Consider the following 71,080-nt stretch of genomic DNA (forward strand, 5'->3'; position numbering starts at 1 on the left):
AGAAAGTAGGTATAAATGGGTCATTTTCAGGTTGGCTGGCTGTACTCTCTGGATTTTAGAAGAATGAGAGGTGCTCTCATTGAAGCACATAAGATTCTGAGGGGGCTTGACAGGGTAGATGCTGAGAGGTTGTTTCCCCTGGCTGGAGAGTCTAGAAGGACGGGGCATAGTTGCAGGTGAAGGGGTCGGGCATTTTGGACTGAGATGAGGAGGAATTTCTTCACTTAGAAGGTTGTGAATCTTTGGAATTCTCTAACCCAGAGGGCAGAGGATGTGTATATTCACGGCTGAGATAGATAGATTTTTGGACTCAAGGGAGTAAAGTGATATGTGGATCGGGCGGGAAAATGGAGTTGATGTCAAAGATCAGCCATACTGAATGGCGGAGCATGCTCGAGGGGCTGTATGGTCTACTCCTGCTTCTATTTCTTATGTTCTAATTTCTTATGTCCTTATGGTAAATTGGGTTCAAATGGGGTTGACATGCTTTGATTGGGGATGAACAATCAGACAGTGGAGAGAGGATAATAGAGGAGAGGGAGTCACGGTAACAGGCAGCAGGGAGGAGAATCCAGAGCATTTATAATGAGTATGAGAAACTGACAGATACAAATGGGAAATGAATATCACTCCAGTAAAAGTGTTATCATTAAAACAATTTATTTTCACACACGTTTTCATTCAGTATAAAAAGTTTTCAGTTTAGCAAAACATTGTCTATTCCCCAACTCTTAATAAATATCAATAAATTAATATTTCTTTTTGAACTCACATTACGCATTGTATAAAACTTTAACATTTCATTAGTTGAAGAGATCACGATGATAAATATCAATAAATTAAGATGACCCTGAGACGAGTTGAAGTGCTGGCCGCTGGGAGAGCAGAAACTAAAAGGTCAGAGCGGGTCAGGGATAAGGTCAGGGGGCATCAGTCTGGAGCCCAACCTTTGAAATCCTGACTTCACTCTGTAATCCAGTGACCGAGCTGGGTATTGGCAGGGCAATCCAGTGCAGAGAGTTGTCACTGGAAGATCAGCAACTGGAATAAGGAGCCTCACAAAGCTGAATGGCAATGGAACAGTTTCCCTATGGAATGGGGCTGGAACCAACAACCTTCTGACTCAGAGTGTTACCGCTGAGCTAAGTTGACAACATTGTAAAATTAATAATACTTTTCATTACATAAAATACAATATTTTAGAAATTCAGTGCCTTTAACATAAAGTATCATCATTCTTAGTCTGAATTAAACAAGTCATTGGAAAATCTTCATGTTTACTCTTCTCATTTTTGTCTTTACACATTGTGTAAAAAGTGTATAATTTTATTGCAGTGAAACCTTTAACATTTCATCAAGGTAAATATTACACCAATAAATATCAATAAATTAAAATAAATAAACAAATATAGAACAATATTAAGACATTCGTTCTTCTTCATCAGTCACCTCGCTTGTTTACAGCATCACAAGGTAACATCTGTCAAAATATAAATATTTTTTTATAAATAGATGGTCTTTTAAATAAATATTAATTGTTCCCAATCTCTATTAAACATGTCTTTGGAAAGTCTTCAGTTTCTTCTTCTGATTTGTGCCGTTATGAAAAGGATCTGTTGTAAACGGGCCCTGGTCTCGGCGCGGATTATTTCCCAGGCGCAGTCACTGAATCTCTGAAAAAGAGAAATATTCAGGAAAATACATTAGAGAATGAACAGATTTAAATTGGGTGAAATGAACTATCTGTCAGTAATCAAACAGTCAAATATCAATTGTCCCACCTTCTGTTTGAGAAACTTTTCCAGTTTCCTGAAGTATTTGTGAATGGCGGCGTTTCTCCTGGGCCTGGACTCTGAGCCCGGTTTCTTGACACATTCCTCCAGCTCTTCGAGCTGCCGATCCAGGAGAAGCCGGAAGTTTTCCACCTTGTCCTGGGGCCATGTGACTGAGTCCAGGTTCATGCTGTAGATCTTGATGAAGTGGCGCAGTGTCTGATGGACAATCTGGATCCTGTCCTGGGTCTGAGCAAAATACACACAAGGACATTAGAGGGGGTCTGTTCCTATTTAACCGGCCTGATATTGGGCAAACCTAACAGCCCATCACCGCAGCTCAGCTATTTCCCATTTTAATGATGGTGTAAATGTGTAAAGTGTCTGAATTTAAAACCACAGCCGAGAGATGTTTTTTCTTTTTTTTAAATTTAAGCTACGGCACATGGATTGATGTTGGCAATATTACTGGGTTAATACATAACTGGTTCCTACCACATTCCGCTGTGGGCTAATTTAACCCCTTTATTTTAGCAGACTAATTCCTTCTGTCAAATAGACAGAAGAATGTCAAACCATTTAGACCGGTTATGGACAAGGACAAGGAACAATGAAACGTGAAAACACACAACTGCAGGAGAACTAATTTCAGTGAGTTGAAAGGGGATCTGGCCCAGGTGGATTGGATTCAAAGATTGGCAGGTGAAACAGTAAATGATCAATCGGGGCCTTCAAAGAGGAGATAGTTTGGATACAGACTCGACACATTCCCATTTGGGGGAAAGGAAGGGCATCCAAAGCTAGAGGTCCCTGGATGGCTAAAGATATAGAGATAAAACTTAAACAAAAAAAGGAGGCTTATTATAACTACCAGTATGATAATAAAGTGGAGAACCAAGCTGAATACAGAGTACAGGGGAGGACTGAAAAAGGAAAAAAAGGGGGCAAAGAGAGTATATTGGAACAGATTAATGGGTAACATAAAAGTCTTTCATAAGCAAATAAATAGTAAAAGGGTAGTTAATAGAATGGTGGAACTGATCAGGGACCAAAAAAGGAGATCTTGTGGTGGCAGAGGGAATGGCTGATGGACTGAACGAGTACTTTGCATCTTTCTTCAAAAAAGAAGGGGATGCTGCCAATATCAAAGTAAAGGAGGAAGGAGTAGAGAAATTGGATAGGATAAAAATAGATTAAAAGGAGGTACTTAAAAGATAAGCAGCTTTTAAAATAGAGAAGTCACCCGGTCCAGATGGGATGCATTCTAGGTTGCTGAGGGAAGTAATGGTGGAGATAACGGAGGCTCCAGCCACAATCTTCCAATCCTCCTTAGATATGGGAGCAATGCCAGAGGACTGGAGGATTGCAAATGTTACAAAAAAGGGGGAGAGGGATAAACCCGGCAACAACAGGCCAGTCAGCCTAACGATGGTGATGGGGCAACTTTTAGAGACAATAAAATTAGACAAAATTAATTGTCACTTGGAAAAAAATGGGTTAATAAATGACAGGCAGCATGGATTTATTAAAGGCAAATCGTGTTTAAGTAACCTGATTGAGTTCTTTGATGAAGTAAGAGAGAGTTGATGAAGGTCGTGTCGTTGATGTTGTGTATATGGACTTTAAAAAGGCATTTGATAAAGTATCACATAGTCAACTTGTTAACAAAACTGAAGCTCATGGGATTAAGGGGGTAGTTGCAGCATGAATGTAAAATTGGCTAAGGTACAGAAAGAAGAGAGCAGTGGTGAACGGTTGTTTTTCCGACTGGATGGAAGTGTAAAGTGGTGTTCCCCAGGAGTCAGTGTTAGGACCGCTGCTCTTATTGATATATTTTAATGTCCTGGACTTGCGTATATAGTGCACAATTTCAAAGTGTACAGATGACATGAAACTCAAAACTGTAGGAAACAGTGAGGAGGATAGTAACAGACTTCAGGACAACATAGACAAACTGGTGAAATGGGCAGACACATGGCAGATGAAATTTAACACAGAGAAGTGTGAAGTGATGCAGTTTGGTAGGATGATTGAGGAGAGGCAATATAAATTAAATGGTACAATTTTGAAGGGGGACGGGAACAGAGAGGCCTGGGGGTGTACATACTCAAATCTTTGAGATGGCAGGACAAGTTGAGAAGACTGTTAAAAAAGTTTAAAGGATCCTTAGCTTTAAAAACAGATGCTTAGAGTACAAAAGCAAGGACAATGTGCTTTACCTTTATAAATCAATGTTTCAGCCCCAGCTGTAATATTGTGTCCAATTCTGGGCACCACTCTTTAGGAAGGATGCCAAAACCTTAGAGATGGTGCAGCAGAGATTGACTAGAATGGTACCAGGGATGAAGGACTTCAGGTATGTAGAGGATCGGGAGTTGTTCTCTTGAGCAGAGATGGTTAAGGGAAGTTTTAATAGAGGTGTTGAAAGGGTTTTGATAGAGTAAATAAGGAGAAACTGTTTCCAGTGGCAGATGGGTCAGTAACTAAAGGGCACAGATTAAAGGCAATTGGCAAATGAACCAGATGCGAGATGATAAGAAATGTTTTTATGCAGCGAGTTGTTATGATCTGGAATGCACTGCCTGAAAGGGTGGTGGAAGCAGATTCAATGATAGCTTTCAAAAGGGAACTGTATCAATTGAAGGGGCATTTTTTTCAGGGCTGTGGGGAATGGGCAGGAGAGTGGGACTAATTGGATTGCTCTTTCAAAGACCTGACACAGGCACGATGGGCAAAATGGCCTCCTTCTGTGCTGGATCATTCTATGAATCTATGATTTAACCTGCCCGTGATGATGCATACCACATAGCCAATCATCGCAGTTCAGGAGTGAGATGATAAGACGGAGTGAGATGAATACAGGGAGTCAGATAGTTAAAGGAAATTGAATTATTAGGAGTGAGATGGTTGGATGGATTGAGGAGGTTTGAGGGTGTGAGAAAATTAGAGGGAGTGAGATAGAGAGAGTGAGCTGGAGCGAGTGAATATTTCTGCCATTTTCACATCAATGGGCGGCCAACACGGGGTTTGAATTTCCTGATTAAAGTTCTGATGAGATTGTTGATCTTACTCATAGTTTCCATCAAACTCTTGCTTGAATAATATAAAATAATATCCAGTGTTCGCTCACCTGTAACCCCCCTGAAAGTTTCACCAGGTTCAAGGACTTGGTTTTCAGCGAGAGCCTCTCTTTAACACACTGACGGGGAAAGGCACCGCCCTGAAACAGAAGATCATCACCGTCACAGACAGCCCAGAGAGAGAAATACAGGAGAAACAGTGACTTTTAATTGAATAAAGTTATAAAACGCCAAACTATTTCTCCTGATATGAGTTTTTACAACAAACCGGCCTTATGTGTTTCGAATCCGGCTCTGGGTGTTGTTTAAACACATCATTTCATTCAGTTTCTTGAGATTCTGTGTGTTTCGAACTTGCGGTAACTGCAGCCTCTCGCAGACCAGACTCAAGGTCCAGGACAAGACCCACACAATGCAACATCTCCAAATACTCGCCAAAACCATGCTCAAACGACCCAGGGTAAAGAGCCGATCTGAAGGATCAGAAACTGAGCGACCGCCGGAGCTGCCGAGTCCTGTGGGTGTCCCCCTCTCCCCTCAGTGTCTCTTCTGTTCTCCGCCGCCCCCCCCCCCCCCCCGCCGAGTCTGATTCACCCTCCCGCAATATAATTACCCCTCTCAGTGTTTCATTTCCTTTCTACCCTCGGGGTCTGATTGCTCCCTTCCCTCAACATCAGATTCTCCCTTTCCAGACAATATTGGATTCCCTCTACCCTCAGTCTCTGATTCCCCCCTGTATATCAGGATGTCCCCCCCCCCCACCACCAGGGCCTGATTTCCCCTCTCCTCTGTATCTGATTCTCCCACTCTCCACTTGGTCTCATCTCCACCATCCCTCCGTTTCTGTTTCCCACTCAAACCATCATTCCCCTCTTCCCTTAATATCTGATTCCCCTCAATCTCGATTTCTCCCACCCCTCAATATCTGATTCCCTCTCTTTCCTCAATTCATGACTCCCCCTCTCCTTAGATCTGATTCCCTCCTTAATATCAGGGTACCCCACTCCTCACTGTTCGGTTTTCGTTCTCTCCTCAGATCTGATTCCCTCCTTCACTTAGAATCTGATTCAACTCCCCCAGGGTCTGATTCAATCTCCCCCCTCAATATAAGATTACCCCCCCCCCCCTTCAGTCTTTCATTTCCTTTCTCCACTCCATATCTTATCTGTTCTACCTGTAGAATCTGACTCAACCTCCCCTCAATATAAGATTACCCACCTCATCAGTTTTTCAGTTCCCTTCTCCCCTCATGGTCTGATTCCACGTCTTCCATCAGGATCACGTTCCCTCTCCACTCAGCCCCTGATTCCCATCTCTTCTTTACCCGATTCTCCCTGTCGCCTCAAGGTCTAATTCCTCTGTTCCAACCAGGGGTCTAATTACCCCTCCAGGTTTCAGGGACCTTTTGCTGTAGGACACTATCAATGAGTGTACCGAGTGTAACAGTAGAGTCACTCTAACCATAAAGACGTCAAATTCATACTGAAGACTCGGTTGATATTAATTGGACAAAGTTACAAAACCCCAAACTATTTCACGTGATATGATTTTTCATAACAAACAGATCCTGTGTAGTTCGGTTCCGACTTTTGATGCTGTTTAAACTCACCATTTCATTCAGTTTCCTCAGAGTCTCTCTGTTGAGAACTTGCTGTAACTGCAGCCTCTCACAGCCCAGACTCAGGGTCCCGGAAAACAAAACCCACACAATCCAAAATCTCCAAACACTCGCCAAATCCATATTCAACTGACCCATGGGTAAAACGCCGATTTGAAAGATGAGAAACTGAGCGGATCGCGGTTCAGCTCCGAAAACGGTTCTGAATGAAACTCTGGAAGTCGAAATGTCGCCGCTTGTGATCCCGGAGCGGTTGCCTGAGCTGCCGAGTCCTGTGGGTGTGCGGCTGGATACTGCTGGGAGCTCTCACTGCCATGCTGTCGGCTTTAAGAGGGGAGACTGGGAATGTTTGGATTACATTCGAAAAGTGAAATCTGGCCGCAGGAGAGCAATAATTTGTGCGGTTCCTTTCTGAGGTAAGGAATCTAAAAGCTGGAGATTCGTGAACCAGCGACTGGAAATTCCCCCATCGAAGATCACAACCAGCGCTCGGTCCCAGCTCAATGTTGTCTGGATTCGAATCAAGGGGGCACTGAAGTGGTGTCGGGGGCAGAGTCTGTATTGGGGGAGTGCGGACATGTATTGGGGGCTGTATTTTATAATCCGGGTTATAGTGACACCGACAGCGGTGATCCCGGTGCCGCGGCTTTTAGTGCTGACATTCGGCTCCATGGAGAGCGATTCCCTTTTAAATCCACTCTCTCCCCGGTGTGCTCACATCGTGCTTTTACTGTTCACACTTCGCGGGCTGGACATTGCAGAGAGCCCGGCTCACAGTGCAGGGTCACGGTCTGATGCTGTCTGTCCGATTCCCCTGTCGGAGATTCTGCTCTTTAAGTAGAAAAAGTTCCTCATTTCTCGGTTGTTTTTTGGAGGTTTCTTGAGATTTTCTTCTCCAAGAATATTTAATCTGCTCGGACTCTGAATCAGAAGGAAGAACCGACTCCTTTTCTTTCATCGTTTCTTTCTTTTCTCTCTCCCGGGAAAGTGTCCGTGTCAGTTTGTCTGTGAAAATGAGCCTTGTGTCAATTTCACCGAAAGCGAAAGTGCCTCAGGGAAAGTGACGAGTCTCGTCATTTCCGAAATTGAGGAGTGTTTGTAAACAGAACGGATCACCCTGAGAGCGAGTGAGGGGGATCTGGGAAAAGGTTTGGGATATCCGGGATACCCCGGTTACTGGGGGAACATCACAAAATCACTCTCAGCTGTAACTACAAACAAAAACTTCTCCATGAGTGAATCTGGGACCGAATCTCACCAGCACCACCTGTGGACAGCGGCAGTGAGTGATTTGGGCTTGAATTAAACAATCACATGACAGCAACTTAAAGAGATACTGTTTTGGTGAAAGCCTTTCCATCAAGTCGTTTAGTTTTTGATTGACCTCCCAAGGCTGGGGATCAGTGGTTATAGGGAGAGCTAAGATTAAAACTGAAATTTTAAAATTGCGAATAATATTAGGCTAATGTTGTAATAATTATTAAAAGTTCCGAAGGGAGGCGAAAAGGGGATCAGGAAGTTTAAAAGGGAGTCTGAAAAGCACTGGTGGGCAATATACTGGGAAATAGCAAGGAATCTTATGTGCATATCTATCCATAATATAATGATACACTTACATTCGTGCACACTTCCTTTTGCATCACTTGGCTTCCCGATGTCACGTTTGTGTCACATAAGAACATAAGAAGATAAGAAATAGGAGCAGGAGTAGGCCATACGGCCCCTCGACTCTATTCTACCATTCAATTAGATGATGACTGATCTTCAACCTCATCTCCACTTTCCTGCCCGATCCCCATATCCCTTGATTCCCCTGGAGTCCAAAAATCTATCGATCTCAGGCTTGAGAAAGTCACACTTTTTGTGTTAACTTTGTTCCATTGTAAATTGCTATGCCGACATTTATTATGGCTCTTGCCGAGGTGAACTTGACAGTCTGATTGCATAAACTGAGCACTGGCTCAGATAGTTCAAATGAATTGAGGTAGGGATATTGATGGGAGTGAGTGGGTGGTAGGTGTGGAACGAGTAGTGGGAAGATGAAATGGTAAGGGATGCAAAGGAGGCGAATGTGGGGACAAACCTGGCCTTTGAACTCGCCATGTGAATCACTACGGGAAATCGCCTAATATTTTGGCCACAAACCTCACTTCCTGTTGTCACAAATTTTGGTGAAGTTTATTGTCAGCATTTCCCATTGTAAATTGCGATGTCCACATTTGCAATTCAAGTTTGATATTTCAACTGTCATGATGTAGTTGCAGCCTCTGACCATGAGGGTGATATTTTCGTATCTTCACATTCTCCCATTGGAGGGAATAGTGTGCAGTTGTGGAAGGATTCACAGGTTGACGAACAGTCTGACAGGCCGCACTGGTACATTCTTTCCATGTCCGTAACCACCTTTATACCAGATGATAATGTCATTGATCCTATACAACGGGAAGGCTTTTTGGGCTCCCACAACCCATACAAAGGGGGAGTACCCACAACCACCGGACACCAGTAGCTGGCTGGATGACAGCGTAGAATTCACAGCCGGAACTCCGGTCTCCACTCACTGGGACTATCTGGAGCTGAGTTTGAGCTCTTCACCTTCTGACTCAGAGGTGGGAATACTAAAACTAAGGTAAAGGTTCACTCCAGGTAATGAGGTGATTCTGTGGAATGAGTTTCTGAAGTCTCCCCAGTTTGCATATCAAAAATGTATATTGATCAACTGACTGTGGGTAAAGCCTGATGAAATGTGTTAATAAAAAGTGTAATGATAGTCTGTGCAGGGCCGGGAGCACATATAGATAAATGAGGACATGTTTACTTGAGTGTGAATAAATGGCAAAGATCCCTCATCAGTATTATTAATTTGAAAATGGAACCTGAGGAGGATGTAGAATGGAAGTATTGAGATAAATATACAAAAGAAAGTGTAAAGAGAGTAAAAATGGGGCACGGGGAAGGGAGTTTGAAACTTTAATGTGGCTGAAAGATGAAAGGATTGGAGGGTGGCAAGAAATAATAGGCCTTTTAATCTTAACTCAGCGACAGGCAAATTCATAGAGTCCATAATCTGGGATGAAATTAGTGAACACTTGAAAAGATGTGGGCCCATTAAGGGCAGTAAAGGACAGGTTGTGTTTGGATAATTTAATTAACTTTTTCAACAAAGCCACATATATAAAGAAAGGAATGTATTCAGTGTTATGGTTATGGATTTTCAAAAGCTGCAGGATAAGATGCCACATAAGAGACTTTCATTCTCACTCTCCAATCATTCCCCTCCCCACTCATTGCCTGATGTCCTTTCCACTCATTATCTGATTTCCCCTTCTATACTCTGCGTATGATCCACCAAGCCTCCTCCCTTCTCAGTATCTCAGAATGTCTCTTTCCATTTAATGTCTCCAATTATAAGAATGGATATGTAATGGGCTATGGATAGGAAGCAGAGAGTTGTGGTGAATGGTTGTTTTTCAGAATGGAGTGAAATATACAATAGTTCCAAGAGGTCAGTATTAGGACCACTGCTCTTTATCATTTTATTAATGACCTGGATTGGGTATATAGAGCACAATTTCAAAGTTTGCAGATGACACAAAACTGAAAAATGTATATACAGTGAGGAGGATAATAACAGACATCAGGAGGACATTCTGGCACCATAACGCAGGAAGGATGTCAATGCCTTGGAGAGGGTGCAGAAGAGAGTTACTAGAATGGTATCAGAGATGTGGGACTTCAGTTACATGGAGAAGCTGGAGAAGCTGGGATTGTTCTCCTTAGAGCAGAGAAGATTAAGGGAAGATTTAATAGGGATGTTCAAAATCATGAACGGCTTTGATAGAGTAAATAAGGAGAAACTGTTTCCAGTGGCACGAAGGTTGGTAACCAGAGGACACAGATTTAAAGTAATGGGCAAAAGAACCAGAGGCAAGATGAGGAGAATTTTTTTTATGCAGTAAATTGTTATGATCTGGAATGCACTGCCTGAAAGGGTGATGGATACAGATTCAATAATAACTTTCAAAAGGGAATTGGATAAATACTTGAAGAAAGTAGGCCTCATTGGATCGCTCATTCAAAATGCCAGCACAGGCACGATGGGCCGAATGGCCACCTTCTGTGCTCTATCATTCTATGATTCTATCTTTCAATTACCCCTTTCCTGCTCCACACCTCAGCCCTGATCCCCTCTCATTCAGGTGAAGAATAAGGAGTTGAGTAGCAGAAGAGTAAAACTGTGGTACTGTCTAGGAGTTCAAAAATCTGGTCCATTGGGTTCAAAAAAGGATCACAGGCTTAGACTGGAGAGGAACAATCAGACAGTGAAGGGAGAGTAATATAGCAGAGAGAAAGTTACAGTAATAGGCAGCAGGTAGGAGAATCCAGAGCATTTATAGTATGAGAATCTGACAAACACAAATAGGAAATGAATATCAGTCCATTAAAGTGTAATATTGAAAACAATTTATTTACACCCTCATTTTCATTCAGTATAAAAAGTTTCCAGTTCAGAAAAATATTGTCTATTCCCCAACTCTTAATATCAATAAATTAACATTTATTTTTGAACACACTTTACACAGGGGTGATGGGAAACAAGATTTGGTGCGAGTTAGGATACGGGCAGCAGAGCTTTGATTGAGCTCAAGTTTATGGAGGGTGGAAGATGGGAGGCTGACCAGGAGAGCATTGGAATAGTCAAGTCTAGAGGTAACAAAGATATGGATGAGGGTTTCAGCAGCAGATGAGCTGAGGCGGGACGGAGTCGGGTGATGTTACGGAGGTGGAAGGAGGCAGTCAGGGACCATCAGTCTGGAGCCCAAACCTTGAAATCTCAACTACACTGTGGAATCTAGTGACCGAGCTGGGTATTGGCAGGGCAACCCAGTGCAGAGAGTTGTCACTGGAAGATCAGCAACTGGAATAAGGAGCCTCACAAAGCTGAATGGCAATGAAATAGTTTTGCTTTGGAGTAGGGTTTGAAACAACAACTTTCTGACTCAGAGCGTTACTGCTGAGCGAAGCTAACAACATCTTAAAATTAATTATACCTTTCATATACATAAAATATAATATTTTATATATTCAGGGCCTTTAAAATGACTTAGCATTGTTCTAAGTCAGTATTAATTGTGTCATTGGAAAATCTTCAAGTTTACTCTTCTCATTTTTGACTTTACACATTGTGTACAAACTGTATCATTTTATTGTATGACGACATCATGACAATTAATATGACTGAAGTCAGATGAGATGAAGAGCAAAAGTGATGTCAGCCGGGAGGGCAAGTACAGAGAGCTGACACTGGAAAACCAGCCAGTGAATAAGGTGCCCTACAGTGCTACAGTGCAAACCTAAAATGAAACATTTCATTGTAGCAGCTGCCAGTTCAAAAACGAAGGAACAGAAACAGGATTTTCTCAGTCTCCCCCCAGTGAAACATTTACATTTCATCACAGGAACATATCACAACAATAAATATCAATAAATTAAAATAAATAATTGAAAATAGAAAAATATCAAGACATTCCTTGTTCTCCATAAGAAACCTGGCTGCAAATCGCCTCATTACAGCACTACAATATAATGTCTGTTAAAATATAATTATTTTTTACAAATAGAAAGACTTTGAAATAAATATTAATTGTTCCCAGTCTCTATTGTCTTTCCAAAGTCTTCACTTCCTTCTTCTGATTTGTGCCGTTATGAAAAGGATCTGTTGTAAACTGGCCCTCGTCTCGGCGCGGATTATTTCCCAGGCGCAGACACTGAATCTCTGAAAAAGAGAAATATTCAGGGAAATACATTAGAGAATGAACAGATTTAAATTGGGTGAAATGAACTAACTGTCAGTAATCAAGGAGTCAAATATCAATTGTCCCACCTTCTGTTTGAGAAATGTTTCCAGATTCCTGAAGTATCTGTGAATGGCGGCGTTTCTCCTCGGCCTGGACTCTGAGCCTGGTTTCTTGACACATTCTTCCAGCTCTTCGAGCTGCCGATCCAGGAGAAGCCAGAAGTTTTCCACCTTGTCCTGGGGCCATGTGACTGAGTCCAGGTTCATGCTGTAGATCTGGCTGATGTGATGCAGTGTTTGATGGACAATCTGGATCCTGTCCTGGGTCTGAGCAAAATACACACAATGACATTAGAGGAGGCCTGAATCCATTTAGGGTTAGAGTAGATATGGAAAAGGACAAGGAACAGTCAAATGTGAAAATACTCAACTGGAGGAGGACTAATTTCACTGAGTTGAAAGGGGATCAGACCCAGGTGGATTGGATTCACAGATAGGCAGGTAAAACAGTAAATGAACAATGGGGGCCTTCAAAGAGGAGAAGATTTAGGTACAGACCAGACACATTCCCATGAGGGGGAAAGGAAGGGCATCAGTCAAGAACCAAGCTGAATACAAAAAATACAGAGGAGAACTGAAAAAGGAAATAAGAGGGGCAAAGATATTGTATGAGAATAGATTAGCAGTTCACATAAAAGGGAACACAAATGTCTTTTATAAGCATATAAATAGTAAAAGGTTAGTCAAAGGATAGGTGTGACTGATTAGGGGCCTTCTTGTGGAGGCAGAGGGCATGGCTGATGGACTAAATGACCACTTTGCATCTGTCTTCACTAAAGAAGAGGATGCTGCCAATGTTACAGTAAAGGAGGATGTAGTAGAAAAATTGGATAGGATAAAAATAGATAAAGAGGAGGCACTTAAAATGTTGGCATTGCTCAAAGTAGAAAATTCACCCATGCCGGATTGAATGCATCCCAGGTTGCTGAGGGATGTAATGGATGGAGATAATGGAAGCTCCAGCCAGAATCTTCCAATCTTCCTTACATGTGGGAGGGGTGCCAGAGGACTGGAGGATTGCAAATGTTACACCCTCGTCAAAAAAAGGGGCGAGGCATAAACCAGGGAACTACAGGCCAGTCAGTCTAATGTTGGAGGTGGGGAAATGCTTCAAGACAATGATCAGAGACAAAATGAATTGTTACTTGGAAAAATATTGGTTAATAAATGACAGCCAACATGGATTTCAATGGAGAGAGTTAATGAAGGTGGTATGGTTAATGTCGTGTCTATGGGCTTTTAAAAGGCATTTAATAAAATACCACATAATAGACTTGTTAGCAAAATTGAAGCCCATGGAATTAAAGGGGCAGTGGTGGCATTAATACAAAATTGGCTATGTGACAGAAAGCAGAGAGCAGCGTTGAGCGGTTGTTTTTCAGACTGGATGGAAGTGTGCAATAGTGTCCCTCAGGGGTCAGTATTAAGACCACTGCTCTATTTGATATCTATTAATGACCTGGATTTGGGTATACAGGGCATAATTTCAAAGTTTGCAGATGACGTGAAAATAGGAAATGTGGTAAAGAGTGAGGTGGATAGTAACAGACTTAGGACATAGACAGACTGGTGAAATGAGCAAACACATGGCAGACAAAATTTAACACAAAGAAGTGTGAAGTGATGCATTTTGGTAGGAAGAATGAGGATAGACAATATAAACTAAATGGTACCATTTTAGAGTGGGTGCAGGAACAGAGAATCCCAGGGTTGTGCATTCACAAATCTTTGAAGGTGGCAGGACAAGTTGAAATGGCTGTTTCAAAAGTATACAGGCTCCTTGGCTTTATGAACAGAGGCAAAGAGTACAAAAGCAAGGATAATGTGCTATATCTTTATTAATCACTGGTTAGGCCCCAGCTGTAATATTGTATCCAATTCTGTGCACCAATCTTTAGGAAAGATGCAAAGATCTTAAGAGAGGATGCAGAAAAGAGTTACCAGAATGGTACAAGGAATGAGGGACTCCAGTTACATGGAGAGATTAGAAAAGCTGGGATTGTTCTTACAGCGGAGAAGGTTAAGGGGAGATTTAATAGGGGTGTTCAAAATCATGAAGGGTTTTGATAAATTGTTTCCAGTGGCAGGAGGGTCAGTAATCAGGGACACAGATTTAAGGTAATTGGCAAAAGAACCAGAGGCGAGATGAGGAGAATTTTTTTTACACAGCGAGTTGTAATGATCTGGTATACACTGCCTGAAAGGGTGATGGAAGCAGATTCAATAATAACTTTCAAAAGGGAATTGGATAAATACTTGAAGGGGAAAAATTTACCTGGCTATGGGGAAAGGGCAGAGGGGTGGGACTAATTGGATAGCTCTTTCAAAGAGCCAGCACTGCACGATGGGCTAAATGGCCTCCTTCTGTGCTGGACCATTCTCGGATTCCATGAATTGACCTCTCCAGGATGGGGCAAGCCTCACAGCCAATCACCGCAGCTCAAGAGTGAGCTGGTTAGAGGGAGTGAGATGATTTCAGGGAGTCAGATAAAGGGCGTGAAACGATTCGAAGGAGTGAGATGTGTAAGAGGAAGTGAAATTGAGGGAAACAGATGGTGACAGGCTGCATGATGATTAGAGGGGTTTAGATAGTTAGAAGGATTGAGATGGTTAGAGGGTGTGCGATAGTTAGAGTGTTATAGATAGAGTGAGTAAGTTAGAAGGAGTGTGATAGAGAGAGTGAGAGAGAGAGAGATAGTGCCTGAGATAGTGTGAGTGAGATAGAGAAAATTAGATTGGATGGTTATGATAGAGTGAGTGAGATAGTGAGCGTGAGATAGAGGGACTGAGAAAGTGAGAGTGCGATAGAGCGAGTGAATAGTTCTGCCATTTTCACATCAATGGGCGGCCAATACTGGATTTAAATTTCCTGATTAAAGTTCTGATCAGATTGTTCATATTTCTTATACTTTCTATAAAACTCCTGTTTGAATAAAATAAAATCCAGTGTTCACTCACCTGTAACCCCTTCGAAAGTTTCATCAGGTTCAAGGGCTTGGTTTTCAGCGAGAGCCTCTCTTCAACACACACTCGGGGAAAGGGACCGCCCTGAAACAGAAGATCATCACCGTTACAGACAGCCCAGAGAGAGAAATACAGGAGAATCAGTGTCTATTAATTGAATAAAGTTACAAAATCCCAAACTATTTCTCCTGATACAACTTTTCACAACAGACCTTGTGGGGTTCGGATCCGGCTCTGGATGATGGTTAAACTCACCATTTCATTCAGTTTGCTCAGAGTCTCTATGTTGAGAACTTGCTGTAACTGCAGCCTCTCACAGCCCAGACTCAGGGTCCCGGACAAGACCCACACAATCCAAAATCTCCAAACACTCGCCAAATCCATGTTCAACCGACCCATGGGTAAAACGCCGATTTGAAGGATGAGAAACTGAGCGGATCGCGGTTCAGCTCCGAAAACGGTTCTTGTCACTGAATGAAACTCTGGAAGGCGAAAGGCAGCCGCTTGTGATTCCAGAGAGACCGCCGGAGCTGCCGAGTCCTGTGGGTGTGTGGCTGGATGCTGGGAGCTCTCACTGCCATTCTGGCAATGTGTGGCATTAGATTCGAAAAGTGAAATCGGGCTGCAGGAGTTTCTGAGGTGAGGAACCCAAAAGCTGGAGATTCCTCAACCAGCGACTGGAAAATCCCCGATGGAAGATCACAACCAGCGCCTCGTTCCAGCTCAATGTTCCATCGATTTGTACCAATATTTTCAACATGGATTTTGGAAAACGCTATTGTTTCCTCAGAATTGTAAGAATTCGCATCACGGGGGCACTAAAGGGGCAGTTGTTTCGATTGATGGACTGTCTCCATTTCCCCTTTCCCCCAGACATCACATTCCCCCTCCACCGTCAGTATCCGATTTCCAGCTCCCTCAGTTTCTGATTCCACTTCTTCACTTCAGTTTATCATTCCCCCTCTTCTCAGTACCTGGTTCCCATTCTCCCCTCAGATCTGATTTGTCCCTCCACTCAGAGTCTGATTCCATCTCCTCCTAGGGTCTGATTCCCTCTCTCCCCTCAGTATCTCCTCTGGTCTCCCCTCAGAGTCACCCTCCCCTCAAGATAATTATCATAAGAACATAAGAACATAAGAAATTGGAGCAGGAGTAGGCCAATCGGCCCCTCGAGCCTGCTCCGCCATTCAATAAGATCATGGCTGATCTGATCCCAACCACAAATCTAAAGAACACAAGAAGTCGGAGCAGGACCCGGCCACATAGCCCCTGGGCCCTCTCCGCCACCCACAGGGCATTGACCGATCCGAACTCAGCTTCATGTCCAATTTCCTGCCCGCTCCCCATAACCCCTAATTCCCTTTACTTCTAGGAAACTCTATTTCTGTTTTAAATTTATCGAATGATGTAGCTTCCACAGCTTCCTGGGGCAGCAAATTCCACAGACCTACCACCCTCTGAGTGAAGAAGTTTCTCCTCATCTCAGTTTTGAAAGAGCAGCCCCTTATTCTAAGATTATGCCCCCTAGTTCTAGTTTCACCCATCTTTGGGAACATCCTTACTGCATCCACCCGATCAAGACCCTTCACAATCTTATATGTTTCAATAAGATCGCCTCTCATTCTTCTGAACTCCAATGAGTAGAGTCCCAATCTACTCAACCTCTCCTCATATGTCCGCCCCCTCATCCCCGGGATTAACCGAGTGAACCTTCTTTGTACTGCCTCGAGAGCAAGTATGTCTTTTCTTAAGTATGGAGACCAAAACTGTATGCAGTATTCCAGGTGCGGTCTCACCAATACCTTATATAACTGCAGCAATACCTCCTTGTTTTTATATTCTATCCCCCTAGCAATAAAAGCCAACATTCCGTTGGCTTTCTTGATCACCTGCTGCACCTGCATACCAACTTTTTGATTTTCTTGCACTAGGACCCCCAGATCCCTTTGTACTGCAGTACTTTCCAGTCTCTCGCCATTAAGAAAATAACTTGCTCTCTGATTTTTCCTGCCAAAGTGCATAACCTCACATTTTCCAATATTATATTGCATCTGCCAAATCTCCGCCCACTCACCCAGCCTGTCTATATCCCCTTGCAGGTTTTTTATGTCCTCCTCACTCTCTACTTTCCCTCCCATCTTTGTATCATCTGCAAATTTTGATATGTTGCACTCGGTCCCCTCCTCCAAATCGTTAATATAGATTGTAAAGAGTTGGGGACCCAGCACCGACCCCTGTGGAACACCACTGGTTACTGGTTGCCAGTCCGAAAATGAACCATTTATCCCAACTCTCTGCTTCCTGTTCGATAACCAATCCTCCACCCATGCCAGAATATTACCCCCAATCCCGTGATTTTTTATCTTAAGTAATAATCTTTTATGTGGCACCTTGTCGAATGCCTTCTGGAAGTCTAAATACACTATGTCCACTGGTTCCCCTTTATCCACCCTATACGTTATATCCTCGAAGAACTCAAGCAAATTTGTCAGACATGACTTCCCCTTCATAAAGCCATGCTGACTTTGTCCTATTAAATTATGCTTATCTAAATGTTCCGTTACTGTCTCCTTAATAATAGACTCCAAAATTTTACCCACCACAGATGTCAGGCTAACTGGCCTATAATTTCCAGCCTTCTGCCTACTACCCTTTTTAAATAACGGTGTTACATTAGCAGTTTTCCAATCTGCCGGGACCTCTCCTGAGTCCAGGGAATTTTGGAAAACTATCACCAAAGCATCCACAATCCCTACTGCCACTTCCCTCAAGACCCTAGGATGGAAGCCATCAGGTCCAGGGGATTTATCCGCCTTGAGTCCCATTATTTTACTGAGTACCATCTCCTGAGTGATTTTAATCGTATTTAGCTCCTCCCCCCCGAGAGTCCCCTGTTTGTCCAGTGTTGGGATATTCTTAGTGTCCTCTACTGTAAAGACTGAAACAAAATATTTGTTCAGCATTTTTGCCATCTCCATGTTTCCCACCATTAATTTCCCGGTCTCATCCTCTAAGGGACCTATGTTTGCCTTAGCCACCCTTTTTCTTTTTATATAACTATAGAAACTCTTGCTATCTGTTTTTATATTTTTTGCTAATTTCTTTTCATAATCTAACTTCCCTTTCTTAATCAATCCTTTAGTTACTTTTTGCTGTCTTTTGAAGAATTCCCAATCTTCTATCCTCCCACTAAGTTTGGCTACCTTATATGTCCTTGTTTTTAGTCGGATACTATCCTTGATTTCTTTACTTAGCCACGGATGGCTGTCATTTCTTTTACACCCTTTTTTCCTCAGTGGAATATATTTATTTTGAAAGTTGTAAAATAACTCCCTAAATGAACACCACTGCTCATGTACCGTCTTACCCTTTAATCTATTTTCCCAGTCCACTTTAATCAATTCCGCTCTCATACCATCATAGTCTCCTTTATTCAAGCTCAGTACGCTTGTTTGAGAATCAACCTTCTCACCCTCTAATTGGATATGGAATTCAACCATGTTGTGGTCGCTCGTTCCAAGGGGATCCTTAACTAGGACATTATTAATTAATCCTGACTCATTACACAGGACCAGGTCCAAGGTTGCCTGCCCCCTTGTAGGATCAGTTACATACTGCTCAAGAAATCCATCCCTGATGCACTCAATGAACTCGTCCTCAAGGCTGCTCTGCCCAATTTGATTTGTCCAGTTAATATGATAATTAAAATCCCCCATAATTATGGCTGTTCCCTTATTACATGCCCCGACTATCTCCTGATTAATACTTCTTCCAGCAGAGTTGCAACTATTAGGAGGCCTATATACTACGCCCACTAATGTTTTTTTTCCCTTATTATTCCTTATCTCCACCCAAACTGTTTCATTATCTTGATGCTTTGTCCCAATATCATTTCTCTGTATTACAGTGATTCCTTCCTTTATTAACATAGCCACCCCACCTCCCCTTCCTTCCTGCCTGTCCTTCCTGATTGTTAAATACCCTGGCATATTTAATTCCCAGTCGTTGTCACCCTGCAGCCATGTTTCTGTAATGGCCACAAGATCATACCCATACGTAGTTATTTGTGCCGTTAACTCGTCCATTTTATTACGAATGCTACGTGCATTCAGATAAAGAACTTTCAAATCTGTTTTGTGACGCTTAGTTCCTGCTTTTTCCTTTTTTAACACTTTACCTATTACTCCATACCTTCTGTCCCTTCCTGTTACGCTTTCCTCTCTCTCCCTGCTCAGGTTCCCAACCCCCTGCCACTTTAGTTTAAACCCTCCCCAACAGCACTAGCAAACACTCCTCCTAGGACAGCGGTCCCGGCCCTGCCCAGGTGCAGACCATCCGGTTTGTACTGGTCCCACCTCCCCCAGAACCGTTTCCAGTGTCCCAGGAATTTGAATCCCTCCCCCTTGCACCATTCCTCTAGCCACGTATTCATTTGAAATATCCTCCTATTTCTACTCTGACTAGCACGTGGCACTGGCAGCAATCCTGAGATTACTACCTTTGAGGTCCTATTTTTTAATTTACCTCCTAACTCCCTATATTCTGCTTTTAGGACCTCATCCCCTTTTTTACCTATATCGTTGGTGCCTATGTGCACCACGACAGCTGGCTGTTCGCCCTCCCCCTCCAAAATGTTCTGTAGCCGCTCCGAGACATCCTTGATCCTTGCACCAGGGAGGCAACACACCATCCTGGAGTCTCGGTTGCGGCCGCAGAAACGCCTGTCTATTCCCCTTACAATTGAGTCCCCTATCACTATAGCTCTGCCACTCTTTTTCCTCCCAGCCTGTGCAGCAGAGCTACCCGTGGTGCCAGGAAGTTGGCTGCTGCTGCCTTCCCCTGATAAGTCATCCCCCCCAACAGCATCCAAAGTGGCATATCTGTTTGAGAGGGGGATGGCCACAGGGGACCCCTGCACTACCTGCCTGCATCTCTTACTCTTCCTGGTGGTCACCCATTCACTTCCTGCCTGTATACCCTTTACCTGCGGTGTGACCAACTCGCTAAACGTGCTATCCACGAGTTTCTCTGCATCGCGGATGCTCCACAGTGAGTCCACCCGCAGCTCCAGCTCCGAGATACGATCGGTCAGTAGCTGCAGGTGGACACACTTCCCGCACACATGGTCGGCAGGGACACTGGTAGTGTCCATGACTTCCCACATCTTGCAGGAGGAGCATATCACGGGTGCGAGGTCTGCTGCCATGACTTGCCTTAGCTTAGTTACCCCTTTTAAATTACGTTGAAATTAGAAAATGTTAACTATACTAGGGACCTAGGTTCACTAAAAAAAAACAAAAAAAAAAACACTATCTGCTATAAAACCTGCAGATCTTCCCTTTCTTATTACTTTACTTACAGTAAAATGGTAGAAATACTCACCTGAACCTACTCACCAATCAGCTGCCTCCCCTGTGCCGCGTCACTTTCTGACTGGTGACGGCACCCCGAACTCTGCCGCTGGTCTCAGAGTCTCGGTCTCAGAGTAAGCTCTGGTCTCGCTCTCTCCGCGCTGTTTATATCCCCGCTCTGGTCTCGCTCTCTCCCGCCGCTCACCGACTGGACTCTCGCTCTCTCCGCGCTGTTTATATCTCCGCTCTGGTCTCGCTCTTTACCGCCGCTCACCGACTGGACTCTCGCTCTCTCCGCGCTGTTTTTATCCCCGCTCTGGTCTCGCTCTCTCCCGCCGCTCACCGCTCTCAGGTCCACTACCGCTCTGCAGGAAAAGCAAGGCAAAGCAGCACCTCCTTCCCCCACTTTACCAAACTCCCACACGTACCGAACTCTCAGCACACTGTGTTGTCCTCACACCGTGCTGTCCGCACTGACAGGCCCCTGTATTTCTACAGTTGAGACTCAGATGAGTCAGGCCTGCCCCACCTTCAGGTACCAATTGAATCTAGCTAACCAATTAACTTGCTACAGCAGCTCTCTGCTGAAGCCAGACAGAAACTTAGAAATTTAAACTTTTAAATTGACCTTAAACAGTTGAAGCAATATGCACTAGATTTAAAGAGATTAACCCTTAAAGAGATTAACCCTTCAACTCCCACACGTACCGAACTCTCAGCACACTATGTTGTCCTCACACCGTGCTGTCCGCACTGACAGGCCCCTGTATTTCTACAGTTGAGACTCAGATGAGTCAGGCCTGCCCCACCTTCAGGTACCAATTGAATCGAGCTAACCAATTAACTTGCTACAGCAGCTCTCTGCTGAAGCCAGACAGAAACTTAGAAATTGACCTTAAACAGTTGAAGCAATATGCACTAGATTTAAAGAGATTAACCCTTAAAGAGATTAACCCTTCAACTCCCACACGTACCGAACTCTCAGCACACTATGTTGTCCTCACTCTCAGTGTTTTGTTTTTTTTTCTCCCCTCGGGTTCTGATTCGCCCACTTCCTCACTGTCAGATTCTCCCTATCGCCACAATATTGCTCTCCCTCTCCCCTCAGACTCTAAACCATTCCTCAATATCAGGGTGCCCCTCTCCTCAGGCCCTGATTCCCCCTCCCTTCCATATCTGATTCTCTCTCTTTCCGCAGGGTCTCATTTCCCCTTCCTTCCAATTATGATTCCCCCTCAGGACCTCATTTCCCCTCTTTCCATAGTGTCTGATTCCCCCTCCCCTCAATGCCTGATTCCCAAACTTTCCTCAGTTTATTATTCCTTATCTCCTCTGTGCCTTGTTTACATTCTCTCCTCAGATCTGATTCCACCTTCACTCAGAGTCTGATCCTGTCGGCGGATTTCTCCGTTACTGTTGCAACGATGGGTTGTTAATCCATCAACAATAACTTCCACTTGATTTGAGCCCAAGTGGTTATAAAAAGCAAGTTTAATAGATTGACTAACAACAGAGATGCACTACAGCTGTCTTCAACATTACATTCAACAGTTATAATACAACAGTCTACAGATAACATTAAATGAATAGCAAGCAATACAACCTGATGGAGTACCAACCGTACACTCTTGAGAGCTCTAACTTTTGGGAGGGAGCTTGCCTTATCTTTATACTGTTCAGCTGGATTGTTCTATATGTAAGCACCACTGGTCTTATCTCCTGTTTGTAAACCATCCTACTGTGTTGACTCTCCAAAAACTACCAAGGATTGTTTAATGTCTTAGTGTTTATGTAGCCTTTCACCATTATCAGGTCTTAGTATGGTGAAAAGTCTTCGAACTTAAACGTTAACTCTGTCTGTTTCTTTCTCCACAGATGCTGCTTGACTTGCTGAGCTTCTCCACAATTTTCTGCTTTTATCTTATTATGTTTATACTAAGTTAGGACACCCTGTCTCGTGAATCTTACTGTTTTTCACTATTCAGTACCTCAGCACACTTTCAATGACCTCTTGGGTTTCTGTAAGTTATTTTCCTCAGAGATTGGACCTTTTCTGTCCTATTTTCTATGCTTGTTTTAAACCATATTCTGACACATCCCAACTCACTACCACCAGCCCAGGGTCTCATTCTCTCTCTCCCCTCAGTATATGATCTGTTATCCCCTGAGGGATTGGTTCACTCTCCCCTCAATACAAGATTAACCCTCTCATCAGTGTTTAAATTCCCTTCTCCCCACAGTACCTGATTAACCCTCTTCCCTCAGTTTTATGATGCCTCTTAACCTCAGTTTCTTCTTCCCCTCTCCACTCAGTGTCTGATTACAATTCCCCCACAAATCTGATTCTCCCTTGACTCAGAGTTTGATCCCACATCGTGCTAGGGTCCGATTCCGTCTCTCCCCTCAGACTCTGTTTCCTTTCTCCCGTCTGATGCCCCCCTCTCCTCTGTATCTGATTCCCCTTGTCCCCTTAGTGTCTAATTCCCCCGTTTCATCCGGGGGCTAATTAACCTTCTTGGTTTCAGGAGACTTGTGCTGTTGGACACGATTAGGGAGAGAAACCAAGCCCAACAGAAGAGAGTCACTCTAACAATTTATACGGTCAAATGAACACTGACCAACCAGTGACCATTAATTGGATAAGAAACATACACCTCCATGGTATTTCTTCTGATATAACTTTTCATAACAAACACACCCTGTGTGGTTCGGATCCGGCTCTGGATGCTGTTTAAACTCACCATTTCATTCAGTTTCCTCAGAGTCTCTCTGTTGAGAACTTGCTGTAACTGCAGCCTCTCACAGCCCAGACTCAGGGTCCAGGGAAACAAGACCAAAACAATCCAAAATCTCCAAACACTCGCCAAATCCATGTTCAACCGACCCATGGGTAAAACGCCGATTTGAAGGATGAGAAACTGAGCGGATCGCGGTTCAGCTCCGAAAACGGTTCTGAATGAAACTCTGGAAGTCGAAATGTCGCCGCTTGTGATCCCGGAGCGGTTGCCTGAGCTGCCGAGTCCTGTGGGTGTGCGGCTGGATACTGCTGGGAGCTCTCACTGCCATGCTGTCGGCTTTAAGAGGGGAGACTGGGAATGTTTGGATTACATTCGAAAAGTGAAATCTGGCCGCAGGAGAGCAATAATTTGTGCGGTTCCTTTCTGAGGTGAGGAATCTAAAAGCTGGAGATTCGTGAACCAGCGACTGGAAAATCCCCCATCGAAGATCACAACCAGCGCTCGGTCCCAGCTCAATGTTGTCTGGATTCGAATCAAGGGGGCACTGAAGTGGTGTCGGGGGCAGAGTCTGTATTGGGGGAGTGCGGACATGTATTGGGGGCTGTATTTTATAATCCGGGTTATAGTGACACCGACAGCGGTGATCCCGGTGCCGCGGCTTTTAGTGCTGACATTCGGCTCCATGGAGAGCGATTCCCTTTTAAATCCACTCTCTCCCCGGTGTGCTCACATCGTGCTTTTACTGTTCACACTTCGCGGGCTGGACATTGCAGAGAGCCCGGCTCACAGTGCAGGGTCACGGTCTGATGCTGTCTGTCCGATTCCCCTGTCGGAGATTCTGATCTTTAAGTCGAAAAAGTTCCTCATTTCTCGGTTGTTTTTTGGAGGTTTCTTGAGATTTTGTTCTCCAAGAATATTTAATCTGCTCGGACTCTGAATCCGAAGGAAGAACCGACTCCTTTTCTTTCATCGTTTCTTTCTTTTCTCTCTCCCGGGAAAGTGTCCGTGTCAGTTTGTCTGTGAAAATGAGCCTTGTGTCAATTTCACCGAAAGCGAAAGTGCCTCAGGGAAAGTGACGAGTCTCGTCATTTCCGAAATTGAGGAGTGTTTGTAAACAGAACGGATCACCCTGAGAGGGAGTGAGGGGGAGCTGGGAAAAGGTTTGGGATATCCGGGATACCCCGGTTACTCGGGAACATCACAAAATCACTCTCAGCTGTAACTACAAACAAAAACTTCTCCATGAGTGAATCTGGGACCGAATCTCACCAGCACCACCTGTGGACAGCGGCAGTGAGTGATTTGGGCTTGAATTGAACAATCATATTACAGCAATTTAAAGAGATACTGTAGCAGCATCTTCTTCTTTGGTAAAGACAGATGCAAATTATTCATTTCAAATTCAAGGGTTAAGTTACGAGGAGAGATTACACAAATTGGGGTTGTTTTCTCTAGAGTTTCGAAAGTTAAGGGGTGATCTGATCGAAGTTTATAAGATATTAAGGGGAACGGATCGGGTGGATCGAGAGAAACTATTTCCGCTGGTTGGGGATTCTAGGAGTAGAGGGCACAGTCTAAAAATTAGAGCCAGGCCTTTCAGGAGCGAGATTAGAAAACATTTTTACACACAAAGTGTGGTAGAAGTTTGGAACTCTCTTCTGCAAACGGCAAATGATACTAGCTCAATTGCTAAATTTAAATGTGAGATAAATAGCTTTTTGGCAACCAAAGGTATTAAGGGATATGGGCCAAAGGCAGGTATATGGAGTTAGATCACAGATCAGCCATGATCTTATCAAATGGCGGAGCAGGCACGAGGGGCTGAATGGCCTACTCCTGTTCCGATGTTCCTACAAGGGTACGGTAGCATCGTGGTTATGTTACCGGACTAGTAATCCAGAGTCCTGGACTAGTAATCCAGAGTCCTGGACTAATAATCCAGAGTCATGAATTCAAATCCTGCCACATCAGCTGGGGAATTTAAATTCAATTAATTAAATTCAATTAATGAAATAAAATCTGGAATTCAATCCTAGTATCAGTAATTGGTGGCCATGAAAACTACCAGATTGTCGTAAAAACCCATCTGGTTCACTAATGTCCTTTAGGGAAGGAAGCCTGCCGCCCTTACCTGGTCTGGCCTTTATGTGACTCCAGACCCACAGCAATGTGGTTGATTCTTAATTGCCCTCTGAAATGGCCGAGCCCAAGCCACTCAGTTATAAAACCTCGCTTTAAAAAAAGTCACAATAAGAATAAAACCGGATGGACCACTGGACATGACAAAGGCAAACCAAGCCTAGATCGACCCTGCAAATTCCTCCTCACTAACATGTGGGGACTTGTGCCAAAATTGGGAGAACTGTCCCACAGATGAGTCAGGCAACATTCTGACAAAGCCATACTCACAGAATCATACCTTTCAGCCAATGTCCCAGACTCTTCCATCACCATCCCTGGGTACGTCCTGTCCCACCAGCAGGACAGACTGATCAGAAGGTGGTGGTGCAGTGAGAAACAGTCAGGAGGGAGTGGCCCTGGGAGTCCTCAACATTGACTCAGGACCTCATGGCATCAGGTCAAATATGGGCAAGGAAACCTCCTGCTCATTACCACCTACCGCCCTCCCTCAGCTGATGAATCAGTCCTCCTCCATGTTGAGAAGCACTGAGGGCAGCGAGGGCACAGACTCTACTCTGGGTGGGGGACTTCAATGTCCATCGCCAAGAGTGGCTCGGTAGCACCACTACTGACTTGAGCTGGCCGAGTCCTGAAGGACATAGCTGCCAGACTGGGCCTTCTGCAGGTGGTGAATGAACTAACACGAGGGAAAAACTTACTTGACCTCATCCTCACCAATCTACCTGTCGTAAATGCATCTGTCCATGACAGTATTGGTAGGAGTGACCACCGCACAGTCCTCGTGGAGACGAAGTCCCGACTTCGCACTGAGGACACCATCCAACGTGTTGTGTGGTACTACCACCATGCTAAATGGGATAGATTCAGAACAGATCCAGCAGCTCAAAACTAGGCATCCATGAAGCGCTGTGGGCCAGCAGCAGAATTGTATTCCAGCACAATCTGTAACCTCATGGCCCGGCATATTCCTCACTCTACCATTACCAACAAGCCAGGGGAACAACCCTGGTTCAATGAGAAGTGTAGAAGAGCAGGCCAGGAGTAGGAGCAGCACCAGGCGTACCTAAAAATGAGGTGCCAACCTGGTGAAGCTACAACTCAGGACTACATGCATGCTAAACAGTGGAAGCAACATGCTATAGACAGAGCTAAGCAATTCCACAACCAACGGATCAGATCAAAGCTCTGCAGTCCTGCCACATCCAGTCGTGAATGGTGGTGGACAATTAAACAACTAACGGGAGGAGGAGGCTCTGCAAACATCCCCATCTGCAATGATGGTGGAGTCCAGCACGTGAGTGCAAAGGACAAGTCTGAAGCATTTGCAACCATCTTCAGCCAAAAGTTCCGCGTGGATGATCCACCTCGGCCTCCTCCTGATATTCCCACCATCATAGAAGCCAGTCTTCAGCCAATTCGATTCACTCCACGTGATATCAAGAAACGGCTGAGTGCACTGGATACAGCAAAGGCTATGGGCCCCGACAACATCCCAGCTGTCGTGCTGAAGACTTGTGCTCCAGAACTAGTCGTGCCTCCAGCCAAGCTGTTCCAGTACAGCTACAACACTGGCATCTCCCCGACAATGTGGAAAATTGCCCAGGTATGTCCTGTCCACAAAAAGCAGGACAAATCCAATCCAGCCAATTACCGCCCCATCAGTCTACTCTCAATCATCAGCATAGTGATGGAAGGTGTCGTCGACAGTGCTATCAAGCAGCACTTACTCACCAATAACCTGCTCACCGATGCTCAGTTTGGGTTCCGCCAGGACCACTCGGCTCCAGACCTCATTACAGCCTTGGTCCAAACATGGACAAAAGAGCTGAATTCCAGAGGTGAGGTGAGAGTGACTGCCCTTGACATCAAGGCAGCATTTGACCAAGTGTGGCACCAAGGAGCCCTAGTAAAATTGAAGTCAATGGGAATCAGGGGGAAAACTCTCCAGTGGCTGGAGTCATACCTAGCACAAAGGAAGATGGTAGTGGTTGTTGGAGGCCAATCATCTCAGCCCCAAGGCATTGCTGCAGGAGTTCCTCAGGGCAGTGTAATGGGCCCAACCATCTTCAGCTGCTTCATCAATGACCTTCCCTCCATCATAAGGTCAGAAATGGGGATCTTCGCTGATGATTGCACAATGTTCAGTTCCATTCGCAACCCCTCAGATAATGAAGCAGTCCGAGCCCGCATGCAGCAAGACCTGGACAACATCCAGGCTTGGGCTCATAAGTGGCAAGTAACATTCGCGCCAGTCAAGTGCCAGGCAATGACCATCTCTAATAAGAGAGAATCTAACCACCTCCCCTTGACATTCAACGGCATTACCATCGCTGAATCCCCCACCAGCAACATCCTGGGGGTCACCATTGACCAGAAACTTAACTGGACCAGCCATATAAATACTGTGGCTACAAGAGCAGGTAAGAGGCTGGGTATTCTGCGGCGAATGACTCACCTCCTGACTCCCCAAAGCCTTTCCACCATCTACAAGGCACAAGTCAGGAGTGTGATGGAATACTCTCCACTTGCCTGGATGAGTGCAGCTCCAACAATACTCAAGAAGCTCGACACCATCCAGGACAAAGCAGCCCGCTTGATTGGCACCCCATCCACCAACCTAAACATTCACTCCCTTCACCACCGGTGCACTGTGGCTGCAGTGTGTACCATCCACAGGATGCACTGCAGCAACTCACCAAGGCTTCTTCGGCAGCACCTCCCAAACCCGCGACCTCTACCACCTAGAAAGACAAGAGCAGCAGGCACATGGGAACAACACCACCTACACGTTCCCCTCCAAGTCACACACCATCCCGACTTGGAAATATATCACCGTTCCTTCATCGTCGCTGGGTCAAAATCCTGGAACTCCCTTCCTAACAGCACTGTGGGAGAACCTTCACCACACGGACTGCAGCAGTTCAAGAAGGCGGCTCACCACCACCTTCTCAAGGGCAATTAGGGATGGGCAATAAATGCCAGCTTCGCCAGCGATGCCCACATCCCATGAACGAATAAAAAAAAAACAAGCCATGCCCTCTGCCTCCATGCATAGATCTCATTTTTGGTCCCTAATTGGCCCCACCCCTCCTCTTACTACCCATTCACTATTTATATGCCTATAGAAGACTTTTGGATTCCCTTTTATGTTTGCCGCCACTCTATTTTCATGCACTCTCTTTGCCCCTCTTATTTCCTTTTTCACTTCTCCTCTGTACTTTCTATATTCAGCCTGGTTCTCACCTGTATTATCAACCTGACATCTGTCGTTTTCTGCTTCATCTTACTTTCTATCTCTTTTGTCATCCAGGGAGCTCTGACTTTGGTTGCCCTACCTTTCCCCCTCATGGGAATGTATGTAGACTGTACTGGAACCATTTCCTCTTTAAATTCCGCCCATTGTTCGATTACAGTTTTGCTTGCCAAACATTGATTCCAATTTACCTGGGCCCGATCCATTCTCAACCCACTGAAATTGGCCCTCCTCTGGTTAAGTATTTTCACTCTAGATTGCTCCTTCTCCTTTTCCATAACTAATCTAAACCTTATGATACTATGATCACGGTTCCCTAAAAGTTCCCCCACTGACACTTGCTCCACTTGACCCACTTCATTCCCCAGAACTAGATCCAGCAATGCTTCCTTCCTCATTGGGCCGGAAACGTACTGATCAAGAAAGTTCTCCTGAACACACTTCAGAAATTCCTCCTCCTCTTTGCCATTTATACTATTACTATCCCAGTCTATATTAGTTGAAGTCCCCCATCATCACTACTCTGCAGTTCTTGCACCTCTCTATAATTTGCAGGCAAATTTCCTCCTCTATATTCTTCCCACTAGTTGGCGACCTATAGAATGCACCCAGTAATGTAATGGCGCCTCTATGGTTTCTTATCTCTAACCAAATAGATTCTATCCTTGACCCCTCAAGGACTTCCTTTCTCTCCAGCACTACAATATTCTCCTTCATCAATATTACCACCAACAACCCCCACCCCCATTTTCTTTTTTTCCTTCACTATCATTCCTGAACACCTTGTCTCCAGGAATATTTGGCACCCAATCCTGCCCTTTTTTGAGCCAGGCCTCCGTTATCGCCGCTACGTCATATTCCCATATGGCTATTTGCACCTGCAGCTCACAGACCTTATTTACCACACATTGTGCGTTTATACACATGCACTCTAAACCTCTCTTAGACCTCTCGTTTTGTCTTTTAGTCCGATCCCACCTAATACTCTACTATTTCTTACTCTAGTGCTGTCTGTTGCTCCCAATCCTTTGTGCACCTTGTTTCTCCTTTCTAATGCTTCATCCAAATTTATCACCTCCTCTAAACCTAATTCCCACTCTTATTATATTCTCAAGTTCCCACTCGGTTCATGATTCACTCTGTTTGTAATGCCTGCTCTGTGCTTCAGCACGTCCGCCACCAGAGACAGTTTCTCCATATTTATTTTATCAAAACCCTTCATGATTCTGAACATCTATATTAAATCTCCCCGTAACCTTCTCTGCTCTAAGGAGAACAACCTCAGCTTCTCTAGTCTCTCCATGAAACTGAAGTCCTGCATCCCTGATAAAATTCTAATCAATCACCACTGCACCCTCTCTAAGGCCTTGACATTCTTCTTAAAGTATGGTGCCCAGAAATGGATACAATTCACCAACTGAGGCCTAACCAGTGATTTATAAAGGTTCAGCATAACTTCCTTGCTTTCATGTCATTCATAAAATTGGAGGCATTAAGCGGAAAGGGACATTCCGACATACCTAGAGGGGAGGGGATTTGGAGGATCTGTCAACGACTATAGAAGGGGAAATCAGACAATGAGTGGAAGGGACATCAGGCAATGAGTGGGGAGGGGAATCAGTGGAGAGTGGGAATGAAAGTCTCTTGTGTGGCATTTTATCTTACACATTTTGAAAATCTATAACTATAACCCTGACTACATTCCTTTATTTATATATGTGACTTCCTTGAAAAAGTTAATTGAATTATCGAAACACAACCTGTCAATTACAGATTCATGATGACTGCCCCTAATGGGCCCATGTCTCTTCAAGTGTTCATAAATTTCCTCCCAGATTATGGACTCCATAAATTGCCCTGTAGCTGGGTTAACACTAAAGGGGCCCATTATTTATTGCCACCCTCCAATCATTTCATATTTCAGATGCATTAAAGTTTTATCCTTCCTTTCCCTGTGCCCCCATTTTACTCTCTTTACACTTTCTTTTGTATATTTATCTCAATACTTCCATTCTACATCCTCCTCAGGTTCCATTTTCAAATTAATAAACTGATGAGGGATCTTTGCCATTTATTTACACTCAAGTGCAACATTTCCTCATTTATCTATATGTGCTCCCAGCCCTTCACAGACAATCCTTACACTTTTTATTAGCAAATTTCACCAGGCTTTCCCCACAGTCAGTTGATCGATATACACATTTGATATGCAAGATGGGGAGACTTCAGAAACTCATTCCACAGAATTATCTCATTACCTGGAGTGAACCTTTGCCTTAGTTTTAGTATTCCCACCTCTGAGTCAGAAGGTGGAGAGCTCAAACCCAGCTCCAGATAGTCCCAGTGAGTGGAGACCGGAGCTTGGGCTCTGAATTCTACGCTGTCATCCAGCCAGCTACTGTTGTCCGGTGGATGTGGGGGCTCCCTATTTGTATGGGTTATGGGAGCCCATAAAGGCTTCCCATTGTACAGGACCAATCACCTTATCAGCTGGTATAGAGATGGTTACGGACATGGAAAGAATGTACCAGTGCAGCCTGTCAGACTGTTCGTCAACCTGTGAATCCTTCCACTACTGCACACTATTCCCTCCAAGGGAAGAACGTGAAGATACGAAAATATCACCCTCATGGCCAGAGGCTGCAACTACATCTTGACAGTTGAAATATCAAACTTGAATTGCAAATGTGGACATCGCAATTTACAATGGGAAATGTTGACAAAATTTTACCAAAATTTTTGTCAACGGGAAGTGAGGTTTGTGGCCAAAATAGTATTCGATCTCCAGTAGTGATTCACATGGGGAGTTCAATGGTCGGTTTTGCCCCCACATTCACCTCCTTTGCATTGCTTACCATTTCATCTTCCCACTACTCGCTCTACACCTACCACCCACTCACTCCCATCAATATCCCTACTTCTTTTCATTTGAACTATCTGAGCCAGTCGCCAGTTTATGCAATCAGACTGTCAAGTTCACACCAGCCAGAGACATTATAAATGTCGGCATAGCAATTTATAATGGAACAAAGTTAACACAAAAATTGTGACACAGACGTGACATCAGGAAATCAAGTGATGCAGAAGGAAATGTGCACCAATGTAAGTGTATTAATATATTATATATAGATGTTGTTGACTGGATGTCACCAGTTACGGTTATTGGCTTAGTACAAAGAGGAGAGGAGTCAATTCTCTCTTAATTCTCAATTCGCTTTATTAACGTTGTTAGATCATGTACATATAGCTTATACGTCTGGTTAGATATAGGCATGCAGTTTACAGCAGGTTATACAGTTTTATACCCAAACTAGGATTTAAACGCACACCCACTATGTTTCTCTGACACTCCCTGGGTGGTCACAGAATAGAAAGGATATTATATTACCCGGAAAGGAGAGCTGACGCTGGCCAGGCGTTCCGTTCTCTCTCTCTTGACGTCATCTCCATGTCCCTGACATAAGGTCTTCCACTTCCGCGATGGTTAGTCTCCGGAGTCTCGCACACTGGCACCAAGCCTGCAATGCTTCATTCTTATTCCCAAGTCTTATCTCTTCGAGTGGTGTTGTCTTTCTCCCGTTGGCTTAGATTTGCTCGAGTGGTCGGTGTCATCCCCTGATTGGCTCTGTTCCAAGGGGTTAGGTAGCATCACCTCATTACTCCTTTTCTAAATAAGGACTGGTGTCTCATCACAGCCCCTTTGTCCCTTAGAAGCGTAGCTAATTCAAACTGGTTCCAGCCAGCTCAGACCAGTGACTGAACTCCAGGTCACTGCAGTTCAAAAGTTACTTTTGCCTGAGTGTTAGCAATTCGGAATAAACTCAGTAGTTTTTTGCAGCCCCTGGCCAACAATGTGCAGATAAGATTCCTTGCTATTTCTCAGTATATTGCCCACCGGTGCGTTTCAGACTCCCTTTTAAACTTCCTGATCCCCTTTTCGCCTCCCTTCTGAACTATTAATAATTATTAAAGCATTAGCCTATTTTATAGGTATTTTTAAAATTTCAGTTTTACTCTTAGCTCTCCCGATAACCATTGATCCCCAGCCTTGGAAGGGCAATTAAAAATGTCAAAACTAAACGATGTGATGAAAAGGTTTTCACCAAAACAGTATCTCTTTAAGTTGCTGGAATATGATTGTTTAATTCAAGCCCAAATCACTCACTGCCGCTGTCCACAGGTGCTGCTGGTGAGATTCGGTCCCAGATTCACTCATGGAGAAGTTTTTGTTTGTAGTTACAGCTGAGAGTGATTTTGTGATGTTTCCCCAGTAACCGGGGTATCCCGGATATCCCAAACCTTTTCCCAGATCCCCCTCACTCGCTCTCAGGGTGATCCGTTCTGTTTACAAACACTCCTCAATTTCGGAAATGACGAGACTCGTCACTTTCGCTTTCGGTGAAATTGACACAAGGCTCATTTTCACAGACAAACTGACACGGACACTTTCCCGGGAGAGAGAAAAGAAAGAAACGATGAAAGAAAAGGAGTCGGTTCTTCCTTCGGATTCAGAGTCCGAGCAGATTAAATATTCTTGGAGAAGAAAATCTCAAGAAACCTCCAAAAAACAACCGAGAAATGAGGAACTTTTTCTACTTAAAGAGCAGAATATCCGACAGGGGAATCGGACAGACAGCATCAAACCGTGACCCTGCACTGTGAGCCGGGCTCTCTGCAATGTCCAGCCCGCGAAGTGTGAACAGTAAAAGCACGATGTGAGCACACCGGGGAGAGAGTGGATTTAAAAGGGAATCGCTCTCCATGGAGCCGAATGTCAGCACTAAAAGCCGCGGCACCGGGATCACCGCTGTCGGTGTCACTATAACCCGGATTATAAAATACAGCCCCCAATACATGTCCGCACTCCCCCAATACAGACTCTGCCCCCGACACCACTTCAGTGCCCCCTTGATTCGAATCCAGACAACATTGAGCTGGGACCGAGCGCTGGTTGTGATCTTCGATGGGGGATCTTCCAGTCGCTGGTTCACGAATCTCCAGCTTTTGGATTCCTCACCTCAGAAAGGAACCGCACAAATTATTGCTCTCCTGCAGCTCCTCCCAAAACGCCTGCGGCCAGATTTCACATTTCGAATGTAATGCCAAACATTGCCAGTCTCTCCTCTTAAAGCCGACAGCATGGCAGTGAGAGCTCACAGCAGTATCCAGCCGCACACCCACAGGACTCGGCAGCTCCGGGATCACAAGCGGCGACATTTCGACTTCCAGAGTTTCATTCAGAACCGTTTTCGGAGCTGAACCGCGATCCGCTCAGTTTCTCATCCTTCAAATCGGCGTTTTACCAATGGGTCGGTTGAATATGGATTTGGCGAGTGTTTGGAGATTTTGGATTGTGTGGGTCTTGTTTTCCGGGACCCTGAGTCTGGGCTGTGAGAGGCTGCAGTTACAGCAAGTTCTCAACAGAGAGACTCTGAGGAAACTGAATGAAATGGTGAGTTTAAACAGCAACGAAAGCCGGATCCGAACCACACAGGATCTGTTTGTTATGAAAAATCATATCAGGAGAAATACCATGGAGATGTATGTTTCTTATCAAATTAACGGTCACTGGTTGGTCAGTGTTCATTTGACCGTATAAATTGTTAGAGTGACTCTCTTCTTTTAGGCGTGGTTTCTCTCCCTAATCGTGTCCAACAGCACAAGTCTCCTGAAACCAAGAAGGTTAATTAGCCCCCGGATGAAATGGGGGAATTAGACACTAAGGAGACAAGGGGAATCAGATACAGAGGAGAGGGGTGTATCAGACGGGAGAAAGGAAACAGAGTCTGAGGGGAGAGACGTAATCGGATCCTAGCGCGATGTGGGATCAAACTCTGAGTCAAGGGAGAATCAGATTTGAGGGGGAATTGTAATCAGACACTGAGTGGAGAGGGGAAGAAGAAACTGAGGTTAAGAGGCATCATAAAACTGAGGGAAGAGGGTTAATCAGGTACTGCGGGGAGAAGAGAACTTAAACACTGATGAGAGGGTTAATCTTGTATTGAGGGGAGAGTGAACCAGTCCCTCAGGGGATAACAGATCATATACTGAGGGGAGAGAGAGAATGAGACCCTGGGCTGGTGGTAGTGAGTTGGGATGTGTAAGAATATGGTTTAAAACAAGCATAGAAAATAGGACAGAAAAGGTCCAATCTCTGAGGAAAGTAACTTACAGAAACCCAAGAGGTCGTTGAAAGTGTGCTGAGGTACTGAATAGTGAAAAACAGTAAGATTCACGAGACAGGGTGTCCTAACTTAGTATAAATATAATAAGATAAAAGCAGAAAATGCTGGAGAAGCTCAGCAAGTCAGGCAGCATCTGTGGAGAAAGAAACAGACAGAGTTAACGTTTAAGTTCGAAGACTTTTCACCATACTAAGACCTGATAATGGTGAAAGGCTACATAAACACTAAGACATTAAACAATCCTTGGTAGTTTTTGGAGAGTCAACACAGTAGGATGGTTTACAAACAGGAGATAAGACCAGTGGTGCTTACATATAGAACAATGCAGCTGAACAGTAGAAAGATAGGGCAAGCTCCCTCCCAAAAGTTCGAGCTCTCACGAGGGTACAGTTGATAGTCCATCAGGTTGCATTGACTGCTTGTCATTTAATGTAATCTGTAGACTGTTGTATTATAACTATAATACTGTTGAATGTAATGTTGAAGACAGCTGTAGTGCATCTCTGTTGTTAGTCAATCTATTAAACTTGCTTTTTATAACCACTTGGGCTCAAATCATGTGGAAGTTATTGTTGATGGATTAACAACCCATCGTTGCAACAGTAACGGAGAAATCCGCCGACAGGATCAGACTCTGAGTGAAGGTGGAATCAGATCTGAGGGGAGAATGTAAACAAGGCACAGAGGAGATAAGGAATAATAACTGAGGAAAGTTTGGGAATCAGACATTGAGGGGAGGGGGAATCAGACACTATGGAAAGAGGGGAAATGAGGTCCTGAGGGGGAATCATAATTGGAAGGAAGGGGAAATGAGACCCTGCGGAAAGAGGAAGAATCAAATATGGAAGGGAGGGGGAATCAGGGCCTGAGGTGAGGGGTATTCAGGAGTGATTTAGAGTCTGAGGGGAGAGGGAAAGCAATATTGTGGGGAAAGGGAGAATCTGACAGTGAGGGAAGAGAGTGAATCAGAACCCGAGGGGAGAAAGGAAACGAAACACTGAGAGTGGTAATTATATTGAGGGGAGGGTGACTCTGAGGGGAGAACAAAGGAGATACTGAGGGGAAAGAGGGAATCAGACCCTGGGGGGAGATGGACTCAGACTCTGAGTGAAGGGGCAAATCAGACCTGAGCGGAGAATTGGAACTAGGTACTGAGAAGAGGGGGAATGATAAACTGAAGTGAAGAAGTGGAATCAGAAACTGAGGGAGCTGGAAATCGGATACTGACGGTGGAGGGGGAATGTGATGTATGGGGTAAAGGGGAAATGGAGACAGTCCATCAATCTGAACAACTGCCCCTTTAGTGCCCCCGTGATGCGAATTCTTACAATTCTGAGGAAACAATAGGGTTTTTCAAAATCCATGTTGAAAATATTGGTACAAATCGATGGAACATTGAGCTGGAACGAGGCGCTGGTTGTGATCTTCCATCGGGGATTTTCCAGTCGCTGGTTGAGGAATCTCCAACTTTTAGATTCCTCACCTCAGAAACTCCTGCAGCCCGATTTCACTTTTCCAATCTAATGCCACATTGCCAGTGTCTCCTCTTAAATTTCACAGCATAGCAGTGAAAGCTCCCAGCAGCATCCAGCCGCACACCCACAGCACTGGGCAGCTCCGGCGGTCTCTCTGGAATCACAAGCGGCCACATTCGCCTTCTAGAGTTTCATTCAGTGACAAGAACTGTTTCGGAGCTGAACCCGATCCGGTTTCTGACCCTTCAGATCGGCGCTTTCCCCTGGCTCGATTGAACATGGCTTTGGCGAGTGTTTGGAGATTTTGGATTGTGTGGGTCTTGTCCGGGACCCTGAGTCTGGGCTGTGAGAGGCTGCAGTTACAGCAAGTTCTCAACACGGAGACTCTGAGCAAACTGAATGAAATGGTGAGTTTAACCATCATCCAGAGCCGGATCCGAACCACACAGGGTTTGTTATGAAAAGTTATATCAGGAGAAATAGTGTCGGGTTTGGTAACTTTATTCAATTAAGAGACACTGATTCTCCTGTATTTCTCTCTGGGCTGTCTGTAACGGTGATGATCTTCTGTTTCAGGGCGGTCCCTTTCCCCGAGTGTGTGTTGAAGAGAGGCTCTTGCTGAAAACCAAGCCCCTGAACCTGATGAAACTTTCGAAGGGGTTACAGGTGAGTGAACACTGGATTTTATTTTATTCAAACTGGAGTTTTATAGAAAGTATAAGAAAGATCAACAACCTGATCAGAACTTTAATCAGGAAATTTAAATCCAGAATTGGCCGCCCATTGATGTGAAAATGGCAGAACTATTCACTCGCTCTATCGCACTCTCTCGAACTATCTCAGTCCCTCTATCTCACGCTCACTATCTCACTCACTCAATCGCAACCTCCCAATCTCATTCTCTCTATCTCACTCACACTATCTCAAGCACTATCTCTCTCTCTCTCTATCACACCCCCTGTAACTTACTCACTATATATATCACTCTCACTATCGCACAACCTCTAAATATCTCACTTCCTCTCACTATCTAAACCCCTCTAATCATCATGCAGTCTGTCACCACCTGCCTACCTCTATTTCACTCCCTCTTAACCATTTCACTCCTTCGAATCGTTTCACGCCTTTTATCTGACTCCTGAATTCATCTCAACCCTCGAACCAGCTCACTCTTGAGCTGTGGTGATTGGCTGTGAGTTTTGCCCCATCCCGGATAGGTCAATTCATAGAATCCTAGAATGGTCCAGCACAGAAGGAGGCCATTGGGCCCATCGTGCATTGCTGGCTCTTTGAAAGAGCTATCCAATTAGTCCTACCCTTTTCCCCGTCAAGTATTTATCCAATTCCCTTTTGAAAGTTATTATTGAAGCTGCTTCCATCACCCTTTCAGGCAGCGCATTCCAGATCATTACAACTCGCTGTGTAAAAAAAATTCTCCTCATCTCGCCTTTGGTTCTTTTGCCAATCAGCTTAAATCTGTGTTCCTGAGAGTGAACCTCTTGCCACTGGAAACAATTTATCAAATCCCTTCATGATTTTGAACAACCCTATTAAATCTCCCCTTAACCTTCTCTGCTGTAAGGAGAACAATCCCAGCTTCTCTAATCTCTCCATGTAACTGGAGTCCCTCATTCCTTGTACCATTCTGGTAACTTTCCTCTGCACCCTCTCTAAGGTCTTTGCATCTTTCCGAAAGAGTGGTGCACATAATTGGATACAATATTACAGCTGGGGCCTAACCAGTGATTAATAAAGATATAGCACATTATCCTTGCTTTTGTACTCTTTGCCTCTGTTCATAAAGCCAAGGAGCCTGTAACAGCCTTCTCAACTTGTCCCGCCACCTTCAAAGATTTGTGGATGCACAACCCTGGGATTCTCTGTTCCAGCATCCACTTTAAAATGGTACCATTTAGTTTATATTGTCTATCCTCATTCTTCCTACCAAAATGCATCACTTCACACTTCTTTGTGTTAAATATTGTCTGCCATGTGTCTGCTCATTTCATCAGTCTGTCTATGTTCTAGGTCTGTTAATACCCACCTCACTCTTGACTACATTTCCTAGTTTCATATCATCTGCAAACTTTGAAATTATGCCCTGTATACCCAAATTCAGGTCATTAATAGATATCAAATAGAGCAGTGGTCTTAATACTGACCCCTAAGTGATACCACTGCACACTTCCATCCAGTCTGAAAAACAACCACTCAACGCTACTCTCTGCTTTCTGTCACATAGCCAATTTCGTATCCATGCCACCACTGCCCCTTTAATTCCATGGGCTTCAATTTTGCTAACAAATCTATTATGTGGTATTTTATTGAAGGCCTTTTTAAAGCCCATGGACACGACATTAACCGTACCACCTTCATTAACTCTCTCCGTTACTTTGTTAAACAACTCAATCAATTTAGTCAAACATGGTTTGCCTTTAACAAATCCATGTTGGCTGTCATTTATTAACCAATATTTTTCCAAGTAACAATTCATTTTGTCTCTGATCGTTGTCTTGAAACGTTTCCCCACCTCCAACATTAGACTGACTGGCCTGTAGTTCCCTGGTTTATGCCTCGCCCCTTTTTTTGACGAGGGTGTAACATTTGCAATCCTCCAGTCCTCTGGCACCCCTCCCACATGTAAGGAAGATTGGAAGATTCTGGCTAGAGCTTCCATTATCTCCATCCTTTACATCCCTCAGCAACCTGGGATGCATTCAATCCGGCATGGGTGACTTTTCTACTTTGAGCACTGCCAACATTTTAAGTGCCTCCTCTTTATCTATTTTTATCCTATTCAATTTCTCTACTACATCCTCGTTTACTGTGACATTGACAGCGTCCTCTTCTTTAGTGAGGACAGATGCAAAGTGGTCATTTAGTCCATCACCCATGCACTCTGCCTCCACAAGAAGGCCCCTAATCAGTCACACCTATCCTTTGACTAACCTTTTACTATTTATATGCTTATAAAAAACATTTGTGTTCCCTTTTATGTTACCTGCTAATCTATTCTCCTACAATGTCTTTGCCCCTCTTATTTCCTTTTTCATTTCTCCTCCGTACTTTTTGTATTCAGCTTGGTTCTTGACTGATGGTTTGGATGCCCTTCCTTCACCCTCATGGGAATGTGTCTAGTCTGTACCCAAATGATCTCCTCTTTGAAGGCCCCCGTTGTTTATTTACTTTTTTACCTGCTAATCTGTGAATCGAATCCACCTGGGACTGATCCCCTTTCAACTCAGTGAAATTAGTCCTCCTCCAGTTGAGTATTTTCACGTTTGATTGTTCCTTGTCCTTTTCCATATCTACTCTAATCCTAAATGGATTCAGGCCTCCTCTAATGTCATTGTGTGTATTTTGCTCAGACCCAGGACAGGATCCAGATTGTCCATCAAACACTGCATCACATCAACCAGATCTACAGTATGAACCTGGACTCAGTCACATGGCCCCAGGACAAGGTGGAAAACTTTCAGCTTCTCTTGGATCGGCAGCTCGAAGAGCTAGAGGAATGTGTCAAGAAACCGGTCTCAGAGTCCAGGCCGAGGAGAAACGATTCTATTCACAACTACTTCAGGAATCTGGAAACATTTCTCAAACAGAAGGTGGGACAATTGACTGTGTGATTATTGACAGTTCATTTCACCCAATTTAAATCTGTTCATTCTCTAATGTATTTCCCTGAATATTTCTCTTTTTTAGAGATTCAGTGTCTGCGCCTGGGAAATAATCCGCGCCGAGACCAGGGCCCGTTTACAACAGATCCTTTTCATAATGGCACAAATCAGAAGAAGGAAGTGAAGACTTTGCAAAGACAATAGAGAATGGGAACAATTAATATTTATTTAAAAGTCTTTCTATTTATAAAAAATATTTATATTTCAACAGACATTATATTGTAGTGCTGTAATGAGGCGATTTGCAGCCAAGTTTCTGATGGAGAACAAGGAATGTCTTGATATTTTTCTATTTTCAATTATTTATTTTAATTTATTGATATTTATTGTTGTGATATGTTCCTGTGATGAATGTTAAATGTTTCACTGGGGGGAGATTGAGAAAATCCCGTTTCTGTTCCTTCGTTTATGGACTGGCAGCTGCTACAATGAAAATTTTCATTTTAGGTTCGCACTATAGGGCACCTTATTCACTGGCTGGTTTTCCAGTGTCAGCTCTCTGTACTTGCCCTCCCGGCTGACACTACTTTTGCTCTTCATCTCATCTGACTTCAGTCATATTTATTGTCATGATGTCTTCATACAATAAAATGTAAGGAATCTTACAACACCAGGTTATAGTCCAACAATTTTATTTTAAAATCACAAGCTTACGGAGATTATCCCCTTCATCAGGTGAATGAGTGAAAGATTCTCAAATCGCATATCTTATATTAGGCTGGGACAGCATCACACCAATCAAAAGGTGTCGTTGTTGTTCAAACAGGCCAGTCACGGAGAACAGCACGTCCGAGTTCACTGGATATACATTGTGTCAATTACACAGACAGAAAGAAAGAGACCCAAATTGCAGTAAGAGAGAGAGAATATTAAAACACAAAACTTTTTTTCCCCCGTGGATAATCTCCGAAAGCTTGTGATTTTAAAATAAAATTGTTGGACTATAACCTGGTGTTGTAAGATTCCTTACATTTGTCCACCCCAGTCCATCATCGGCATCTCCACATCATGGCTACAATAAAATGATACAGTTTGTACACAATGTGTAAAGTCAAAAATAAGAAGAGTAATCTTGAAGATTTTCCAATGTCACATTTAATACTGACTTTAAATGCACTGAATATATAAAATATTATATTTTATGTATATGAAAGGTATTATTAATTTTACAATGTTGTTAGCTTGGCTCAGCAGTAACGCTCTGAGTCAGAAAGTTGTTGTTTCAAGCCCTACTCCAAAGCAAAACTATTTCATTGCCATTCAGCTTTGTGAGGCTCCTTATTCCAGTTGCTGATCTTCCAGTGATAACTCTCTGCTCTCGGTTGCCCTGCCAATACCCAGCTCGGTTACTGGGTTTCAGAGTGTAGTTGGGATTTCAAGGGTTGGGCTCCAGACCGATGGTCCCTGACTGCCTCCTTCCACCTCCATAACATCACTCGACTCCACCCCGCCTCAGCTCATCTGCTGCCGAAACCCTCATCCATATCTTTGTTACCTCTAGACTTGACAGTGCTCTCCTGGTCAGCCTCCCATCTTCCACCCTCCATAAACTTGAGCTCAATCAAAACTCTGCTGCCCGTATCCTAACTCGCACCAAACCTTGTTTACCCATCACCCCTGTGTAAACTGTGTTCAAAAATAAATGTTAATTTATTGATATTAAGAGTTGGGGAATAGACAATATTTTTCTGAACTGGAAACTTTTTATACTGAATGAAAATGAGGGTGTAAATAAATTGTTTTCAATATTATAATTTAATGGATGATATTCATTTCCTATTTGTGTTTGTCAGATTCTCATACTATAAATGCTCTGGATTCTCCTACCTGCTGCCTGTTACTTTAACTCTTTCTCTGCTATATTACTCTCCCTTCACTGTCTGATTGTCCCTATCCAGTCTAAGCCTGTGATCCTTTTTTGAACCCAATGGACCAGATTTTTGAACTCCAAGACAGTAACACAGTTTTACTCTTCTGCTACTCAACTCCTTATTCTTCACCTGAATGAGAGAGGATCAGGGCTGAGGTGTGGAGCAGGAAAGGGTAATTCAAAGATAGAATCATAGAATGATATAGCTCTGAAGGAGGCTATTCGGCCCATCGTGCCTGTGCCGGCGCTTTGAATGAGCGATCCAATTAGGCCTACTTTCTTTAAGTATTTATCCAATTCCATTTTGAAAGTTATTATTGAATCTGTATCCATCACCCTTTCAGGCAGTGCATTCCAGATCATAACAATTTACTGCATAAAAAAAATTCTCCTCATCTTGCCTCTGGTTCTTTTGCCCATTATCTTATATCTGTGTCCTCTGGTTACCAACCTTCCTGCCACTGGAAACAGTTTCTCCTTATTTAATCTATCAAAACCGTTCATGATTTTGAACATCCCTATTAAATCTTCCCTTAATCTTCTCTGCTCTAACAAGAACAATCCCAGCTTCTCCAGCTTCTCCACGTAACTGAAGTCCCGTATCCCTGATACCATTCTAGTAACTCTCTTCTGCACCCTCTCTAAGGCCTTGACATCCTTCCTGTGTTATGTTGCCAGAATGTCCTCCTGATGTCTGTTATTATCCTCCTCACTGTATATACATTTTTGAGTTTCGTGTCATCTGCAAACTTTGAAATTGTGCTCTATATACCCAGGTCCAGGTCATTAATAAAATGATAAAGAGCAATGGTCCTAATACTGACCTCTTGGAACTATTGTATATTTCACCCCATTCTGAAAAACAACCATTCACCACTATTCTCTGCTTCATATCCATAGCCCATTACATATCCATTCTTATAATTGGAGACATTAAATGGAAAGAGACATTCTGAGATACTGAGAGGGGAGGAAGCTTGGTGGATCATACGCAGAGTATAGAAGAGGAAATCAGATAATGAGCGGAAAGGACATCAGGCAATGAGTGGGGAGGGGAATGATTGGAGAGTGGGAATGAAAGTCTCTTATGTGGCATCTTATCCTGCAGCTTCTGAAAATCCATAACCATAACACTGAATACATTCCTTTCTTTATATGTGTGGCTTTGTTGAAAAAGTTAATTAAATTATCCAAACACAACCTGTCCTTTACTGCCCTTAATGGGCCCACATCTTTTCAAGTGTTCACTAATTTCATCCCAGATTATGAACTCAATATATTGGCCTGTCGCTGAGTTAAGATTAAAAGGCCTATTATTTCTTGCCACCCTCCAATCCTTTCATCTTTCAGCCACGTTAAAGTTTCAAACTCCCTTCCCCGTGCCCCATTTTTACTCTCTTTACACTTTCTTTTATATATTTATCTCAATACTTCCATTCTACATCCTCATTTTCAAATGAATAATACTGATGAGGGATCTTTGCCATTTATTCACACTCAAGTGTAACATGTCCTCATTTATCTATATGTGCTCCCGGCCCTGCACAGACTATCATTACACTTTTTATTAACAAATTTCACCAGGCTTTACCCACAGTCAGTTGATCAATATACATTTTTGATATGCAAGATTGGGAGACTTCAGAAACTCATTCCACAGAATCACCTCATTACCTGGAGTGAACCTTTACCTTAGTTTTAGTATTCCCAGAAGGTGAAGAGCTCAAACTCAGCTCCAGATAGTCCCAGTGAGTGGAGACCGGAGTTCCGGCTGTGAATTCTACGCTGTCATCCAGCCAGCTACTGGTGTCCGGTGGGTGTGGGTACTCCCCCTTTGTATGGGTTGTGGGAGCCCAAAAAGCCTTCCCGTTGTATAGGATCAATGACATTATCAGCTGGTATAAAGGTGGTTACGGACATGGAAAGAATGTACCAGTGCGGCCTGTCAGACTGTGAATCCTTCCACGACTGCACACTATTCCCTCCAATGGGAGAATGTGAATCATAGAAGTTACAACATGGAAACAGGCCCTTCGGCCCAACATGTCCATGTCGCCCAGTTTATACCACTAAGCTAGTCCCAATTGCCTGCACTTGGCCCATATCCCTCTATATCCATCTTACCCATGTAACTGTCCAAATGCTTTTTAAAAGACAAAATTGTACCCGCCTCTACTACTGCCTCTGGCAGCTCGTTCCAGACACTCACCACCCTTTGAGTGAAAAAATTGCCCCTCTGGACCCTTTTGTATCTCTCCCCTCTCACCTTAAATCTATGCCCCCTCGTTATAGACTCCCCTACCTTTGGGAAAAGATTTTGACTATCTACCTTATCTATGCCCCTCATTATTTTATAGACTTCTATAAGATCACCCATTAACCTCCTACTCTCCAGGGAAAAAAGTCCCAGTCTGTCTAACCTCTCCCTGTAAGTCAAACCATCAAGTCCTGGTAGCATCCTAGTAAATCTTTTCTGCACTCTTTCTAGTTTAATAATATCCTTTCTATAATAGGGTGACCAGAACTGTACACAGTACTCCAAGTGTGGCCTCACCAATGCCCTGTACAACTTTAACAAGACATCCCAAATCCTGCATTCAATGTTCTGACCAATGAAACCAAGCATGCCGAATGCCTTCTTCACCACCCTATCCACCTGTGACTCCACTTTCAAGGAGCTATGAATCTGTACTCCTAGATCTCTTTGTTCTATAACTCTCCCCAACGCCCTACCATTAACGGAGTAGGTCCTGGCCCGATTCGATCTACCAAAATGCATCACCTCACATTTATCTAAATTAAACTCCATCTGCCATTCATCGGCCCACTGGCCCAATTGATCAAGATCCCGTTGCAATCCCAGATAACCTTCTTCACTGTCCACAATGCCACCAATCTTGGTGTCATCTGCAAACTGACTAACCATGCCTCCTAAATTCTCATCCAAATCATTAATATAAATAACAAATAACAGTGGACCCAGCACCGATCCCTGAGGCACACCGCTGGAAACAGGCATCCAGTTTGAAAAACAACCCTCTACAACCACCCTCTGTCTTCAGTCGTCCAGCCAATTTTGTATCCAATTGGCTACGAAAATATCACCCTCATGGCCAGAGGCTGCAACTACATCATGACAGTTGAAATATTAAACTTGAATTGCAAATGTGGACATCGCAATTTACAATGGGAAATGTTGACAATAAACTTCACCAAAATTTGTGACAACAGGAAGTAAGAGTTGTGGCCAAAATATTAGTCGATCTCCCATAGTGATTCACATGGGGAGTTCAATGGGCAGGTTTGCCCCCATATTCGTCCCCTTTGGATCCCTTACCATTTCATCTTCCCACCACTCCCTCCTCTACCTCCTACCAACTCACTCCCAACAATATTTTCATTTGAACTATCTGAGCCAGTGGCCAGATTATGAAATTAGACTGTAAAGTTCAGATCGGCAAGAGATATAAATACCGGCATAGCAGTTTAGAATGGAACAAAGTTAACACAAAAGGTTTGACACAAATGTGACATCACGAAGTCAAGTTATTTAGCAGGAAGTGTGCACAAATGTAAATGTATTCATACATTATAGAAAATGTGCTCATAAGAGTCCTTGCTATTTCCTTGTGTGTTGCCCACCAGTGTTTTTCATACTCCCTCCTAAACTTCCTGATACCCCTTTCGCCTCCCTTCTGAACTATTAATAATTCTTACAGCATTAGCCTAATATTATAGACTTTATAAAATTTTGGTTTTACCTAAAGCTCTCTCCATAACCATTCACCCCAGGATTGGATGGGCAATTAAAATTGCAACACAGTAACTCCTCAATGTGATTGTTTAATTCAAGCCCAAATCACTCACTGCCGCTGTCCACAGGTGGTGCTGGTGGGATTCGGTCCCAGATTCACTCATGGAGAAGTTTTTGTTTGTAGTTACAGCTGAGAGTGATTTTGTGATGTTTCCCCAGTAACCGGGGTATCCCGGATATCCCAAACCTTTTCCCAGCTCCCCCTCACTCCCTCTCAGGGTGATCCGTTCTGTTTACAAACACTCCTCAATTTCGGAAATGACGAGACTCGTCACTTTCCCTGAGGCACTTTCGCTTTCGGTGAAATTGACACAAGGCTCATTTTCACAGACAAACTGACACGGACACTTTCCCGGGAGAGAGAAAAGAAAGAAACGATGAAAGAAAAGGAGTCGGTTCTTCCTTCGGATTCAGAGTCCGAGCAGATCAAATATTCTTGGAGAACAAAATCTCAAGAAACCTCCAAAAAAACAACCGAGAAATGAGGAACTTTTTATACTTAAAGAGCAGAATCTCCGACAGGGGAATCGGACAGACAGCATCAGACCGTGACCCTGCACTGTGAGCCGGGCTCTCTGCAATGTCCAGCCCGCGAAGTGTGAACAGTAAAAGCACGATGTGAGCACACCGGGGAGAGAGTGGATTTAAAAGGGAATCGCTCTCCATGGAGCCGAATGTCAGCACTAAAAGCCGCGGCACCGGGATCACCGCTGTCGGTGTCACTATAACCCGGATTATAAAATACAGCCCCCAATACATGTCCGCACTCCCCCAATACAGACTCTGCCCCCGACACCACTTCAGTGCTGCCTTGATTCGAATCCAGACAACATTGAGCTGGGACCGAGCGCTGGTTGTGATCTTCGATGGGGGATTTTCCAGTCGCTGGTTCACGAATCTCCAGCTTTTAGATTCCTCACCTCAGAAAGGAACCGCACAAATTATTGCTCTCCTGCGGCCAGATTTCACTTTTCGAATGTAATCCAAACATTCCCAGTCTCTCCTCTTAAAGCCGACAGCATGGCAGTGAGAGCTCCCAGCAGTATCCAGCCACACACCCACAGGACTCGGCAGCTCAGGCAACCGCTCCGGGATCACAAGCGGCGACATTTCGACTTCCAGAGTTTCATTCAGAACCGTTTTCGGAGCTGAACCGCGATCCGCTCAGTTTCTCATCCTTCAAATCGGCGTTTTACCCATGGGTCGGTTGAACATGGATTTGGCGAGTGTTTGGAGATTTTGGATTGTGTGGGTCTTGTTTTCCGGGACCCTGAGTCTGGGCTGTGAGAGGCTGCAGTTACAGCAAGTTCTCAACAGAGAGACTCTGAGCAAACTGAATGAAATGGTGAGTTTAAACAGCATCAAAAGTCGGAACCGAACTATACAGGGTCTGTTTGTTATGAAAAGTTATATCAGGAGAAATAGTTTGGGGTTTTGTAACTTTGTCCAATTAATATCAACTGAGTCTTCAGTATGAATTTGACGTCTTTATGGTTAGAGTGACTCTACTGTTACACTCGGTACACTCATTGATAGTGTCCTACAGCAAGAGTTCCCTGAAACCTGGAGGGGTAATTAGACCCCTGGTTGGAACAGAGGAATTAGACCTTGAGGCGACAGGGAGAATCGGGTAAAGAAGAGATGGGAATCAGGGGCTGAGTGGAGAGGGAACGTGATCCTGATGGAAGACGTGGAATCAGACCATGAGGGGAGAAGGGAACTGAAAAACTGATGAACTGGGCAATCTTATATTGAGGGGAGGTTGAGTCAGATTCTATAGGTTGACTCTTTTGAGTGGAGAAAGGAAGTGAATGACTGAAGGGGGGGGGGGGGTAATCTTATATTGAGGGGGGAGATTGAATCAGACCCCGGGGGAGTTGAATCAGATTCTAAGTGAAGGAGGGAATCAGTTCTGAGGAGAGAACGAAAACCGAACAGTGAGGAGTGGGGTACCCTGATATTAAGGAGGGAATCAGATCTGAGGAGAGAATGGGAACTAGATACTGAGGAGACGGGAAGTCATGAATTGAGGAAAGAGAGGGAATCAGATATTGAGGGGTGGGAGAAATCGAGATTGAGGGGAATCAGATATTAAGGGAAGAGGGGAATGATGGTTTGAGTGGGAAACAGAAACGGAGGGATGGTGGAGATGAGACCAAATGGAGAGTGGGAGAATCAGATACAGAGGAGAGGGGAAATCAGGCCCTGGGTGGGGGGGGGGGGGTGGCACACCCTGATATAGAGAGGGGAGAATCAGAGACTGAGGGTAGAGGGAAACCAATATTGTCTGGAAAGGGAGAATCTGATGTTGAGGGAAGGGAGCAATCAGACCCCGAGGGTAGAAAGGAAATGAAACACTGAAACACTGAGAGGGGTAATTATATTGCGGGAGGGTGAATCAGACTCGGCGGGGGTGGGGGTGGGAGAACAGAAGAGACACTGAGGGGAGAGGGGGACACCCACAGGACTCGGCAGCTCCGGCGGTCGCTCAGTTTCTGATCCTTCAGATCGGCTCTTTACCCTGGGTCGTTTGAGCATGGTTTTGGCGAGTATTTGGAGATGTTGCATTGTGTGGGTCTTGTCCTGGACCTTGAGTCTGGTCTGCGAGAGGCTGCAGTTACCGCAAGTTCGAAACACACAGAATCTCAAGAAACTGAATGAAATGATGTGTTTAAACAGCATGCAGAGCCGGATTCGAAACACACAAGGCCGGTTTGTTGTAAAAACTCATATCAGGAGAAATAGTTTGGCGTTTTATAACTTTATTCAATTAAAAGTCACTGATTCTCCTGTATTTCTCTCTGGGCTGTCTGTGACGGTGATGATCTTCTGTTTCAGGGCGGTCCCTTTCCCCGTCAGTGTGTTAAAGAGAGGCTCTCGCTGAAAACCAAGTCCTTGAACCTGGTGAAACTTTCAGGGGGTTTACAGGTGAGCGAACACTGGATATTATTTTATATTATTCAAGCAAGAGTTTGCTAGAAACTATGAGTAAGATCAACAATCTCATCAGAACTTTAATCAGGAAATTCAAACCCCGTGTTGGCCGCCCATTGATGTGAAAATGGCAGAAATATTCACTCGCTCCAGCTCACTCTCTCTATCTCACTCCCTCTAATTATCTTACTCCGTCTAACCTCCTCAATCCATCCAACCATCTCACTCCTAATAATTCCATTTCCTTTAACTATCTGACTCCCTGTATTCATCTCACTCCGTCTTATCATCTCACTCCTAAACTGCGATGATTGGCTATGTGGTATGCATCATCACGGGCAGGTTAAATCATAGATTCATAGAATGATCCAGCACAGAAGGAGGCCATTTTGCCCATCGTGCCTGTGTCAGGTCTTTGAAAGAGCAATCCAATTAGTCCCACTCTCCTGCCCATTCCCCACAGCCCTGAAAAATATGCCCCTTCAATTGATACAGTTCCATTTTGAAAGTTATCATTGAATCTGCTTCCACCACCCTTTCAGGCAGTGCATTCCAGATCATAACAACTCGCTGCATAAAAACATTTCTTATCATCTCGCATCTGGTTCATTTGCCAATTGCCTTTAATCTGTGCCCTTTAGTTACTGACCCATCTGCCACTGGAAAAGTTTCTCCTTATTTACTCTATCAAAACCCTTTCAACACCTCTATTAAAACTTACCTTAACCATCTCTGCTCAAGAGAACAACTCCCGATCTTCTAGTCACTCTACATACCTGAAGTCCCTCATCCCTGGTACCATTCTAGTCAATCTCTGCTGCACCATCTCTAAGGTTTTGGCATCCTTCCGAAAGAGTGGTGCCCAGAATTGGACACAATATTACAGCTGGGGCTGAAACATTGATTTATAAAGGTAAAACACATTGTCCTTGCTTTTGTACTCTATGCATCTGTTTTTAAAGCTCAGGATCCTGTAAACTTTTTTAACAGTCTTCTCAACTTGTCCTGCCATCTCAAAGATTTGAGTACGTAAACCCCCAGGCCTCTCTGTTCCCGTCCCCCTTCAAAATTGTAACATTTAATTTATATTGCCTCTCCTCATTCATCCTACCAAACTGCATCACTTCACACTTCTCTGTGTTAAATTTCATCTGCCATGTGTCTGCCCATTTCACCAGTTTGTCTATGTTGTCCTGAAGTCTGTTACTATCCTCCTCACTGTTTCCTACAGTCTTGAGTTTCATGTCATCTGTACACTTTGAAGTTATGCACTATATACGCAAGTCCAGGACATTAAAATATATCAATAAGAGCAGCGGTCCTAACACTGACTCCTGGGGAACACCACTTTACACTTCCATCCAGTCTGAAAAACAACCGTTCACCACTGCTCTCTTCTTTCTGTACCTTAGCCAATTTTACATTCATGCTGCAACTACCCCCTTAATCCCATGAGCTTCAGTTTTGTTAACAAGTCGACTATGTGATACTTTATCAAATGCCTTTTTAAAGTCCATATACACATCAACCACACGACCCTCATCAACTCTCTCTTACTTCATCAAAGAACTCAATCAGGTTACTTAAACACAATTTGCCTTTAATAAATCCATGCTGCCTGTCATTTATTAACCCATTTTTTTCCAAGTGACAATTAATTTTGTCTAATTTTATTGTCTCTAAAAGTTGCCCCATCACCATTGTTAGGCTGACTGGCCTGTTGTTGCCGGGTTTATCCCTCTCCCCCTTTTTTGTTACATTTGCAATCCTCCAGTCCTCTGGCATTGCTCCCATATCTAAGGAGGATTGGAAGATTGTGGCTGGAGCCTCCGTTATCTCCAACCTTACTTCCCTCAGCAACCTAGAATGCATCCCATCTGGACCGGGTGACTTCTCTATTTTAAAAGCTGCTAACCTTTTAAGTACCTCCTTTTAATCTATTTTTATCCTATCCAATTTCTCTACTCCTTCCTCCTTTACTTTGATATTGGCAGCACCCCCTTCTTTTTTGAAGAAAGATGCAAAGAACTCGTTCAGTCCATCAGCCATTCCCTCTGCCACCACAAGATCTCCTTTTTTGGTCCCTGATCAGTTCCACCATTCTATTAACTACCCTTTTACTATTTATTTGCTTATGAAAGACTTTTATGTTACCCATTAATCTGTTCCAATATACTCTCTTTGCCCCCTTTTTTTCCTTTTTCAGTCCTCCCCTGTACTCTGTATTCAGCTTGGTTCTCCACTTTATTATCATACTGGTAGTTATAATAAGCCTCCTTTTTTTGTTTAAGTTTTATCTCCATATCTTTAGCCATCCAGGGACCTCAAGCTTTGGATGCCCTTCCTTTCCCCCAAATGGGAATGTGTCGAGTCTGTATCCAAACTATCTCCTCTTTGAAGGCCCCGATTGATCATTTACTGTTTTACCTGCCAATCTTTAAATCCAATCCACCTGGGCCAGATCCCCTTTCAACTCACTGAAATTAGTTCTCCTGCAGTTGAGTATTTTCATGTTTCATTGTTCCGTGTCCTTGTCCATAACCGCTCTAAAGGGGTTAAATTAGCCCACAGCGGAATGTGGTAGGAACCAGTTATGTATTAACCCAGTAATATTGCCAACATCAATCCATGTGCCGTAGCTTAAATTTTTGAAAAAGAAAAAACATCTCTCGGCTGTGGTTTTAAATTCAGACACTTTACACATTTACACCATCATTAAAATGGGAAATAGCTGAGCTGCGGTGATGGGCTGTTAGGTTTGCCCAATATCGGGCCGGTTAAATAGGAACAGACCCCCTCTAATGTCCTTGTGTGTATTTTGCTCAGACCCAGGACAGGATCCAGATTGTCCATCAGACACTGCGTCACTTCATCAAGATCTACAGCATGAACCTGGACTCAGTCACATGGCCCCAGGACAAGGTGGAAAACTTCCGGCTTCTCCTGGATCGGCAGCTCGAAGAGCTGGAGGAATGTGTCAAGAAACCGGGCTCAGAGTCCAGGCCCAGGAGAAACGCCGCCATTCACAAATACTTCAGGAAACTGAGAAAATTTCTCAAACAGAAGGTGGGACAATTGATATTTGACTGTTTGGTTACTGACAGATAGTTCATTTCACCCAATTTAAATCTGTTCATTCTCTAATGTATTTTCCTGAATATTTCTCTTTTTCAGAGATTCAGTGTCTGCGCCTGGGAAATAATCCGCGCTGAGACCAGGGCCCGTTTACAACAGATCCTTTTCATAACGGCACAAATCAGAAGAAGAAACTGAAGACTTTCCAAAGACATGTTTAATAGAGACTGGCAACAATTAATATTTATTTAAAAGACCATCTATTTATTAAAAAAAATTATATTTTAAAAGATGTTACCTTGTGTTGCTGTAAACAAGCGATTTGCAGCTAGGTGACTGATGAAGAAGAAGGAATGTCTTGATATTTTTCTATATTTGTTTATTTATTTTAATTTATTGATATTTATTGGTGTAATATTTATCTTGATGAAATGTTAAAGGTTTGACTACAATAAAATTATACACTTTTTACACAATGTGTAAAGACAAAAATGAGAAGAGTAAACATGAAGATTTTCCAATGACTTGTTTAATTCAGACTAAGAATGATGATACTTTATGTTAAAGGCACTGAATTTCTAAAATATATTTTATGTACATGAAAAGTATTATTAATTTTACAATGTTGTCAATTTAGCTCAGCGGTAACACTCTGAGTCATAAGGTTGTTAGTTCCAGCCCCATTCCATAGGGAAACTGTTCCATTGCCATTCAGCTTTGTGAGGCTCCTTATTCCAGTTGCTGATCTTCCAGTGACAACTCTCTGCACTGGATTGCCCTGCCAATACCCAGCTCGGTCACTGGATTACAGAGTGAAGTCAGGATTTCAAAGGTTGGGCTCCAGACTGATGCCCCCTGACCTTAACCCTGACCCGCTCTGACCTTTTAGTTTCTGCTCTCCCAGCGGCCAGCACTTCAACTCGTCTCAGGGTCATCTTAATTTATTGATATTTATCATCGTGATCTCTTCAACTAATGAAATGTTAAAGTTTTATACAATGCGTAATGTGAGTTCAAAAAGAAATATTAATTTATTGATATTTATTAAGAGTTGGGGAATAGACAATGTTTTTCTAAACTGAAAACTTTTTATACTGAATGAAAACGTGTGTGAAAATAAATTGTTTTAATGATAACACTTTTACTGGAGTGATATTCATTTCCCATTTGTATCTGTCAGTTTCTCATTATAAATGCTCTGGATTCTCCTCCCTGCTGCCTGTTACCGTGACTCCCTCTCCTCTGTATTATCTTCTCTCCACTGTCTGATTGTTCCTCCCCGATCAAAGCATGTCAACCCCATTTGAACCCAATTTACCATAAGGACATAAGAAATTAGAACATAAGAAATAGAAGCTGGAGTAGACCATACAGCCCCTCGAGCATGCTCCGCCATTCAGCATGGCTGATCTTTGACATCAACTCCATTTTCCCGCCCGATCCACATATCACTTTACTCCCTTGAGTCCAAAAATCTATCTATCTCAGCCGTGAATATACACATCCTCTGCCCTCTGGGTTAGAGAATTCCAAAGATTCACAACCTTCCAAGTGAAGAAATTCCTCCTCATCTCAGTCCTAAATGCCCGACCCCTTCACCTGCAACTATGCCCCGTCCTTCTAGACTCTCCAGCCAGGGGAAATAACCTCTCAGCACCTACCCTGTCAAGCCCCCTCAGAATCTTATGTGCTTCAATGAGAGCACCTCTCATTCTTCTAAAATCCAGAGAGTACAGCCAGCCAACCTGAAAATGACCCATTTATACCTACTCTCTGTTTTCTGTCTCTTCATCAATCATCCATGCTTACTAATATATTACCCCCAACCCTATGAACCCTTATCTTGCGTAACAACCTTTTAGGTGGCACCTTATCGAATGCCTTTTGAAAATACAAATATATTACATCCACTGGTTCCACTCTATCTCCTAGATACTACCACAGTTTTTCTTTTCAGCTATTCAACCCAATATTCCCTATTCTCCCTCTAAATGAGAGATGATCGAGCCTGAGGTGTTGAGCAGGAAAGGGGGAATTGATTCATAGAAGCATACAATCATAGAATCATACAGTACAATAGAGGCCATTCAGCCCATCATGCCTCTGCCAGCCCTTTGGTAGTGATATCCAATTAGTCCCATGCTCCAGCCCTTTCCCCATAGCCCTGAAAATGTTATTACCTTAAATCTGGGAGCTCTGATTACCGACTCTTAGAATCATATAGAATGGTTACAGCACAGAAGGATGCCATTCGGCCCATCGAACCAGTGCTGGCTCTTTGTAAGAGCAATCCAGTTAGTCACATTCCCCCACTCTTTCCCCATAGCCCTGCAAATTTTTCCCTTCAAGTATTTATACAATTCCTTTTTGAAAGCTATGATTGAATCCACTTCCACCACCCTTTTCGGCAGCGCATTCCAGATCATAACAACTCGCTGCATAAAAATAGCTTTCCTCATGTCACCTTTGGTTCTTTTGCCAATCACCTGAATCTGTATCCTTTGGTTCTCGACCCTTCTGCCAATCGGAACTGTTTCTTTTTATTTACTTTATCTAAACCCTTCATGATTTTGAATGTTTCAATCAAATATCTGCTCCAAGGGGAACAACTGCAGCTTCTCCAGTCTATCCAGGTAACTGAAGTCACTCCTCTCTGGAACCATTCTGGTAAATCTTTCTGCACCCTCTCTAAGGCCTTCACATCCTTCCCAAAGTGCGGTGGCCAGAATTGGACACAATACTCCAGTTGTGGCTGAAACAGTGTTTCATAAATGTTCAACATAACATCCTTGCATTTGTACTCTATGACTCTATTTTTAAAGTTCAGGATCCCACTTGCCTTTTAAACCACTTTCTCAAGCTGTCCTGCCACCTTCAAAGATTTCTGCACATATACCTCCAGGTCTCTATATTCTTGCTCCTCTTTTAGAATTGTACCGTTTAGTTTATTTTGCCTCTCCTCATCTTTCTTGCCAAAATGCATCACTTTGCACTTCTCTGCACTAAATTTCTTCTGCCATGTCTTCGCCCATTCCACCAGTCTGTCTATGTCCTTTTGAATTCTATTATTATCCTCCTCCCTATTTCCCACACTACCAAGTTTTGTGCCATCTGCAAATTTTGAAATTGGGCCCTGTACACCTAAGTCCAAGTCATTAATATATATCAAAAAAGCAGTGGACATAATACCGACCCCAGGGGAACACCACTGTATACCTTCCGCCAGTCCAAAAAACAACAGTTCACCACTACTCTCTGTGTCCTGTCACTTGGCCAATTTTGTATACATGCTGATGCTGCTCCTTTTATTCCATGGGCTTCAGTTTTGCTGACAAGCCTATTATGTGGCACTTTATCAAGTGCCTTTTGAAAGTCCATATACACAACATCAATCGCATTGCCCTCGTCAACCCTCACCAGCCTTTCTAGTAGCTCCTCTTTATCAATTTTTAGCCCATCCAGTATCGCAACTACCTCCTCTCCTACTGTGACTTTGGCAGCATCTGCTTCCTTGGTAAAGACAAATGCAAGGTTCTCATTTAGAACGTGGCCATGCCCTCTGCCTCCATGTGTAGATCTCATTTTTGGTCCCTAATTGACTCCATCCCTCATCTTATTACCCGTTTACTATTTATATGCCTATAGAAGATTTTGAATTCCCTTTTATGTTAGCCGCTAATCTGTTCTCATACTCTCTCTTTGCCCCTCTTATTTCCTTTTTCACTTCTCCTCTGTACTTTCTATATTCCACCTGGTTCTCTCTTGTATTATCAACCTGACATCTGTCATACTGTCTATTTCTGTTTCATCTTACTCTACCTCTTCTGTCACGCAGGGAGCGCTGGCTTTGATTTCCCTACCTTTCCCCCTCGTGGGAATGTACCAAGACTGTACCCGAACCATCTCCTCTTTAAAAGTCGCCCATTGTTCAATTACAGTTTTGCCTGCCAATCTTTGATTCCAATTTATCCGTCCAGATCCGTTCTCAACCCACAGAAATTGGCCCTCCTCCAGTTAAGTATTTTTAATCCAGATTGCTCCTTCTCCTTTTCCAAAACTAATCTAAACCTTATGATCATTGTTCCTTAGATGATCCCCCACTAAAATTTACTCTACTCGACCCACTTCATTCCCTAGAACTAGATCCAGCAATGCCTCCTTCCTCGTTGGCCAGAAATATACTGATCAAGAAAGTTCTTCTAAACACACTTAAGAAATTCCATCCCCTCTTTGCCATTTAAACTATTACTATCCCACACTATATTAGGATGTTTGAAGTCCCCATTGTCACTACTCTATAGTTCTTCCACCTCTCTGTAATTTCCCTGCAAATTTCCTCCTCTATATCATTCACACTAGTTGGCGGCCTAAAGAATACACCCAGTAGTGTAATGGCACCTCTATTGTTTATATCTCTAACCAAATAGATTCTGTCCTTGACCCCCTCAAGGACATCCTTTTTCTCCAGCACTGCAATATTCTCCTTAATCATACTGCCACCAATCCCCCACCCCACCTCCTTTTCTTACTTCAGATCTTTCCTGAACACCGTGTATCCAGGAATATTTAATACCCAATCCTGCCCTTTTTTGAGCCAGGTCTCCATTATCGCCACTACATCATATTCCCATGTGACTATTTGCACCTGCAGCTCACCAACCTTATTTACCAGGCTTCGTGCCTTCACACACACACACACACTCTCAACCTATCTTAGACCTTCTCATCTTATCTCTTATACCGATCCCACCTAACACTGTACTATTTCTTACTCTAGTTCTATCTGTCACTCACAATCCTTTGTGCACTTTGTTTCTCCTTTCTAATGCTTCTTGCTGGTGACCATCACCTTGCAAAATTAGTTTAAACCCTCCCCCACAGCACTGGTGACCCACCCCATGTGGACATTGGTCCCAGGTCTATTGAGGTGCAATCTGTTCATCTTGAACAGTTCCCTCCTGCCCCAGAACTGGTCCTGATGCCCCAAGAATCTGAAGCCCTCCCTCTTGCACCATATCTCTAGTCATGCATAAACTTGCCTTATCTTCCTCTTTCTGTATTCACTGGCGCATGGCACTGGGAGTAATCCAGAGATTACTACCTTTGAGGTCCTGCTTTTTAACTTCCTCCCTCGATCCTGAAACTCTGACCGCAGGACCTCATCCCCTTTCTTTCCTTTGTTGTTGGAACCCACACACGGACCACGACTTCTGGCTGTTTCTATTCCCCCCACAGAATCTTCTGCACCCTCTCCATGATGTCCTTCCTGGTACCAGGGAGGCAACACAACATGTGGGACTCAAGTCGGCGATCACAGAAACGACCGTCTGTCCCATTGACTATCGAATCCCCGATGACTACTGCAGTTCTACACTTCACTCTGCCCCACTGTGCAATCCTTTGCCCCATGGTGCCACGCTCAGGACTGCACTCCTTTGAGGTGTAGTCACCCTCACTGGTATTCAATCCTGAATTGAATACCAGTGAGAGTGCCACACACCCAGAAGATTCTTGCACTGCCTGCCTCTTCCTATCAGTTCGGTCGGCCACCCACTTGCTATCCTGAACTCTCTGTACCTGCAGAGTGACCACCTGCTGCAATGTACGATCCATGAAACCTTCAGCCTTCCTTATGCTCTGCAGTGACTCCAGCTGCCTCTCAATCTCAGAAACCCTCAGCTTAAGCTCGAGAAACTAGAGGCATTTCCTGCACGTGTGGCCCTCAAGGATACATGAAGCATCCTGAAACTCCAACACGGCACAGGGATTGCAGGCAATGAGTCTCAACTGTCAGTCCATTATATTTAGAAAGCTTCATTTTGCAAACTCCCTTTGGATACTTGCTTATTGTTAATTTACTTATTGTTACTTATCCCAATTAACCTACCCTTAATCCGTGGTCACTCAGAGCTCCTCCTCTCTGTTCACTGTGACGTCACTGTGATGTCACTCCCTCTGTTCTTCATGAATGGGAAAGGGTTCCTCCCCTGGTGCTCAGCACCGCTTCTCACAACTCTGCTCCGCTCCTGCTTTTGTACTGATACCTGGGGCCTCCCATGGTGCTCAGCACGTCTTCTTCTGACTGAGTTATTCATCTATTTGGAGATAATGGGGGGAAAATTGGATAAGGGCCGTTTTTGGGTGCAAGTAGTGCGATGCGCTATTACCCCACCCCCAATGACCCCTGAGCAGGCAGGACATAAGTTTCTGCCGGCCGGAGGACTCACCTGCAATCAACGTTCCATTCCGGGCCTTGGACCTGCAATCAATGCAATTTGCATTTTCCACCACTGGGGCGAGCTCAATCTCTGAAAGGGAGGATGTTTCTTCGAAATCTCTGAAAGTAGTTGGTATCTGTTATTTGCTGAAAATAACAGTCTGCTGTCTGCATGGAGTCTGAACAGAGTTCAGAGGTCGCACACATAAAATACAGGTGCAGGTCCCATCCTTATGTTTACACACTGTAAGTTATGTTAAAACATTGAATAAAAGTTGGGCACAACTAAATCCAACATCCTAAGATCTGCACTTCGGACCTCACCAATCTGCCAATCTGAGTTGGTACCAGGCCTGCAAGAATGCGTGCACCAAGGTTCTCTGCTGATGCACTAGAGACCTTGGTGCAAGGGGTGGACAGAAGGAGGGACATCCTATACAAGTGGGGGAGGGGGGGTGCAAGAAGCACTCCAGACATATATCCAAAGGCAGTGGGAGACAGTGGGGGACGAATTTAATACCAGGCACAAAACATCATGAACATGGATGCAGTGCAGGAAGAAGTTCAATGCTTTGACATGAGTGGTCAAGGTGAGTGAGGCCAACTGTCTAGTGGCATCCCCTACGAACTGCACCACGCACTACACCCCTCATCACCCACATACCTACAAACTCTTTCCATCTCTACTCAATACTTCCAATCAGATGCTTCCTCTCACCCTTAAACATTACCACTGTCGCAAGCCGCCCACCCACAACTCACAGGCCACACACACTGGTAGCTATTCAACCATGACAGGCACATCAACCAGACATCCCGCTTTCTTGTAGGAGAAGGTAGCGCATACCAGGAGGCAGCAAGTGGGAGTGGCATTTAGCCCCTCAAGCCTGTTCCACCATTCAATGAGATCATGGTGGACCTGTGACCTAACTCCATGTACCTGCCTTAGCCTCATATACCTTCATACCCTTGGTTCACAAAAATCTATCAATATCAGCTTTAACATTCACAAGTGAGCTGGCATCAACTGCCGTTTGCAGAAGAGCGATCCAAACATCTCCCACCCTTTGCGTGTAGAAGCATTTCCTAACTTCACTCCTGCACACTCAGGCTCTAAATGTTAGGCTATGTCCCCGGATCCTAGTATTCAAGGCTAGGAGACCTCCAAAAACAGTTACAAATGTCTCGGCAGCAAGAAGCAATAATCCAGCCACTAACCTGTAAATCCTGCATAGTCCCTTTAAATAGCAATCGAGGGGGGTCCTCCAGGCTTCAGCACGTCTGCCATTGGAAACAGTTTCTCCACATTTATTCCATAAGAACCGTTCATGATTCTGAACATCTATATTATTCTTCTCTTAACCTTCTCTGCTCTAAGGACAACAACCCCAGCTTCTCTAGTCTCTCCATGTAACTGATGTCCCTCATCCCTGATACCATTCTAGTCAATCACCACTGCACCCTCTCTAAGACCTTGACGTTCTTCTTAAGTATGGTGCCCAGAATTGGACATAATTCTCCAACTGAGGCCTAACCAGTGATTTATAAAGGTTCAGCATAACTTTCTTACTTTCATATCCATTCTAAAATTGAAGGCATTAAGTAGAAAAGGAAATTCCGAGATACCTAGTGGGGAGGGGATTTGGAGGATCAGTCAGGGACGATAGAAGGGAAAATGAGACAATGAGTGGAAGGGACATCAGGCAATGAGTGGGGAGGGGAATCAGTGGAAAGTGGGAATGAAAATCACTTGTGTGACATTTTATCCTACACATTTTGAAAATCTATAACTATAACTCTGACTACATTTCTTTATTTATATCTGTGACTTCCTTGAAAAAGTTAAATAATTATCCAAACACAACCTGTCCATTACAGATTCATGATGACTGCCCCGAATGACCCCATGTCTTTTCAAGTATTCATAAATTTCTTCCCAGATTGTGGACTCCATAAATTGGCCTATAGCTGAGTTAAGAAGAAAGGGACTTACTATTTCATGCCACCCTCCAATCCTTTCATCTTTCAGCCACATTAACGTTTCATCCTCCGTGTGTGTTGCCCACCAGTGCTTTTCAGACTCCCTTTTACACTTCCTGATCCCCTTTTCGCCTCCCTTCTGAACTTTAAATAATTATTAAAACATTAGCCTATTTTATAGGCAATTACTACATTTCAGTTTTACTCTTAGCTCTCCCGATAACCATTGATCCCCAGCCTTAGAAGGTCAATCAAAAACTAAACGATTTGATGAAAAGGTTTTCACCAAAACAGTATCTCTTTAAGTTGCTGTCATGTGATTGTTTAATTCAAGCCCAAATCACTCACTGCCGCTGTCCACAGGTGGTGCTGGTGAGATTCGGTCCCAGATTCACTCATGGAGAAGTTTTTGTTTGTAGTTACAGCTGAGAGTGATTTTGTGATATTCCCGAGTAACCGGGGTATCCCGGATATCCCAAACCTTTTCCCAGCTCCTCCTCACTCCCTCTCAGGGTGATCCGTTCTGTTTACAAACACTCCTCAATTTCGGAAATGACGAGACTCGTCACTTTCCCTGAGGCACTTTCGCTTTCGGTGAAATTGACACAAGGCTCATTTTCACACACAAACTGACACGGACACTTTCCCGGGAGAGAGAAAAGAAAGAAACGATGAAAGAAAAGGAGTCGGTTCTTCCTTCGGATTCAGAGTCCGAGCAGATTAAATATTCTTGGAGAACAAAATCTCAAGAAACCTCCAAAAAAACAACCGAGAAATGAGGAACTTTTTCTACTGAAAGAGCAGAATCTCCGACAGGGGAATCGGACAGACAGCATCAAACCGTGACCCTGCACTGTGAGCCGGGCTCTCTGCAATGTCCAGCCCGCGAAGTGTGAACGGTAAAAGCACGATGTGAGCACACCGGGGAGAGAGTGGATTTAAAAGGGAATCGCTCTCCATGGAGCCGAATGTCAGCACTAAAAGCCGCGGCACCGGGATCACCGCTGTCGGTGTCACTATAACCCGGATTATAAAATACAGCCCCCAATACATGTCCGCACTCCCCCAATACAGACTCTGCCCCCGACACCACTTCAGTGCTCCCTTGATTCGAATCCAGACAACATTGAGCTGGGACCGAGCGCTGGTTGTGATCTTCGATGGGGGATTTTCCAGTCGCTGGTTCACGAATCTCCAGCTTTTGGATTCCTCACCTCAGAAAGGAACCGCACAAATTATTGCTCTCCTGCGGCCAGATTTCACTTTTCGAATGTAATCCAAACATTCCCAGTCTCTCCTCTTAAAGCCGACAGCATGGCAGTGAGAGCTCCCAGCAGTATCCAGCCGCACACCCACAGGACTCGGCAGTTCAGGCAACCGCTCCGGGATCACAAGCGGCGACATTTCGACTTCCAGAGTTTCATTCAGAACCGTTTTCGGAGCTGAACCGCGATCCGCTCAGTTTCTCATCCTTCAAATCGGCGTTTTACCCATGGGTCGGTTGAACATGGATTTGGCGAGTGTTTGGAGATTTTGGATTGTGTGGGTCTTGTTTTCCGGGACCCTGAGTCTGGGCTGTGAGAGGCTGCAGTTACAGCAAGTTCTCAACAGAGAGACTCTGGGGAAACTGAATGAAATGGTGAGTTTAAACAGCATCAAAAGTCGGAACCGAACTATACAGGGTCTGTTTGTTATGAAAAGTTATATCAGGAGAAATAGTTTGGGGTTTTGTAACTTTGTCCAATTAATATCAACTGAGTCTTCTGTATGAATTTGACGTCTTTATGGTTAGAGTGACTCTACTGTTACACTCGGTACACTCATTGATAGTGTCCTACAGCAAGAGTTCCCTGAAACCTGGAGGGGTAATTAGACCCCTGGTTGGAACAGAGGAATTAGACCTTGAGGCGACAGGGAGAATCGGGTAAAGAAGAGATGGGAATCAGGGGCTGAGTGGAGAGGGAACGTGATCCTGATGGAAGACGTGGAATCAGACCATGAGGGGAGAAGGGAACTGAAAAACTGATGAGGTGGGTAATCTTATATTGAGGGGAGTTTGAGTCAGATTCTATAGGTAGAACAGATAAGATATGGAGTGGAGAAAGGAAGTGAATGACTGAAGGGGGGGGTAATCTTATATTGAGGGGAGGTTGAGTCAGATTCTATCGGTAGAACAGATAAGATATGGAGTGGAGAAAGGAAGTGAATGACTGAAGGGGGGGGGGGGTAATCTTATATTGAGGGGGGAGATTGAATCAGACCCCGGGGGAGTTGAATCAGATTCTAAGTGAAGGAGGGAATCAGATCTGAGGAGAACGAAAACCGAACAGTGAGGAGTGGGGTACCCTGATATTAAGGAGGGAATCAGATCTGAGGAGAGAATGGGAACTAGATACTGAGGAGACGGGAAGTCATGAATTGAGGAAAGAGAGGGAATCAGATATTGAGGGGTGGGAGAAATCGAGATTGAGGGGAATCAGATATTAAGGGAAGAGGGGAATGATGGTTTGAGTGGGAAACAGAAACGGAGGGATGGTGGAGATGAGACCAAATGGAGAGTGGGAGAATCAGATACAGAGGAGAGGGGAAATCAGGCCCTGGGTGGGGGGGGGGGGGGACATCCTGATATAGAGAGGGGAGAATCAGAGACTGAGGGTAGAGGGAAACCAATATTGTCTGGAAAGGGAGAATCTGATGTTGAGGGAAGGGAGCAATCAGACCCCGAGGGTAGAAAGGAAATGAAACACTGAAACACTGAGAGGGGTAATTATATTGCGGGAGGGAGAATCAGACTCGGCGGGGGTGGGGGTGGGAGAACAGAAGAGACACTGAGGGGAGAGGGGGACACCCACAGGACTCGGCAGCTCCGGCGGTCGCTCAGTTTCTGATCCTTCAGATCGGCTCTTTACCCTGGGTCGTTTGAGCATGGTTTTGGCGAGTATTTGGAGATGTTGCATTGTGTGGGTCTTGTCCTGGACCTTGAGTCTGGTCTGCGAGAGGCTGCAGTTACCGCAAGTTCGAAACACACAGAATCTCAACAAACTGAATGAAATGATGTGTTTAAACAGCATGCAGAGCCGGATTCGAAACACACAAGGCCGGTTTGTTGTAAAAACTCATATCAGGAGAAATAGTTTGGCGTTTTATAACTTTATTCAATTAAAAGTCACTGATTCTCCTGTATTTCTCTCTCTGGGCTGTCTGTGACGGTGATGATCTTCTGTTTCAGGGCGGTCCCTTTCCCCGTCAGTGTGTTAACGAGAGGCTCTCGCTGAAAACCAAGTCCTTGAACCTGGTGAAACTTTCAGGGGGTTTACAGGTGAGCGAACACTGGATATTATTTTATATTATTCAAGCAAGAGTTTGATGGAAACTATGAGTAAGATCAACAACCTCATCAGAACCTTAATCAGGAAATTCAAACCCCGTGTTGGCCGCCCATTGATGTGAAAATGGCAGAAATATTCACTCGCTCCAGCTCACTCTCTCTATCTCACTCCCTCGAATTATCTTACTCCGTCTAACCTCCTCAATCCATCCAACCATCTCACTCCTAATAATTCCATTTCCTTTAACTATCTGACTCCCTGTATTCATCTCACTCCGTCTTATCATCTCACTCCTAAACTGCGATGATTGGCTATGTGGTATGCATCATCACGGGCAGGTTAAATCATAGATTCATAGAATGATCCAGCACAGAAGGAGGCCATTTTGCCCATCGTGCCTGTGTCAGGTCTTTGAAAGAGCAATCCAATTAGTCCCATTCTCCTGCCCATTCCCCACAGCCCTGAAAAATATGCCCCTTCAATTGATACAGTTCCCTTTTGAAAGCTATCATTGAATCTGCTTCCACCACCCTTTCAGGCAGTGCATTCCAGATCATAACAACTCGCTGCATAAAAACATTTCTTATCATCTCGCATCTGGTTCATTTGCCAATTGCCTTTAATCTGTGCCCTTTAGTTACTGACCCATCTGCCACTGGAAACAGTTTCTCCTTATTTACTCTATCAAAACCCTTTCAACACCTCTATTAAAACTTATCTTAACCATCTCTGCTCAAGAGAACAACTCCCGATCTTCTAGTCACTCTACATACCTGAAGTCCCTCATCCCTGGTACCATTCTAGTCAATCTCTGCTGCACCATCTCTAAGGTTTTGGCATCCTTCCTAAAGAGTGGTACCCAGAATTGGACACAATATTACAGCTGGGGCTGAAACATTGATTTATAAAGGTAAAACACATTGTCCTTGCTTTTGTACTCTATGCATCTGTTTTTAAAGCTCAGGATCCTGTAAACTTTTTTAACAGTCTTCTCAACTTGTCCTGCCATCTCAAAGATTTGAGTACGTAAACCCCCAGGCCTCTCTGTTCCCGTCCCCCTTCAAAATTGTAACATTTAATTTATATTGCCTCTCCTCATTCATCCTACCAAACTGCATCACTTCACACTTCTCTGTGTTAAATTTCATCTGCCATGTGTCTGCCCATTTCACCAGTTTGTCTATGTTGTCCTGAAGTCTGTTACTATCCTCCTCACTGTTTCCTACAGTCTTGAGTTTCATGTCATCTGTACACTTTGAAATTGTGCACTATATACGCAAGTCCAGGACATTAAAATATATCAATAAGAGCAGCGGTCCTAACACTGACTCCTGGGGAACACCACTTTACACTTCCATCCAGTCTGAAAAACAACCGTTCACCACTGTTCTCTTCTTACTGTACCTTAGCCAATTTTACATTCATGCTGCAACTACCCCCTTAATCCCATGAGCTTCAGTTTTGTTAACAAGTCGACTATGTGATACTTTATCAAATGCCTTTTTAAAGTCCATATACACAACATCAACCACACGACCCTCATCAACTCTCTCTTACTTCATCAAAGAACTCAATCAGGTTACTTAAACACAATTTGCCTTTAATAAATCCATGCTGCCTGTCATTTATTAACCGATTTTTTTCCAAGTGACAATTAATTTTGTCTAATTTTATTGTCTCTAAAAGTTGCCCCTACACCATTGATAGGCTGACTGGCCTGTTGTTGCCGGGTTTATCCCTCTCCCCCTTTTTTGTAACATTTGCAATCCTCCAGTCCTCTGGCATTGCTCCCATATCTAAGGAGGATTGGAAGATTGTGGCTGGAGCCTCCGTTATCTCCAACCTTACTTCCCTCAGCAACCTAGAATGCGTCCCATCTGGACCGGGTGACTTCTCTATTTTAAAAGCTGCTTATCTTTTAAGTACCTCCTTTTAATCTATTTTTATCCTATCCAATTTCTCTACTCCTTCCTCCTTTACTTTGATATTGGCAGCATCCCCTTCTTTTTTGAAGAAAGATGCAAAGTACTCGTTCAGTCCATCAGCCATTCCCTCTGCCACCACAAGATCTCCTTTTTTGGTCCCTGATCAGTTCCACCATTCTATTAACTACCCTTTTACTATTTATTTGCTTATGAAAGACTTTTATGTTACCCGTTAATCTGTTCCAATATACTCTCTTTGCCCCCTTTTTTTCCTTTTTCAGTCCTCCCCTGTACTCTGTATTCAGCTTGGTTCTCCACTTTATTATCATACTGGTAGTTATAATAAGCCTCCTTTTTTTGTTTAAGTTTTATCTCCATATCTTTAGCCATCCAGGGACCTCAAGCTTTGGATGCCCTTCCTTTCCCCCAAATGGGAATGTGTCGAGTCTGTATCCAAACTATCTCCTCTTTGAAGGCCCCTATTGATCATTTACTGTTTTACCTGCCAATCTTTAAATCCAATCCACCTGGGCCAGATCCCCTTTCAACTCACTGAAATTAGTTCTCCTGCAGTTGAGTATTTTCATGTTTCATTGTTCCGTGTCCTTGTCCATAACCGCTCTAAAGGGGTTAAATTAGCCCACAGCGGAATGTGGTAGGAACCAGTTATGTATTAACCCAGTAATATTGCCAACATCAATCCATGTGCCGTAGCTTAAATTTTTGAAAAAGAAAAAACATCTCTCGGCTGTGGTTTTAAATTCAGACACTTTACACATTTACACCATCATTAAAATGGGAAATAGCTGAGCTGCGGTGATGGGCTGTTAGGTTTGCCCAATATCGGGCCGGTGAAATAGGAACAGACCCCCTCTAATGTCCTTGTGTGTATTTTGCTCAGAACCAGGACAGGATCCAGATTGTCCATCAGACACTGCGTCACTTCATCAAGATCTACAGCATGAACCTGGACTCAGTCACATGGCCCCAGGACAAGGTGGAAAACTTCCGGCTTCTCCTGGATCGGCAGCTCGAAGAGCTGGAGGAATGTGTCAAGAAACCGGGCTCAGAGTCCAGGCCCAGGAGAAACGCCGCCATTCACAAATACTTCAGGAAACTGAGAAAATTTCTCAAACAGAAGGTGGGACAATTGATATTTGACTGTTTGGTTACTGACAGATAGTTCATTTCACCCAATTTAAATCTGTTCATTCTCTAATGTATTTTCCTGAATATTTCTCTTTTTCAGAGATTCAGTGTCTGCGCCTGGGAAATAATCCGCGCTGAGACCAGGGCCCGTTTACAACAGATCCTTTTCATAACGGCACAAATCAGAAGAAGAAACTGAAGACTTTCCAAAGACATGTTTAATAGAGACTGGCAACAATTAATATTTATTTAAAAGACCATCTATTTATTTAAAAAAATTATATTTTAAAAGATGTTACCTTGTGTTGCTGTAAACAAGCGATTTGCAGCTAGGTGACTGATGAAGAAGAAGGAATGTCTTGATATTTTTCTATATTTGTTTATTTATTTTAATTTATTGATATTTATTGGTGTAATATTTATCTTGATGAAATGTTAAAGGTTTGACTACAATAAAATTATACACTTTTTACACAATGTGTAAAGACAAAAATGAGAAGAGTAAACATGAAGATTTTCCAATGACTTGTTTAATTCAGACTAAGAATGATGATACTTTATGTTAAAGGCACTGAATTTCTAAAATATATTTTATGTAATGAAAAGTATTATTAATTTTACAATGTTGTCAACTTAGCTCAGCGGTAACACTCTGAGTCAGAAGGTTGTTGGTTCCAGCCCCATTCCATAGGGAAACTGTTCCATTGCCATTCAGCTTTGTGAGGCTCCTTATTCCAGTTGCTGATCTTCCAGTGACAACTCTCTGCACTGGATTGCCCTGCCAATACCCAGCTCGGTCACTGGATTACAGAGTGAAGTCAGGATTTCAAAGGTTGGGCTCCAGACTGATGCCCCCTGACCTTAACCCTGACCCGCTCTGACCTTTTAGTTTCTGCTCTCCCAGCGGCCAGCACTTCAACTCGTCTCAGGGTCATCTTAATTTATTGATATTTATCATCGTGATCTCTTCAACTAATGAAATGTTAAAGTTTTATACAATGCGTAATGTGAGTTCAAAAAGAAATATTAATTTATTGATATTTATTAAGAGTTGGGGAATAGACAATGTTTTTCTAAACTGAAAACTTTTTATACTGAATGAAAACGTGTGTGAAAATAAATTGTTTTAATGATAACACTTTTACTGGAGTGATATTCATTTCCCATTTGTATCTGTCAGTTTCTCATTATAAATGCTCTGGATTCTCCTCCCTGCTGCCTGTTACCGTGACTCCCTCTCCTCTGTATTATCTTCTCTCCACTGTCTGATTGTTCCTCCCCGATCAAAGCATGTCAACCCCATTTGAACCCAATTTACCATAAGGACATAAGAAATTAGAACATAAGAAATAGAAGCTGGAGTAGACCATACAGCCCCTCGAGCATGCTCCGCCATTCAGTATGGCTGATCTTTGACATCAACTCCATTTTCCCGCCCGATCCACATATCACTTTACTCCCTTGAGTCCAAAAATCTATCTATCTCAGCCGTGAATATACACATCCTCTGCCCTCTGGGTTCGAGAATTCCAAAGATTCACAACCTTCCAAGTGAAGAAATTCCTCCTCATCTCAGTCCCAAATGCCCGACCCCTTCACCTGCAACGATGCCCCGTCCTTCTAGACTCTCCAGCAAGGGGAAAGAACCTCTCAGCACCTACCCTGTCAAGCCCCCTCAGAATCTTATGTGCTTCAATGAGAGCACCTCTCATTCTTCTAAAATCCAGAGATTACAGCCAGCCAACCTGAAAATGACCCATTTATACCTACTCTCTGTTTTCTGTCCGTTCATCAATCATCCATGCTTACTAATATATTACCCCCAACCCCATGAACCCTTATCTTGCGTAACAACCTTTTAGGTGGCACCTTATCGAATGCCTTTTGAAAATACAAATATATTACATCCACTGGTTCCACTCTATCTCCTAGATACTACCACAGTTTTTCTTTTCAGCTATTCAACCCAATATTCCCTATTCTCCCTCTAAATGAGAGATGATCGAGCCTGAGGTGTTGAGCAGGAAAGGGGGAATTGATTCATAGAAGCATACAATCATAGAATCATACAGTACAATAGAGGCAATTCAGCCCACCATACCTGTGCCAGCCCTTTGGTAGAGATACCCAATTAGTCCCATGCTCCAGCCCTTTCCCCATAGCCCTGAAAATGTTATTACCTTAAATCTGGGACCTCTGATTACCGACTCTTAGAATCATATAGAATGGTTACAGCACAGAAGGATGCCATTCGGCCCATCGAACCAGTGCTGGCTCTTTGTAAGAGCAATCCAGTTGGTCACATTCCCCCACTCTTTCCCCTTAGCCCTGCAAATTTTTCCCTTCAAGTATTTATACAATTCCTTTTTGAAAGCTATGATTGAATCCACTTCCACCACCCTTTTCAGCAGCGCATTCCAGATCATAACAACTCGCTGCATAAAAATAGCTTTCCTCATGTCACCTTTGATTCTTTTGCCAATCACCTGAATCTGTATCCTTTGGTTCTCGACCCTTCTGCCAATCGGAACTGTTTCTTTTTATTTACATCATCTAAACCCTTCATGATTTTGAATGTTTCAATCAAATATCTGCTCCAAGGGGAACAACTACAGCTTCTCCAGTCTATCCAGGTAACTGAAGTCACTCCTCTCTGGAACCATTCTGGTAAATCTTTCTGCACGCTCTCTAAGGCCTTCACATCCTTCCTAAAGTGCGGTGGCCAGAATTGGACACAATACTCCAGTTGTGGCTGAAACAGTGTTTCATAAATGTTCAACATAACTTCCTTGCATTTGTACTCTATGACTCTATTTATAAAGTTCAGGATCCCACTTGCCTTTTAAACCACTTTCTCAAGCTGTCCTGCCACCTTCAAAGATTTCTGCACATATACCTCCAGGTCTCTATATTCTTGCTCCTCTTTTAGAATTGTACCGTTTAGTTTATTTTGCCTCTCCTCATCTTTCTTGCCAAAATGCATCACTTTGCACTTCTCTGCACTAAATTTCTTCTGCCATGTCTTCGCCCATTCCACCAGTCTGTCTCTGTCCTTTTGAATTCTATTATTATCCTCCTCCCTATTTCCCACACTACCAAGTTTTGTGCCATCTGCAAATTTTGAAATTGGGCCCTGTACACCTAAGTCCAAGTCATTAATATATATCAAAAAAGCAGTGGACATAATACCGACCCCAGGGGAACACCACTGTATACCTTCCGCCAGTCCAAAAAACAACAGTTCACCACTACTCTCTGTGTCCTGTCACTTGGCCAATTTCATATACATGCTGCTGCTGCTCCTTTTATTCCATGGGCTTCAGTTTTGCTGACAAGCCTATTATGTGGCACTTTATCAAGTGCCTTTTGAAAGTCCATATACACAACATCAATCGCATTGCCCTCGTCAACCCTCACCAGCCTTTCTAGTAGCTCCTCTTTATCAATTTTTAGCCCATCCAGTATCGCAACTACCTCCTCTCCTACTGTGACTTTGGCAGCATCTGCTTCCTTGGTAAAGACAAATGCAAGGATCTCATTTAGAACGTGGCCATGCCCTCTGCCTCCATGTGTAGATCTCATTTTTGGTCCCTAATTGACTCCATCCCTCATCTTATTACCCGTTTACTATTTATATGCCTATAGAAGATTTTGAATTCCCTTTTATGTTAGCCGCTAGTCTGTTCTCATACTCTCTCTTTGCCCCTCTTATTTCCTTTTTCACTTCTCCTCTGTACTTTCTATATTCCACCTGGTTCTCTCTTGTATTATCAACCTGACATCTGTCATACTGTCTATTTCTGTTTCATCTTACTCTACCTCTTCTGTCACGCAGGGAGCTCTGGCTTTGGTTTCCCTACCTTTCCCCCTCGTGGGAATGTACCAAGACTGTACCCGAACCATCTCCTCTTTAAAAGTCGCCCATTGTTCAATTACAGTTTTGCCTGCCAATCTTTGATTCCAATTTATCCGTCCAGATCCGTTCTCAACCCACAGAAATTGGCCCTCCTCCAGTTAAGTATTTTTAATCCAGATTGCTCCTTCTCCTTTTCCAAAACTAATCTAAACCTTATGATCATTGTTCCCTAGATGATCCCCCACTAAAATTTACTCTACTCGACCCACTTCATTCCCTAGAACTAGATCCAGCAATGCCTCCTTCCTCATTGGCCAGAAATATACTGATCAAGAAAGTTCTTCTAAACACACTTAAGAAATTCCATCCCCTCTTTGCCATTTAAACTATTACTATCCCACACTATATTAGGATGTTTGAAGTCCCCCATTGTCACTACTCTATAGTTCTTCCACCTCTCTGTAATTTCCCTGCAAATTTCCTCCTCTATATCATTCACACTAGTTGGCGGCCTAAAGAATACACCCAGTAGTGTAATGGCACCTCTATTGTTTATATCTCTAACCAAATAGATTCTGTCCTTGACCCCCTCAAGGACATCCTTTTTCTCCAGCACTGCAATATTCTCCTTAATCATACTGCCACCAATCCCCCACCCCACCTCCTTTTCTTACTTCAGATCTTTCCTGAACACCGTGTATCCAGGAATATTTAATACCCAATCCTGCCCTTTTTTGAGCCAGGTCTCCATTATCGCCACTACATCATATTCCCATGTGACTATTTGCACCTGCAGCTCACCAACCTTATTTACCA

The 71,080-nt window shown here is 43.7% G+C and overlaps 5 protein-coding genes across 5 annotated transcripts; 3 read left to right on the top strand and 2 right to left on the bottom strand.

Annotated features, from left to right (window-relative positions):
• Positions 1-1,375: 1,375 nt before the first annotated feature.
• Positions 1,376-6,593, bottom strand: LOC137300174 (interferon alpha-21-like). Its single transcript, XM_067969252.1, has 4 exons — positions 6,462-6,593; positions 4,903-4,992; positions 1,782-2,021; positions 1,376-1,673 (listed from the first exon to the last, which is right to left on the bottom strand). The coding sequence occupies exons 1-4, from the start codon at positions 6,591-6,593 to the stop codon at positions 1,575-1,577; spliced, it is 561 nt and encodes a 186-aa protein (XP_067825353.1). The 3' UTR covers positions 1,376-1,574.
• Positions 6,594-10,949: 4,356 nt separating this feature from the next.
• On the bottom strand, positions 10,950-21,043 carry LOC137300175 (interferon alpha-21-like). The gene is made up of 4 exons (XM_067969253.1): positions 20,674-21,043; positions 15,286-15,375; positions 12,355-12,594; positions 10,950-12,246 (listed from the first exon to the last, which is right to left on the bottom strand). The coding sequence occupies exons 2-4, from the start codon at positions 15,307-15,309 to the stop codon at positions 12,148-12,150; spliced, it is 363 nt and encodes a 120-aa protein (XP_067825354.1). The 5' UTR covers positions 15,310-15,375; positions 20,674-21,043; the 3' UTR covers positions 10,950-12,147.
• A 15,670-nt stretch (positions 21,044-36,713) lies between these two features.
• On the top strand, positions 36,714-40,239 carry LOC137300075 (interferon alpha-21-like). The gene is made up of 4 exons (XM_067969171.1): positions 36,714-36,842; positions 37,012-37,101; positions 39,804-40,043; positions 40,141-40,239. Exons 1-4 carry the CDS (start codon positions 36,714-36,716, stop codon positions 40,237-40,239), a joined length of 558 nt encoding a protein of 185 aa, XP_067825272.1.
• Positions 40,240-47,012: 6,773 nt separating this feature from the next.
• Positions 47,013-52,058, top strand: LOC137300176 (interferon alpha-21-like). Its single transcript, XM_067969254.1, has 4 exons — positions 47,013-47,144; positions 48,638-48,727; positions 51,560-51,799; positions 51,908-52,058. The coding sequence occupies exons 1-4, from the start codon at positions 47,013-47,015 to the stop codon at positions 52,004-52,006; spliced, it is 561 nt and encodes a 186-aa protein (XP_067825355.1). The 3' UTR covers positions 52,007-52,058.
• A 9,454-nt stretch (positions 52,059-61,512) lies between these two features.
• LOC137300177 (interferon alpha-A-like) lies at positions 61,513-66,636 on the top strand. The gene is made up of 4 exons (XM_067969255.1): positions 61,513-61,644; positions 63,235-63,324; positions 66,161-66,400; positions 66,509-66,636. Exons 1-4 carry the CDS (start codon positions 61,513-61,515, stop codon positions 66,605-66,607), a joined length of 561 nt encoding a protein of 186 aa, XP_067825356.1. The 3' UTR covers positions 66,608-66,636.
• The last annotated feature ends 4,444 nt before the right edge of the window (positions 66,637-71,080 follow it).

This window comes from Heptranchias perlo, chromosome 30 (genome assembly GCF_035084215.1).
Source record: "Heptranchias perlo isolate sHepPer1 chromosome 30, sHepPer1.hap1, whole genome shotgun sequence".
NCBI lineage: Eukaryota > Metazoa > Chordata > Chondrichthyes > Hexanchiformes > Hexanchidae > Heptranchias > Heptranchias perlo.

Bases quoted from the DNA above. Each gene is read 5' to 3' on its own strand.
- LOC137300174 (XM_067969252.1), bottom strand. From the start codon at position 6,593: ATGGATTTGGCGAGTGTTTGGAGATTTTGGATTGTGTGGGTTTTGTTT. The intron at 4,993-6,461 runs GTGAGTTTAAAC...CTTCTGTTTCAG, and splicing joins TGAGGAAACTGAATGAAATG to GGCGGTGCCTTTCCCCGTCA. The intron at 2,022-4,902 runs GTGAGCGAACAC...TATTTTGCTCAG, and splicing joins AACTTTCAGGGGGGTTACAG to ACCCAGGACAGGATCCAGAT.
- LOC137300175 (XM_067969253.1), bottom strand. From the start codon at position 15,309: ATGAAACTTTCGAAGGGGTTACAG. The intron at 12,595-15,285 runs GTGAGTGAACAC...TATTTTGCTCAG, and splicing joins AACTTTCGAAGGGGTTACAG to ACCCAGGACAGGATCCAGAT. The intron at 12,247-12,354 runs GTGGGACAATTG...TCTCTTTTTCAG, and splicing joins AAACATTTCTCAAACAGAAG to AGATTCAGTGTCTGCGCCTG.
- LOC137300075 (XM_067969171.1), top strand. From the start codon at position 36,714: ATGGCTTTGGCGAGTGTTTGGAGATTTTGGATTGTGTGGGTCTTGTCC. The intron at 36,843-37,011 runs GTGAGTTTAACC...CTTCTGTTTCAG, and splicing joins TGAGCAAACTGAATGAAATG to GGCGGTCCCTTTCCCCGAGT. The intron at 40,044-40,140 runs GTGGGACAATTG...TCTCTTTTTTAG, and splicing joins AAACATTTCTCAAACAGAAG to AGATTCAGTGTCTGCGCCTG.
- LOC137300176 (XM_067969254.1), top strand. From the start codon at position 47,013: ATGGATTTGGCGAGTGTTTGGAGATTTTGGATTGTGTGGGTCTTGTTT. The intron at 48,728-51,559 runs GTGAGCGAACAC...TATTTTGCTCAG, and splicing joins AACTTTCAGGGGGTTTACAG to ACCCAGGACAGGATCCAGAT. The intron at 51,800-51,907 runs GTGGGACAATTG...TCTCTTTTTCAG, and splicing joins GAAAATTTCTCAAACAGAAG to AGATTCAGTGTCTGCGCCTG.
- LOC137300177 (XM_067969255.1), top strand. From the start codon at position 61,513: ATGGATTTGGCGAGTGTTTGGAGATTTTGGATTGTGTGGGTCTTGTTT. The intron at 61,645-63,234 runs GTGAGTTTAAAC...CTTCTGTTTCAG, and splicing joins TGGGGAAACTGAATGAAATG to GGCGGTCCCTTTCCCCGTCA. The intron at 66,401-66,508 runs GTGGGACAATTG...TCTCTTTTTCAG, and splicing joins GAAAATTTCTCAAACAGAAG to AGATTCAGTGTCTGCGCCTG.